This window comes from Beta vulgaris, chromosome 8, assembly GCF_026745355.1.
Source record: "Beta vulgaris subsp. vulgaris cultivar EL10 chromosome 8, EL10.2, whole genome shotgun sequence".
Classification (NCBI taxonomy): Eukaryota; Viridiplantae; Streptophyta; class Magnoliopsida; order Caryophyllales; family Amaranthaceae; genus Beta; species Beta vulgaris.
Genome location: NC_079209.1, coordinates 59,838,097 through 59,909,781, shown reverse-complemented (window position 1 = coordinate 59,909,781; position 71,685 = coordinate 59,838,097). Strand labels below are relative to the sequence as shown.

The 71,685-nt window shown below is 35.8% G+C and overlaps 4 protein-coding genes across 9 annotated transcripts; all 4 read right to left on the bottom strand.

Moving 5' to 3' along the window:
• Nucleotides 1-11,417: 11,417 nt before the first annotated feature.
• LOC104902285 (NADP-dependent malic enzyme) lies at nt 11,418-19,381 on the bottom strand. The gene is made up of 19 exons (XM_010690007.4): nt 18,943-19,381; nt 17,130-17,250; nt 16,956-17,030; nt 16,670-16,821; nt 16,481-16,586; nt 16,331-16,396; nt 16,152-16,247; nt 15,297-15,368; nt 15,094-15,177; nt 14,907-15,005; nt 14,334-14,381; nt 14,189-14,242; nt 13,928-14,026; nt 13,749-13,838; nt 13,144-13,221; nt 12,955-13,029; nt 12,780-12,870; nt 12,086-12,214; nt 11,418-11,971 (listed from the first exon to the last, which is right to left on the bottom strand). The coding sequence occupies exons 1-19, from the start codon at nt 19,071-19,073 to the stop codon at nt 11,883-11,885; spliced, it is 1,755 nt and encodes a 584-aa protein (XP_010688309.2). The 5' UTR covers nt 19,074-19,381; the 3' UTR covers nt 11,418-11,882.
• A 1,433-nt stretch (nt 19,382-20,814) lies between these two features.
• Nucleotides 20,815-36,335, bottom strand: LOC104902284 (probable RNA-dependent RNA polymerase 3). 3 transcript variants are annotated; one of them, XM_010690005.4, is made up of 21 exons: nt 35,722-36,335; nt 35,559-35,600; nt 33,585-33,635; nt 33,343-33,478; nt 33,100-33,241; nt 32,860-32,937; nt 32,207-32,399; nt 31,512-31,689; nt 31,328-31,421; nt 31,075-31,218; nt 30,030-30,086; nt 29,843-29,914; nt 28,457-28,563; nt 27,008-27,156; nt 26,642-26,867; nt 25,754-25,979; nt 24,858-25,003; nt 23,608-23,770; nt 22,431-22,575; nt 21,646-21,809; nt 20,815-21,560 (listed from the first exon to the last, which is right to left on the bottom strand). In XM_010690005.4, the coding sequence occupies exons 1-21, from the start codon at nt 36,023-36,025 to the stop codon at nt 21,300-21,302; spliced, it is 3,078 nt and encodes a 1,025-aa protein (XP_010688307.2). In that variant the 5' UTR covers nt 36,026-36,335; the 3' UTR covers nt 20,815-21,299. The 3 variants fall into 3 exon arrangements, with proteins under 3 accessions (XP_010688307.2, XP_057247143.1, XP_057247144.1); XM_057391160.1 differs by lacking the exon at nt 29,843-29,914; XM_057391161.1 differs by lacking the exons at nt 29,843-29,914; nt 30,030-30,086 and having other exon boundaries at nt 35,722-36,334.
• Nucleotides 36,336-37,909: 1,574 nt separating this feature from the next.
• On the bottom strand, nt 37,910-51,781 carry LOC104902283 (probable RNA-dependent RNA polymerase 3). 2 transcript variants are annotated; one of them, XM_010690004.4, is made up of 21 exons: nt 51,273-51,781; nt 50,269-50,316; nt 50,030-50,165; nt 49,827-49,956; nt 49,379-49,453; nt 48,140-48,326; nt 47,126-47,324; nt 46,961-47,048; nt 46,740-46,883; nt 45,384-45,470; nt 45,199-45,270; nt 44,603-44,709; nt 43,023-43,171; nt 42,576-42,798; nt 42,103-42,328; nt 41,256-41,398; nt 40,566-40,728; nt 39,231-39,366; nt 38,773-38,918; nt 38,390-38,668; nt 37,910-38,268 (listed from the first exon to the last, which is right to left on the bottom strand). In XM_010690004.4, the coding sequence occupies exons 1-20, from the start codon at nt 51,559-51,561 to the stop codon at nt 38,429-38,431; spliced, it is 2,988 nt and encodes a 995-aa protein (XP_010688306.1). In that variant the 5' UTR covers nt 51,562-51,781; the 3' UTR covers nt 37,910-38,268; nt 38,390-38,428. The 2 variants fall into 2 exon arrangements, with proteins under 2 accessions (XP_010688306.1, XP_010688305.1); XM_010690003.4 differs by having other exon boundaries at nt 37,910-38,668.
• A 2,259-nt stretch (nt 51,782-54,040) lies between these two features.
• Nucleotides 54,041-70,815, bottom strand: LOC104902282 (golgin candidate 1). Of its 3 annotated transcripts, XM_010690000.4 has the most exons (21): nt 70,533-70,812; nt 68,535-68,615; nt 65,600-65,649; nt 64,887-65,489; nt 64,706-64,768; nt 62,767-62,844; nt 62,452-62,655; nt 61,947-62,003; nt 61,711-61,785; nt 61,546-61,617; nt 60,865-60,927; nt 60,691-60,789; nt 59,789-59,866; nt 59,593-59,661; nt 56,928-56,975; nt 56,746-56,841; nt 56,569-56,645; nt 55,336-55,381; nt 55,116-55,214; nt 54,993-55,037; nt 54,041-54,735 (listed from the first exon to the last, which is right to left on the bottom strand). In XM_010690000.4, exons 1-21 carry the CDS (start codon nt 70,558-70,560, stop codon nt 54,664-54,666), a joined length of 2,103 nt encoding a protein of 700 aa, XP_010688302.1. In that variant the 5' UTR covers nt 70,561-70,812; the 3' UTR covers nt 54,041-54,663. The 3 variants fall into 3 exon arrangements, with proteins under 3 accessions (XP_010688302.1, XP_019107011.1, XP_048490253.1); XM_019251466.2 differs by lacking the exon at nt 70,533-70,812 and having other exon boundaries at nt 64,887-65,506; XM_048634296.2 differs by lacking the exons at nt 54,041-54,735; nt 54,993-55,037; nt 55,116-55,214; nt 55,336-55,381 and adding an exon at nt 55,626-56,173 and having other exon boundaries at nt 56,546-56,645; nt 70,533-70,815.
• Nucleotides 70,816-71,685: the final 870 nt, after the last annotated feature.

Below are 71,685 nucleotides of genomic sequence, written 5' to 3'. Positions count from 1 at the left end.
AAACGTTTCACACGGGCGATAATGCCTGGGTAATTCTCTAGTTTTATATTATAAAGTATTTTCTAGAAGAGAGAATTATCGGGGTGTTACAAAGTGGTATCTGGAGCTTTAGGTTAGTTTAAGACTTATAGGCGCCTAACTAACTAGCTTATTAAGTGACTTTAGCTTCTTAAGTTACCTAGCTTATGGGTTATTTGAAGGAAACCTTAGTATGCTCCTACGTTTCCATTTTGAAAAGTTAGACATAAAATATTTTTTTTTAGAACCAATTTTTTTTTTTTATATAAACTGAAATTTTTTTGAAGGAAATCTGAGGTTCGAAATTTTTCCGGAAACGGAAGAGTTCGAATTTTTTTTTAAAAAAAAAAAATTTGCCGAGTGAAATTTTTCGAGTGACCAGGTGGTCCGAAACTTTTTTTTTATTTCGAAAATTTATTTTTAGGCACTTAAGTAACATTTTCATAAAAGTGTCTGCATTAGTTTTCATGCCTTTAAGGTATAGTATTGCATTGTGAGAATGGGTAGTATAAGAAGGGCATATAAGATAGAAACATTATATGTCTGCATTGAAAAGTTAGTTCAGCATCATCATTATTTTCTTCCCTGCAAATAAGTGCATTATTATTTTTCTTCCCTGCTGATGATGCATGAATGTTTTTCTTCCCTGCTAACTATTATATCCTTCTTACCTGCTAAGGTTATATATTTTTGCATGCCTTTGTTTTTGTTTACCCTTATTATTTTGTGGGAACACGTTAGAGAGAGTGCTAAACCATTATAGGTTTATTTGTTGTAGATCTCTAACCATGTCTGTCAGACAAGTTAATAGAGTAGGAAGCTATTATAACCCTATTGTATTGAGCGATGATGAGAATGTTCGATGTCATGAGCCTAGAAGTTATAGTTACACTACCTTAGAGAGCATTATGCATTATGTGTTAAAAGTAGGCATCCCTGTTAGCGATATATGAAGTAATTCAAGAGTTTGATTATACTAGAGTGCAAACCTGAAAGGACATCTACAATATTATTTGGAGACCTTATCTGAGCAATGTGAATGTTTTAGAGATGGATGAAAATGGACTTCATCCTAAAAGTGTTTGAAGATATACTAGATCTAGGAATTCAAATTATTATTATTGTTACTATTATTATTATTCTAGTGAAGACTTTGGAGACTTTGGAGATGAAATGTTTACTCCATAAAAGTATAAAGGAAATAAGGATAGGAATGATAATGTAATTCCATCGAGTATTTATTTATGTTTAAGATTATGTTGGAAAGTAGTCAAGCTAAATGGGTTAAATTTCCTTATTGATTCTTTATATTATTGAGGAATAAGTTGGTTATTTTGGATTGGGAAAATATTCTTATTATCGATTGAGGAATAGAAGTTATTATTTCTTTATATGAGTGAGTAAGAATTTATTCTGCGCACGTGATGGGAATATTTTTCTTATTTTATTATCATTCTTTTCATCATGTGATTATATTCTTGCTTGCTTGTTTCTACTTGCACGTTGATGTGAATATATTTTACATGGATGATTACGTGATTATTACAGAACACTTCTTGTTGAAACTTAGTGGAATTGTTGTTGATGCGATCTTTAATGATCAAATCAAATGTTGCCTTATTAGATGGACATGTAAGTTATGCTGGAACCCAAAGAAAGTTACGTTAGATTTCAGTCGCGAAGTAGAGCGTCAAACAAAATGATGCCTTAGCTTCTGCTATTCGCCTGTTGGCAAAGAATTTGACTCGAAAAAGTTGAGTGTCCTGATTCTGCTGGGACATGTTTGAGAGACTAGCTAAGATTAAACTGTCGTACCTTAAGGGGTAAGCTGACCTTATCCTCTTAGAGAGTCGGATTAGGGCGTTTTAAAAGATTTTTGGGGCTGTGAACTGTCCTGAGAGTGTGAAAGTAGGTCAAGTTATACTATATCTGAAAGATGAGACTGACTTATAGTAGGAAGGAATGAGACTATATGAAAGAGTTTATTTGGGAATCCTTTATTGTTGCTTTAAGAGAGAAAAAAAAAAAATTTACCCTGCTTTTATGAGGAAACTAGAGTTATAAACCTTAGGATGGGAAGTATGACTATCTCTAAGTATCATAGCAAGTTCATAGCGTTGTCTAGATTTGCATATGAGGTAATAGCCACTGAGGAGTTAAAGGCTCAGTGAATTGAGCAAGGATTGATTGAGGGATTCAATTGGGATTAGTAGATTATGAAGTGATTAATTTGTCTATTAGTATTTCTATTGGAGAAATCATAAGATATACCAAGTTGTTTAGAAACCTGCCTTTGAAGATAGGAGGCTTTGTATTTCCGTCTGACTTAATAGAATTCAATTTGGGAGACCTAGATGTGATTCTTGGGATGAATTGGTTGAGTCTTTACAAGGCCAATATCGATTGTGAGATTCAAAAGGATGTGAGTAAAGAAGTAGAAGTGAAGCTTGAGGATGTTCCAATTGTGAATGAGTTTATGGATGTATTTTCGAGTGAGATTTCAGGTATGCCACCTGCTAGAGCTGTTGAGCTTACCATAGACTTAGTTCCTGGAACTGCACCTATATCCAAGGCACCTTATAGAATGGCACCTCCTGAGATGAGTGAGTTAAAGACGCAATTGCAAGAACTTTTGGATAAGGGTTATATCAGACCGAGTGCATCGCCTTGGGGAGCTCCTGTTTTGTTCGTGAAGAAAAAGGATGGGAGTATGAGGTTATGTATTGATTATAGGGAGTTGAATAATGTTACCATTAAGAACAAGTACCCTTTGCCTAGAATAGACGACCTATTCGATCAATTGAACGGAGCTAGTGTGTTCTCGAAGATTGACTTACGTTCAGGATATCACCAGTTGAGGGTAGCTGATAAGGATGTACCTAAGACTGCTTTAGAACGCGTTATGGTCACTACGAGTTCACTGTAATGCCATTTGGGTTAACAAATGCTCCTGCTATATTTATGGATTTGATGAATAGAATCTTTCACGAGTTTTTAGATAAGTTCGTAGTGGTTTTCATTGATGATATTTTGATTTATTCGAGGAATGAAACCGAACACGTATGAACATTTGAGGATTATATGGAAACCTTGAGGAAGAACCAACTATATGCCAAGTTCTCTAAGTGGAATTTCGTTGGAGAAAGTAGCATTCTTGGGTCATTTGTGTCTAAGGAAGGAGTCTCTGTAGATCCTGCTAAGATTCAAGCTGTGAGTGAGTGGCCAACTCCAAAGAGTGTGACTGACATTAGAAGTTTCTTGGGTTTAGCTGGCTATTATAGGAGATTTGTGAGAGATTTCTCGAAAATAGCAAGACCTATGACTAATCTGATGAAAAAGGATCCAAGTTTGAGTGGAATGAGAAGTGTGAGGAAGTTCAGATCTTGAAGGATCGTTTAACCACTGCACCTGTCTTAACCCTACCTGATGGGAATGAGGGATTTGAGGTCTATAGTGATGCTTCAAAGAATGGTTTGGGTTGTGTGTTGCAACAGAATGGTAAGGTAATAGCTTATGCGTCGCGTCAATTGAAACCTTATGAGGCTAATTACCCTACCCATGATCTAGAGTTAGCTGCCATTTGGAGACATTATCTTTATCGAGCAACTTGCAAGATATTTACAGACCATAAGAGCTTGAAGTACATATTTACCCAAAAAGACTTGAATATGAGGCAAAGAAGATGGCTAGAGTTGATTAAGGATTATGATCTAGAATCCAGTATCATGAGGGGAAAGCAAATGTGGTTGCTGACGCCTTGAGTCGGAAATCGAGTCATAGCTTGAGTGCTTTGATAGTCCCTGAGGAGTTGTGTAGAGATATGCAAAGGTTGAACCTAGAAATTTTAAATCCTGGGGAAAGTGAGGCTAGACTTAGTAACCTTTCTTTGGGAGTGTCAGTTTTCGATGAGATCATTGAGGGTCAAGCGGATGAGCATCTAGATAAGATAAAAGAAAATGAAGCAAGGTAAGGAAGTAGACTTCAAGATTCATGAGATGGGAGTCTAAGGTTTAAAGGAGGTGGTGTGTACCACAGAAGTGTAACGATATAAAGAGACGTCTTATGGATGAGGGACATAACACTCCATATTCGTGCACCCTGGGGGTGACAAGTTATATAAGGATCTTAAGTTATAATGGTGGCCGAACATGAAACGAGAGGTAGCCGAGTATGTGTCTAAGTGTCTAACCTGTCAGAAAGTGAAGATAGACCATAAGAGGCCCATGGGGACGTCCAACCACTAGAGGTTCCTGGATGGAAGTGGGATTCGATTTCTATGGACTTTGTGACTGCCTTACCCAAGTCGAGGAGTGGAAATGATACCATTTGGGTTATAGTGATAGACTGACCAAGTCCGCTGTTTTCATACCTATTAAGGAGACATGGAAGAAGAAGCAACTCGCTACAACCTATATCAAGCATGTAGTGAGATTGCACGGAGTCCAAAGGACATTATTTCAGACCGTGACTCTAGATTTCTATCTAAGTTTTGGAAAAAGGTCAACAAACCTTGGGACAACATTAAAGATGAGTACCGCCTTTCACCCTGCGACCGATGGTCAGACTGAGGGACTAACCAAACTATGGAAGACATGTTGCGAGCTTGTGCTATAGATTTTCAAGGAAGTTGGGAGGACCAATTAGATTTGATTGAGTTCTCTTACAATAATAGTTACCATGCGAGTATCAAGATGGCACCTTTTGAGGCGTTATATGGACGGAAGTGTAGAAGTCCCATTTGCTGGAAGACTATAGTGAGAATGTAGTTTTGGGGCAGAATTCATTGAGGAGACCGTCAAGAACGTTAGATTGATTCAGGCTGAATTCAAGCTGCGCAAGATAGGCAGAAGAGTTATGCAGACTTAAAACGGCGCGAAGAGAGTTCGCTGTAGGTGATAAAGTATTCCTGAAAGTATCACCCACCAAAGGCGTTATGAGATTTGGGAAAAAGGGCAAGCTGAGTGCTAAATATGTAGGCCCATATGAGATTTTGGAGCGCATTGGGAAAGTAGCTTATAGATTGGCATTGCCAATGGAGTTTGAAAAGATGCAGATGTGTTTCACATATATCCCAATTGAAGCGCTATATCCCTGATGAGCGCCATGTGTTAGAGCCTGAACGAGTTCAGATAGATAGTAGCCTCACTTATGAGGAAAGACCTGTCAAGATTCTCGACAGGAAAGTGCGTAGTACGCGTAACAAGGATGTTCATATTGTCAAAGTTCTTTGGTCTAACCACGAGTCAGAAGAGGCAACGTGGGAAGCCGAAGAGGATATGAAGAAAAAGTATCCAGACCTATTCCTTGAGGTGAGTTACGAGGGCGTAACTCGTTTTCTTTAAGGGGGGTAGAATGCGATAAATTTCGCGCTTTTTGTCTATTTTTATGAGATTTTCATGTATATGTATGCCTATGTTGGGCAATTTGCACATGTTAGTGCAAAAGAAGTAGAGTCTCCGCATAAGAAAAGTGTTCATAAGTAACACAAGTGTTTTAAAAATGGGAAAGTGCACAGAGGCACTCCTTTCTTCAAAAGATTTTCGAAATGATGAGTTAAATTTCGAAAACAGAGGGTTTTGTGTTAAGTTTCGGGACGAAACTTCTTTTAAGGGGGGTAGACTGTAATCCCCCACATTTTTAAAGGATTTTCATAAATATATTTAAGTATTTATGTAATTATATTTAAATCCAAATGAGTTTGGAAAATGATTTGACTTTTAAAAAGGGTTGACTATTTTAAAAGTCAACTAAAAATATTTTTTTAGCTTAATAAAGTTTGTAATATTTAATTAAGCGTTTTTAAATAAGAGTTTAATTATTAAAAGCATTTTGAAAAGAAACTTAATGGAATCGAAAGCCCAAAAGAATAAAAAGGGAAAGGAATTTGATGACTAAAGTCCTAAAAGCCCATCTTGTTAGTCATCAAAGTTTTAATTATTGAAATCCTTTTCCTAAGCCCAATAGGATTAGCCTATTTAAATATCCTAAAACCCAAATTTTGCCCTACACTTATTTTCTCTCTCCTCCTTGCACGTGACTTGATTTCTCTCCCTCACTCGACATTTTCTCTCTCTCTTCCTCTTGTGCGTGTTTCATTTTTCTCTCAAAAATCGTTTCTTCTTCGCTAAGTAACGTTTCTTGTTGAACAAGAAACGTCACAAACACTTTTCTTGAAGCCAAAATGATTTCCGCCGGACCTTGCTGCTGTCCAGCGCTCGGCGCCCTTCCTCCTCTTATTTGGTTGTTTTCTTTACTTCTCCTTTAAGATTCCATTAAAGTTCTAATTTTTATTGTTATTTTATTATTATTTGCATGATTTCGATTTGAGTTATTATTTTATTATGAAATATGTATTTTCGGATCATATGTATAAAAGAAAAATTTCAGATTTATTATTTTTAGTTTTAATCATGAAAGATGTGATTTTTAGGGTTTTAAATCACTAGAAATCGTAATTTAAAGTATGAATATGAATTTTGATTGGAATACGATTTTTATATCATTTAAAATATTTTCAGAAGGTTTAGAAAATTTTATAGTGCTGGAAATTCAGAAAGTTAATATTTTAAGGTTTTTAATGGTTTTTAATCACTAGAATAGTTTATCTATACTAGGGATTAAAAATAATGAGAGTTTAAATTATAAAAACGATTTTTAAAGAAGTTTAAAAGGGTTTGGGACGTTTTAAAGTTGCTGTATTTTTTTTAGTTCAAGTATTTACTTGATTATTTTGGTTGTTTAGGCGGAGAATTCACTGTAGGGGACTTTTAGTGTTAAAAGTGGCCTACCGTTTCGTTTACACAAGGTACGTACATAGTCTACGTGCTAAATGGTTAGAAACATGCTCTAGGGATGTTTTTAATTTGTAGTATCATGTATAGGACCTTGTGTTCATATATATGATTTACAGATGCTTTACATGTTATTTGCTTGGTGCTACATGTAAACTAAGAATATGTTAAGTATGACTTGTTTGTATGGAAGTTTGATGCAAGCAACTAAGTTTAGTTTGGTATTAATTCGTGAGTGAATTAATGTAAGTAAATTGGAATAATGGATTCTTTGAGTTTATTAATTTATCTTATAAGAACCGGGATCTTATTTGGTAAGTATGGTTTATACCTATGTAAAGGTACGGATTTCTGTTGGCTGGGTTCAACAAAGGATAAAAAGAAATAAAAGGAGTCTTGATTGATAAGTTGTGAACACTTGTTAATCTAAAGATAAAAGAATTTTGTTATGATTATGTGATTATGAATTGTGTATTATTTGGTTGTTGTGGTGTCATCACAAGTATTAAAAAGAATGCAACGTAAAGTGAAACGAGAATAAGTTATAGACTTTAGACTAGTGCACGTCTAGAATTGGACATAAGGGTTGGGGTTATGGTGAGCGTGCCATAGTTTTTCTAGGAATGGGTTGATCACCATCCCTTTTTATTCAAAGGTTCCTCGATATCGCAGGTCACTCTGAAATGCGGAGTCGCGCCCCCATTTCATTTTTATTGGCAGGACAACTCGTCTAATAACTATTCCATTAAAGTAATAAAAGATGTTTTAAGTTTAGTTCAGTAAAAGTCGTCTGCAGAGTATTACTTATTTATGTTATTATTTATCCCTGCAAGTTTACGTTTGTAGTATCATGTTTAGGATTATTTTGTCTGATATGTAGTACTCAGCTTTGCTGATTACGTGCTTGTCTGTGTTTGTGATCATGGCTTTGCCTATTGATCCTGTGGTGATCCTTCGGGGGAGCAGAGTCAAGAAAGCATTGACATTACAGGTTCGAAGATGCATACCATTGGGGAATCTGGAATGGAGAGGCTTTTATGTCATTAGTATTACTTAAGTTGTTTTCGTAGGAACATCTTTACTTAAGTTTGAGGTTTATTTAGTTGGTGTGTTTAAGTTTGACATTGTCATTTGGTTTCATAAGTTTAATAAAGTTGATTTTTGTTTTAGTAAGTTTTCCGCTGCAAAATTCTGAGTAAGCCGAAACGTTTTCACACGGGCGATAATGCCTGGGTAATTCTCTAAGTTTTATATTATAAAGTATTTTCTAGGAAGAGAGAATTATCGGGGTGTTACAATAATACACGCTTTCGGGCGTTCACGGAGCCTGGGAAACAGAGGCCATGGGATGCCTCCTGGGCAACATTGTAGGTCAATTTAAGATTTTTCATGGCTCGGAACGCACATTTGACGGCTTTCACAGCTATGTCGGTGGTATTAGGGGTTGCACTGTAAAATTATAAATGTTGTATTTAGAGGCTTTCTAAGGCAATGCAAATGGACCCAAGCACCAGAGATGTATTAAAAATCATGTTAGAGAACGTAAGAAGGTTTCAGGAGAAAAATATAACTGACCCCGGAGAAGTCTGAAAATGCTCATAAAACGGTCAAAACTAAAGGTTTAATACACTCTTTTCTATGTATCCGGAGCCCGAAAAATGGAGACCATGAGATACCTTCTGGCCACATGAGAGGTCAATTTAAGAACTATCATGGCTTGGAACGGACATATGACGACTTTTACGGTCATTTTTGGGGCATTAAGGGTTTGCAACTGGACATTAACATTTGTGTTATTTAAAGGGTTTTTGAGGCAATGCAAAGGGTCCAAAGCACCATAGATACATTACAAGTCACGCCGAAGCCTCTAGGAAGGTTTTGGAAGAAAAATATTACCGGGCCCGGAGGAGTACAAAAATGCCGCCAAAACAGCCAAAATTGAAGGTTATAATACACGCTTTCGGGGGTTCACGGAGTTTGGGAAACAGAGGCCATGGAATGCCTCCTGGCGACATTGTAGGTCAATTTAAGATTTTTCATGGCTCGGAACGGACATTTGACGGCTTTCACGGCTATGTCGGTGGTATTAGGGGTTGCACTGTAAAATTATAAATGTTGTATTTAGAGGCTTTCTAAGGCAATGCAAATGGACCCAAGCACCAGAGATGTTTTAAAAATCGTGGTAGAGAACGTAAGAAGGTCTCAGGAGAAAAATATAACCGACCCGGAGAAGTCTGAAAATGCTCGTAAAACGGTCAAAACTGAAGGTTTAATACACTCTTTTCTATTTATCCGGAGCCCGAAAAACGGAGACCATGGGATGCCTTCTGGCCACATGAGAGGTCAATTTAAGAACTACCATGGCTTGGAATGGACATATGATGGCTTTTACGGTCATTTTCGGGGCATTAAGGGGTTGCAACCGAACATTAACATTTGTGCTATTTAAAGGGTCTTTGTGGCAATGCAAAGGATCCAAAGCACCATAGATACATTACAAGTCAAGCCGAAGCCTCTGGGAAGGTTTTGGAAGAAAAATATTACGGGACCCGGAGGAGTACAAAAATCGCCAAAACAGCCAAAATTGAAGGTTATAATACACGCTTTCGGGCCTTCACGGGTTCTGAAAAACAGAGGCCATGGGATGCCTCCTGGGCGACATTGTAGGTTAATTTAAGAATTGTCATGGCTCAGAATGGACATTTGACGGCTTTCGCGGCAATGTCGGTTGTATTAGGTAGTGTAGCACTATAAAATTATAAATGTTGTATTTAGAGGCTTTCTAAGGCAATGCAAATGAACCCAAGCACCAAAGATATATTAAAAATCATGGTAGAAAACGTAAGAAGGTTTCAGGAGAAAAATATAAACGACCCCGGAGAAGTCTGAAAATGCTCGTAAAACGGTCAAAATTGAAGATTATAATACACGCTTTACTATGTTTCCGGGGCCTGGAAAACGAAGACCATGGGATGCCTTCTGGCCACATGAGAGATCAATTTAAGAACTATCATGGTTTAAAACGTACACATGACGGATTTTATCGCCATTTTGGGGGCATTGAGGGGTTGCAACCGAACGGTAACATTTTTATGGTATTTAAAGGGTTTTTGAGGCAATGCAAAGGGTCCAAAGCACCATAGATGCATTACAAGTCACGCCGGAGCCTCTAGGAAGGTTTTGGAGGAAAAATATTACCGGGGCCGGAGGAGTACGAAAATGCTGCCAAAACAGCCGAAATTGAAGGTTATACTACACGCTTTCGGGCGTTCACGCGGTTTGAAAAACAGATGCCATGGGATGCCTCCTAGGGATATTGTAGGTTAATTAAGAATTGTCATGGCTCGGAACATATATTTGGCGGCTTTCACGGCAATGTCGGTGGTATTAATGGTTGCACTATAAAATTATAAATGTTGTATTTAGAGGCTTTCTAAGGCAATGCTAATGGACCCAGGCACCAAAGATGTATTAAAAATCATGGTAGAGAATGTCATAAGGTTTCAGGAGAAAAATATAACCGACCCCGGAGAAGTCTAAAAATGCTCGTAAAACGGTCAAAATTGAAGGTTATAATACACGTTTTTCTAAGTTTTCGGAGCCCGGCAAATGGAGACAATGAGGTGCCTTCTGGCCACATGAGAGATCAATTTAAGAACTTTCATGGCTTGGAACGAACATATGACGGCTTTTACAGTCATTTTGGGGGCATTAAGGGGTTGCAACCGAATACTAACATTTATGGTATTTAAAGGGTTTTTGAGGCAACGCAAAGGGTCCAAAGCACCATAGATGCATTACAAGTCATGCTGAAGCTTCTAGGAAGGTTTTGGAAGAAAAGTATTGCCGGTCCCGAAGGAGTACGAAAATGCCGTCAAAAGAGCCAAAATTGGAGGTTATACTACACACTTTCGGGGCTTCACGGGGGCCTGGAAAATAGAGGCCATGGAATGTCTCCTAGGGACATTGTAGGTCAATATAAGAACTGACATGGCTTCGAACGGACATTTGACAGCTTTCACGGCTATGTCGGTGGTATTAGGGGTTGCACTAGAAAATTATAAATGTTGTATTAGAGACTTTTTAAGACATTGCAAATGGACCCAAGCACCAGATATATATTATTAAAAATCATGGTAGAGAACGTAAGATGGTTTCAAGAAAAAAATATAACCGACCCCGTAGAAGTCTGAAAATGCTCGTAAAACAGACAAAATTGAAGATTATATTACACACTTTCTGAAGCTCCCGGAGCCCATAAAATGTTAGTAGGGGTATCAACAGATAAATAAGTATTAATGTTATAGAGATATTTTTTTGACAGCAATGTTATAGAGATATTAGAGTACCTACATGTGGAAAGTTTACGCAAAGCATCTGTATTAATGTTGGTAGGGCCGTAGGGGTATCATAACACGTTAATAAGTGCAACCAAAAGTCATATATGCTTAAAATTCTTTATGTGCAGTATTGTTTTGATATTGTTTTTCAGATATATATATCATATAACTATATTTGAAAAATGTTCAGCTTTATCCCATATGATTGATTTGATACAGCAAGCATTCAGCTCAAATGTCTTCATAAAATCTAATGAGATATAACAGATGAGTAGTTAATGAGATCTTGTGTTCCAAACATTCAATTATGGACAAACTGTTATACAATACACTTTAAGTTGCACATTAGTACATTACAGATAGTATAGACACCGCCCTTGCTGAAGGTATTATTCCCTTAAATTCACACTTCATTACAGGATGAAAAAGATCAAAGGAACCAAATAGACCGACTTCGCAAACATGCTGGGAAAACACTAGAAAAATCCCACAACCGTTGTAAATCCTACGTGACACGGTATAGCGAATAAGCCAAACCCTTTTCAACCAAACAAGAGAGCATAACCAAACCCTTTTCAACTAAACAAGATATATTAAAAGTAATTCTCATTTTTCATGAACTCCTGAGATCCACCCAATTTATCCAAGAGTACGAAAGAGTTGTATTGCCACGTGGTGCAATAGTTGCATGGAACATCTTCCAAGCAAACACTATATTTGGTCATATGCTTGTTTATCGGTAGCTGCGGTAAGCAGGGCTATACATACAACTCTCTGCATACTTCACAAGGTTTTCAGGACGAGGAAGGTGACTTGCCAAACCTAGAAAAGAAAAGTTCATGTAATCAATGTAACATTTCACTATATATGAGAAGCAAAAGATCATATTGTGTCATGTTTTTTGCGCACGTGTTTGTGTATAAGAAAGAGGCTCACCTAGATCATAGGCCTTGGCAGCAACATTAGCAGCAATATGAGCTGATATCTTCCTAATGTTCGAGAATGGTGGATAAATCATCCCCTTTTCATAGTTCTCTTGAGTCACTTGCCCAGCCAAGGCTTCCGCTGCCAAAAGGACAACATGTTAAACATATTTGCCTAAAGAGGGATAAATGAACAATACACTCTAATTTATCTGCAGGGCTCTGCAGTTATTCTAAGTTGTAACCATCAGTAACTATATATTTCATCTGTCTGAATATTGCCCATAAATATGTTTCTAACACATGAGCTTTTCTCAAAAGTAGATGAAAAAACAATATCTATTTAGTATGAACTCATTATCAGGTTCGGGGGAGTAAGTGATCAAAGGTAACTTTGGGGTTTCAAGATATTGGTATTTATTTTGAAAATGATCGACATTTCCAACATATTGATATAGAAAATGAAAAATCATCAGGACAGCGGTAGTAATACCAAAATTTTACACAAATCAGATGACATTTTGAGTTTCACATCAGAATTTATGAGTAATCTTTCTATCTTATGATCTCAGTAACTCTTTTCCTTCTTATTTTTGTTTTGAATGATTTGATTTTCCAACCATACTAAATCCGCGATATTAACTAATTTAGTACAACAGCTAACTATAGAGAGAACTATTTCAGTTCGACAAAGTAGCAATACTCACAAGCTGTCAGAAGCATGTCCTCGTGGACTCGGATTGCACCAGCGATGACCAAACCCAGGCCAAATCCAGGGAAAATGTAGGCATTGTTGGCCTATAGGTTGTAACAAATTAAAATCATCCATCACGTTCCACTCAGCCTTATAAATTTAGATAGTACAATGATAACTTTCTTTACCTGGCCAGGAACAAAAGTTTTCCCCTCATAATCTACAGGATCAAAGGGACTGCCACTAGCAAAGATTGCACGGCCCTTTCATTTAGAGACAGAAAAGAAGCTATTCAGAATGTATATAGAGACAACACATTTTTGACACTATGAAATATTAATAATCAATCACTAGATTAGGTCCCAAAAGTATGTTACCTTACTCCAAGTATAAGCTTCTTCTGCAGTGCATTCTGCTTGTGTTGTCGGGTTAGAGAGAGCCATAATCAGCGGTTTCTGGACCAAATATCCAAATATACTTAGACTGAGGTTTAGTATTTCATATATATTCTAATAAAAAGAAGGTTAATGCTAAGTTTATAAAATTTCCATGTTAGTCACACTCAGGAATTCATATCAGACATGGGTACAGACCAACTGTCAAGACTCCTCTATCTTACAAAAACTTTCCACGCTAATGCTGTCAAATTGCACATGCGAATGTTGTAGGTTCAAATGACGAGTCCAAGTAACATAGGTTTAAATCTGAATATGCCTGGCTGAATAGACAGTCAAATGCCTAGAATCTCATGCTATTGCAATTTTAGTTTGAGTAACCTCTATATGATTTGTTCTTTTCACCTTAGAAACAGATTTTCAGGAGAAGTAGATTCTGATAAGTTCCAATACGTTTGGATAAACTCGAATAATTCCCAATATGGGCTACCCAAGTTCAATCACAACTGATAGATGAATTGCAGGTAAAAGAACACACCAAGGGATCTTCTTCACGGAGGGGGTATCAGAAAGAGGGTGGAGGTTACCTCATTAAAGGATGCCATGGCCTCAATGACTTCTTTAGTAAATGTTTTTCCCACACCGGATGATCCAATCAATATAGTCGGCTTAATTGCCTACACAGATAGAAAATCACCTATCAAACAACACATAAAAAATACAAACATGAGCAATTGAAATTCCCTCATTCAGTTAATATTTGTACCTTGACAGCGCTTATCAGATCACCAAGAGGTTCATGTTCATGAGCCCAAGGCTTCTTGAATTCTTGAAGTGAATTCTTTCTTGAGCTAACAATCAAGCCCTGCAAGAATAGATTTTTAACATTGATGAATATGCAGCACTATAATGGAAGATTCCATAAAAAATAAAAAGAACTATAAAGGAAGATACAAGACAAAGATGAATAAATCTGTTTTCTTTTTCTTTCTTCAAATGCAAAGTGCAACATTTAAGCTTCCACAACCTTAGAGTCAACAAGCCAAATCTTCTTGCGAGTTTCTTCCAATTGTGCATTTGTCTACAACAAAAAAGTTCACTAATTATGTCATCTTCCTCCTTCCAAATGCCTTAAAAATGGGAAAACCTACTTCCACATATATCTGTCATACCTGTTTGGACATCTCAAGAGCAATAAGTTCAGCTATACCAGTCCCAGCCTACAAAATCGGAAACAAAATGAGCTTCACATTCATTGAGGGTCACAGTATTTAAACAAGAAACATGCTGACCAATGATACCGTATTATGTTAATAGATAGGGCCAAGTGAACAAGAAACCGAATAAATTTTCACTGTGTTTAGCAGGACTTGATGTGATAACTATTATTGAAAAACCTTGCAGTTTTCATATTCTTTACACTCGAGCTTCAGGTCAGAGGAAAATAACAAAAAATAATTCTCCTTCCGTCCTCTAGTAAGTGTTATTAGACTCTCCAGAGTCAAAAGTTTTAATACTTTGACCGTAGATTCTCACTAATATAGATAGAACTTGTTAGGTTTCTTTTAATGTGGTTTTTCAACGTATCAATCTTTCTATAATTGTTACTAGTGCATTAGTACATATTTACATAATTAAAGGTATTTATGGTCAGAGGTGCATCTTTGAGACTGCAAAAAAACTTAAATAACATTTAGAAAGGAAGAGAGGAAGTATTTGCAAGTTGCAACAGTGATCATTCTTACTTCCCCAGCTCCAAGGAATAAGAATGTGTGTTCGGCCAAGGTGCCACCGACTAATTTCAGTGCAGCAACAACGCCTGATAGAACAACAGATGCAGTTCCCTACAGAAAATAAGGACAGATGAAGCAGGTTATCAGATTTAACAAGGCTTAAACAATGTCATTAACAGCTATATATTTCATTATATACCTGAATATCATCATTAAACACAAGATGACTTGTCGAATATTTTGAGAGCAGCTTGAAGGCATTGTGGTTGGCAAAGTCTTCAAACTATATTCATCACTTAAATCAGATAAGAAAACAATGAAAGCTTCAAGGAAATTAAGGAAGATGGGCTATTCCAAATAATCGGAATCAAAATAAGGCAAAAATTATAGATGGTAACAAACCTGTATAAGAACCTTTTCTCCGTAGTTCTGCTTCACTGCACTCATGAACTCGTCAATAAGCTCATCGTATTCCTACAGACGTTTTTCCAGTTGCCTCAGTGTAAGAGATAATGTGCCCACGAACATAATATTCATTCTCATTACATATGCAGAAAAATATCTACTCCTATATCTTTGTACTTTAACGGCCCGTTTGGTAGTTGGTCATAAATGGTGGTAATGGGAATGAATTTGTGTGTAAATTTGTGAAAAATATCATTGTCCATTCCCATGGTAATGCTAATTTATCATAAAGTGTCCACTTTTCTTCTTGAATTTTCATTCCCATCCAATACCACCTTGTAGGTGGTAATGAGTGGTAATGAAAATTGCTTCCCTTTGGAGACAAAAACACAAGTTTAGGGGTGAGATTACTTGTCCATGGAGAAAAAATGCCTCCCCATGGAGATTTTAAGGGTACTTCCCTAATAAAATTACACTTAAAATTCATTCCCATTACCGCAATTTATTAACGACTACCAAACGGGCCGTAAGAGCATGTTTAGTAAGAGTTTTTAAGTACTAGAAACACAACCAAGAAACCGTTTTTCATGTTTGGTGTGAGGATTGAGGGAAAAATAATATATAGTTTCTATTTCCTGCGTGTCGTGATCCTTAACAAGTTATTACCCTTCTCAACCCTGCAGTAGCGCATTACATTACCTGCTTCAATTCCATGCTTAAAAATGTTTTTTTACATACTGGAACTAAACACCCAATGAAGGTAACACTTATTGTTACCATTCCTCATTCTATGATTTGATTCCATTCCCCATTCATTCTATAATTTGAACGAAACAAGATACATATCATTACCTGTCCAGTTGCTCTTTTTTGTCTTAGACCAATGTAGTATTCGTTCTTCAGCATTTTCTCATTGTTAGTCCCGACATCAATTGTTATTGGCAAGCACTGTAACAATAATACTCGGATGATGCTTCTCATATTAGTCATTATAAGAAATTATCAACTGACTTCAGGTCTAGAATGCTTACAGATGAAGGGCGAACTCCTCCAAGCGCTGTATAAAGAGCCAATTTTCCCACAGGAATTCCCATCCCCTGAAACCAGGTCATGTCGCTATAGCTATAATATCATTTGCGTCTGTTTTAATATCATCTAATCATCAAGGCACATTCCCCTACCTGACAACCGAGGTCACCGAGTCCCAAAATCCGCTCACCATCAGTCACAACTATAACTTGAATTGTTCTTTCAGGCCAATTCCTCAGAACTTCAAGAATCCTTCCCCTGTGAAATCCAATTAATTTAAGTTCAAAGAACATTAAAATGAAAGATGCTACTATAATGTCAGATGCATCCATATTCCATACTTCTCCTTCAAACTAATGTATAGACCCTGAGGATGTCTGAAGATGCTTCCATATTTCTGACAAGCCTCCCCAACAGTGGGTGTATACACAATTGGGAGTAATTCTTCAACATTGTCAATGAGAAGCTTGTAAAATAGCCTTTCGTTTCTTTCCTGTAGATATAAAGGCGGGAAAAAGAAAAAGAAACAAATTAATTCCCCTTCTAAAAACCCAAAAAGGATCACATAGCAAAACCTTTTTTGTCCGACATGATTACCCAAAGACCAATATTAGGAAAAAATGCTACCTGTAGATCCATCATGGCCATGTACTTCTGCAATGGAACCTGATACTGGCGAATATTATCCATCGTTTTCTTCACCTGAAAAATAATTAGGCATAAGTACTTAGTTAATAAAAATTCATAGGGGAAGATCACATAGTAGGCCATAACTATAATATGAATGTTGCTCAACATAACCTGAACTTGCTGAGAGATTTCAGCCGGAGGTAAAAGACCACGCAAGTAGTGGGCATCTCTCTCTCTTTCTGAGAAGGCCAGTCCTTTGTTGAAGTGCGGATCCCTCAACAACGAATAACCACTACACCACAAGAGAAAAAAAAACTTTAACAACTAGCAACTTGCAAGTGATGCACATTTGTAAGAGTAAAAAACTCTTCCTAACATCTAGTACATGTTTACATCCTCCGAAAAGAACCCATGCAAATGTCTGCATGATTCACAATACAGGTAGCCTATCATATTGACACTAACGTAAAAGCTAGAACCGCAACCCCTCTCCATAAATGACACCTCTTAACAATGCAACTAAGATTCTGTCCACATCACCTCTTTTACTTACTGGATTAAACTGATTCTTACAGATTAGAGCTGCTTTTATTCACTGATTCAACCTTAATTTTACTCAGCTTATTTGGTGCTTGAAACTGCTATTTACTAAACAAAACTGAATTTGTGAAACATCAAACACATGAAAACAAGATAGGTTCCATACTTCACTTGGACTCTTTTATTCTACCTCATGTACATGTTGGGTCTTTTGACAATCGGACATCGTATGGGCATTTTGACACTACATTTTGGGCCAAACTCCCGAGTTCGAGACTTAGATCGATAAGTTCTGTGTCCGAGTAACATATTACCAAGCTTTAAATTTATCTTGTTAAAGACAGGAATCAAAATGTAATCATAACATAAGGCTGAAGATATTTGATGAGACTAAACAAAGTACAATAGTATAATCTAGTCTGGTCTACTAAAAGCTTATCTGATCTGAACTTCAGAAGAAAGCAACTTATGGTCAGGGTAAAAGACTAAAGAGCATCAGAATGTAAGAACAAAAAGAAAGTATAATTATTCAAATAAATATATCAAAAAAATCAAAGAATAACGAGTGAAAGTGTTGTCAGCTTAACGGCAAGAATATGCCACCACACATAACATAAAAATAGTGTTTAAAATACAGGGTAATTACTTCCAGCTAAAAATTATGAAAAATTCTAAATGACATAATTAAATCAAACAATATATTTCATTTGGTTTTAACAACAACAAATTGCAATTTGACAAAATTGATCATATGGGTTATGAAAATTATCATATAAGAATCTAAAATTAATCATAAACTATACTACCAATAGAATCATTGAATCAAAACATTATACTAAAAAATTACAAAAGGGTATTCTTGCTTACCATCTTAAAGCAAAAAAAAAAAGTGTTACAGCTTAAAGTAAAACGTCAAGAATCTACCAAAAATTGCATCAAATTTATCCAATTCTACATGCAACCTCTAAAAAACAAATAAAAAAAAGAACTTTAACTGATCATCAAGCACACTAATTCTTCTTCAAAAAAATTAACACAAATTACATCTGAATATTACAAGTTGATGAACAATAACATGTCAGAAATTTGATCACAAATTTATCCAATTCTACATGCAACCTCTAGAAAACAAATAAAAATAAGAACTTTAACTGATTATCAAGCACACTAATTCTTCTTCAAAAAAAATTAACACAAATTACATCTGAATATTACAAGTTGATGAACAATAACATGTCAGGAATTTGATCCTAAATTTATCCAATTCTACATGCAACCTCTAAAAAACAAATAAAAATAAGAACTTTAACTGATCATCAAGCACACTAATTCTTTTCTAAAAAAAAAAAACCCAAATTACACTTCAATATTACATGCTGATTAACAATAAAATGTCAGAATTTTGATCACAATTTTTCAAAAAAACAAGGGAAATTGAGTGTACCTAGCAACAGAAACAGTCCATGGTGTAACAAGCTGATCCTCAGTGGCAAAATCTTCACCATAAACGTCTCTAACACCACCACCAACAGTTGATTTATCATCAACAATATCAGCAACAGAAGTATGCTCCATTTTTATAGCTTTTCTTCTAAAGAAAAACCACTTTCTCAAATTTAAAGAACACTTATATAATTTCAAGTTGTGATTTTTTCTGGGTTTTCTTGAAAATCTATCACTAGTTGTTGCTGAACTTGTTGTAGTAGTAGTAGTAGAAGCTTGATCGGTGGAGATAATGATGTCTTTGTTCTTCTGTTTTTTATAGTAATGATAGAAAAATTAAAGAAAAAGACCAAATTAATGATTAATTAACTGAAATTATCACTAACTATTAATAGTTGATTATAAAATGATTAATGGGTTTTGAAAATTCAACGTTGAAAACATCATGCATGATTGAAACATAAAAGTTTTTGGGTGCGTCTAGCATAAACAGCCAATGAAATAGAAAGAAAAGTCATGTTTATTATAGATAACTATCAATGAATTAATGCGAAAATCCAAAAATGATTGAGAGTTTGGATATTTTTTAGTATATACTTTCTCTGTTTTGTTATTGTAACGTTAAAATATGACACAAAAATTTAAAAGAGGGACATAAGAAATGACTAATGAATTTTTAAGTACTAAAATAATCATATGTTGCACGTAATATGTACAAAAGAAAAACTCTATTTTACTACGTTTTTTCGGGTGTAAGAAAAATATTAAAGATTTTTCTTGGAAAACAAAAAACAATAAATGGTATATTATACGTATAATAAAGTTACAAAATAGGCGTCGTTAAACTAAAATTTAGCCAAATAGCCATACTCGATAAATAAATCACTAACCAGAGAGGTGCTTCGAGAGAGTGAGTTCATGATGACGTGTGCAATGGAGAGTGGTGTTTGCTTTGATGTATGAGTCTCAACAGGCAAAACTTGTAAGTTTCTAAGAAATGAAATAAATGTTGGAGGAATAAACTAGAAAAGCAGGGGAAGATTGCTTTAAACTTGTCTTAATGTTCTTTTCTTGCTAATTATTCCTTGTGATGGAAGGTCAATTTGGTACTATTACCAACTAATTATGTCCAAATTAGATTATCATATTACTAATTAGAATTGTGTTGTTGGAGTAGTAGTGTAATTAGATTTAAATATTGTCAACTTTTGTACTGTTGATTAAGAAAGGAATCTTGTATTAAGGCTAGAAAGTTTTTGACAACTAGTTCATATGAAAACTAGAGTGATAGTGGATAATTATCAAGTTAGCTAAGTGTGTTAGACATATTTGGTGAAATTCGACTATTTGGAAACTATAAAATGAGATTACGTAGTATTTACCGAGTCGTATAAAATAACAATAGGAAAAAGCTAAATGCAGTCCTAAGGGCTGCATATAAGAAGATAAAAATGAAAAAAAACAAGCATTAACTGATCATTTATTACATAGATTAATGCAAACTTTTGTCATAAATTTACAACTACATTCCATTTTAAGCAATGTATTTATGTCTTATGTGCAGTCCTCAGAGCTGCATATAGCATAACCCTTTTTTTTTTATTCTTCCTAGTTATTTTTTTCATAATTCCCAATGCAAATTTAGCCATTATTATCCTTGATTACGTATTTGTAAAAATTATGAGATTTAATAATTTAAAATATACATCAAAACTATTAAGATCTCACATGTTTTCATATAGGTATATATATTGAAGGCTTAATTTTAGCTTCATAATCATGACATTCCATTCAAAAAAAAAAAAAAGGAACAGGAGTAATTATCTTTTCTTTTTACTCAACCTGGTGTAATTAGAGATGTTGAAAACAGGAAAAGCATGAATGGACAAGCCTGATTTTCATTCAAGATAGAAAAATCAAGGGAGCATGAGTTACAACGTAAGTTAGTACAATACAAAATGCATATGTGCCTCTTGTTGGCTCTGAATAACCAGCCCAGCAATAAGCTCAATTCTTCCATAACATAAGTGCACAAGAGTACTTCGCGCTACAACCATCTCTTTTTTATAGGTTCTACGGACCGATGCCTGCTGCTTCATCTGAGAGAAAAGAATCATAGATATGCCGGTCATTAGAAGGAAGAACCCGCATAAAAAAACGAGCAGTTTACGCTTTAGTAGCTACCGTTTTACTGGCTCTAGTCTTCACTGGCTTTCAAGGAATGGAATATTATGAAGCACCCTTCACTATTTCGGATAGTATTTATGGTTCTACCTTTTTCTTAGCAACAGGCTTTCATGGTTTTCATGTGATGTTCCTTGGTCAGATTACCAAAATATTGGCGAATACCACATATATCTACATTTGTTCCTGTGCACTTTTCCTAGTAAGAACTTCCTGGAGCACAGAAGGCATGCAAGCTATAGGTTTCTCAGCCTGAGCTTCGGCGAATATCTTCAACAAAGCCATACCTGCTACCTTCCATGCAAAGCCGCATTTCTTTGCATCTTCAATTTCCATTGCGTAATCATAAGATACATGATATATGGCCAATGCATCGAAACGAGTCTCCACCCATGCTCTGGAGCTTGATTCTAAGTCAGCTGCTTCATATAATATCTACATGATTTTTAAGATTGATGAATTACCATGAGAAAAAGATCTAACTAGTTGACTTAATGATGCATAAACGCTTGTGCATTACCTGTTTATATTTCTGTATAACTTTGTCGCAGCTTTCTCTCTTTAGTTCCTCATCACCATTGGAGACCGCTGCACTCATTTCAACTCGGTAGTTTTTGTAAAGACGTTGCCATGTCTTCAAGTTCTTTTTAGGAACTTCAACATCTAAAAGTGAAAGCTTCCAAACTAACAAGATCAAGAAGTGAACATTGATTAGCCTTGCAATTATTGCTTTCAAGAGAATATAATTTCACGTTAAAATCTTTCAATTATTTATGGTGCTCAGATTTTATCAAGGATTGCTCATATCTTACACTAGAAGATAAAGAGTATGGTTTAATTAGCAAATGTCCAGATTCAAGCTCAATATGTACCATGGGAGTCACATAGGAAAAAGTTCAGTTAAGTTCTAGGAAGCGAGCAGCAGCAGAGCAGACAACCCCCACCAGCCGCTATCATTAGGCCATAGAGAACACAGCAGAAAAAATAACTCTCTGGCCGTGTTGTTTTCTCAAGAGCTCAGGTTTAGCAATTGACTAGTACTTAATAGTAATTACTCCCTCCATTATCAATTACTTAAACATTACGACTTTTGCACTATTCATTTGCAAACCTTGATCAGAATTTGTTTTGCTAATGTATAGAGAATAAATATTAGAATGCAAACTGTTGTTGGATCTATCTTAATGTAAATTTTCATGAAATTCTTTTTATAATTCTGCAACTCCTCCCTCCGTCTCTAGTCACTTGCTACATGGAGGTTTTACACGCTTTTAAGCGAAGTAAAGTAGTGAGATAAACACTCACCCGGTATGGAAGGAGTCTCAAGTGCCCATTCATGGGCTTCATCATAGATCTTCCCTAGAACAGACTCTGAATGGTAACTGGATGATGGTTGCCTTCCCATGTAATGTGGATATGTGTCTGCAACTAGCTCACGTGGAACAGTAACCTAAAAGACAAGATTAGTTAAATAATCAATGACGAAACTTGTAAAATATATTACAATAAATGAAACTGATAAAATGGGAACAAATGAAACTGGCAATATATTATAAAGCTGACGGTTGAAAAAAGATTATCTGTGAAAAAACACAAAACTAGAAACTAGATCCTCACCAACAGTATCTTTTGACTACTCATTTTCACTGCTAATGAATAATTATAACACTATAGCTCAAAATCTTAGCAGTCAAAATATGCAATAATTGATATTTTATTAGTCAAATTAACTTAAATCAAGTAGTAATAGATTTCATAACCACTATATCCAAAGGAGCTGTGATCCAGTAGTTGTGTTTGGTGCACAGTTCAAGCCTCATAAAGTTAGGCATTTCTTATCTGCACAGCCCCACACCAAGAGATAACAAGTTTTGGCTCCCCCTGCATGTCCGCATTAACAAGGGCTTTGACCCACTCTTCAAGAACGCCATACAATGCCTCCTTAAAGGCTCACGCCCACACCATTTGTGCTCTACATCCACGTCTTACAAGTACTCACAAGTTACAACAGCAAGCCATCCATGGGGTCCACCATTGTATGCGTTCTTCCAATAACAACCATGGCCTTTGATACTAATTGTTGGAGGAAAGGTGAATTATAAAACCAATTGGCAATAACGTAGTAGTCCACTAACTTGTATACTTCTTCCATTCTAAAATAAGTGCAATAGGGGGGGAGGCACAAGAACCAATGAGAGGAGAGATCGACAGAAATAAGAAGAGGGACCCATGTGATGAAGAGAGAGAGATAGCTCAATGCCAAATAAAGTAATGTTGCATTCATTTTGAAATATCTGAAAATGGTGAGTGCGGCATCTATTTTAGAAGAGAGGAAGTACTGATTACCTGTTCCCATTCTTTCTATGTAGACAATTTCTTTTCCCACACACATAGGATATCCCAACAGTCATTGCTACAGAAATTCAGTAGTATAACATTTATGACAGCAGATATACTACTCAGCAGACACCAAGAAGCTTACCTCTATCCCTGTCTTTGGTGCATCTAGTGCTTCATAGTAAATATCCACTAATTTCAGCATCTTTTCCTTCAGGCGTTTTCTCTCTGTCACATCTTTGTCTCCTAATGTTAACAACTGATCCATGTGTGCCAACCAGCTGTTTGATGCGATCCCCATAGCTTTACTGAAAACAAATTTGCAGGTTAATAACTATAAATAGACTTACCAAAGCTTCGATTTGCAAGTAGAATGTCTTCACAGCAAAATGGTCTTATAATAGTAATAGAAACGAATGACACTCATACATGCTAGCAGGCATGATTTCTATCTTGGTTGGTTTCCTATTGACTGTCCAAATTGTATGTTATAACTATGTGCATTTGTTGCACAGTTCAATTAAAACAATTGCTACGACTCTTTTGAACTTCTCTTGTCAGGCTTCCTTAACAAGGATAATCATAGAGAAACAGAGGATAATATGAGGTGCTCTTAGAGAAGTGGCATGAAGCTGTTAGAAATGGACCAAAAGATCCACATAATATCCCCAGTTTTACATCACAATTCAAAATTTTGATGTTTATCGGCAAATTTAGATGAATTCACTGAAAATGGAGTTCTACCCTTAGTCTCATTGCATTATCATGCTTTTACAAGAGGTCTTGTGCAAATTCGCAGTTTAATAGTTACATTGAAGCACACAATTCAAATCCTTAGCCCTAAACAAATATACTCTTTTGTCCCAATTTAAGTGCCCAAATGAATTCTTTTGCAGGGCCAAAATCAAGATTCCCCTTGTGTTTTATCTGGATTTTGGAATTTGCATAGTTATAGTGGAGGAGGGGAAGGAAAGGAGGAACAAGTGAGCCATATCTCCCCCTTTCTCTTCCATCAATCCATGACCAAATGAAGGAAAATGAAACCATCACTCTTCCTCACATTTTCAGCACATATCGCCTTCCTGTCTCTTGAAATCTCCTATTCTAGCACATTTTAAAAGTAGAATCTAGAGCTAGTTGACGAGCAGACCCTTTATCCCTCTGACTAATATTTTTGCAAGATCAACATGACTCGTATTAGAGGAGTGAGTAATTCATAGTATTTATTGTATTCATAGGTTGGTATTAAAGAAGAGGAGGGAAAGAGCTGACTCACACAGAAAAAATACTGTACTAGACTACATATAACCATTGTTCTTAGAGATCAAGCACTATATTCTACTTCATCACAGTGCAATCAAATTTATCTTACAATAATCAAATTTAAATGAACACCTTGGTTGAAATCTTGCACTCAGGAAACGAGAAAACAGCTCATGCTCCAACTCTTCATCTGAAAAATCCACTGGTTTCTTTTGTTGGGGACTTGATGAATGGTTTGTGCACGTCCAAGGATGGCTTGGCTTGAAGTATTTTAAAAGCTGCAAGAGGACAACCATATGTTCAATACTGAATCACCAAGTCAAAGCAAAAAAACAATTGAAAATTCTGCCAACATAGAACTTTCCACTTCAATCAGGACTCAGGAGTAAAACAAACAAAAAGCAAGCAACTTGTTGACCCATAATCTTGCAGATTAAAGTAATGTCCCACCTTACCTAGAAGCCCGAGTCTAAAGTATTTTGGTATATGGATCTGAGGACGACTTTCATCGTTTTATTCTTTCTTTTGCAACTATAATAGTGTAACTGATTGTTTAGTTTCCTAGTACTACTTAGATTATGTTACAGGAAGTTTCTTAGTTTCGTAGCTAGTTCTAGGATCTAATTGTCTATGTTTCTCGGTTGTATTGTATAAATTCTAATGATAATAAGTGAGTTCTGTGGGAATTCCCTGATTTATATCACTTTGCATACCATAATATTACCTAAGTGCATTGTTCCTGAAAGTTTTAGTTGAACTTGAGCCCTGAGCGTAATAAATAGCAGATTCACCTAAAGATCTCTATATTTCCGCTAGCACTGTTTGGATATTGTTTCAGAAATTCCTAGTCCTAAGAGGGCCCTCCTTCCTTATATACAGGATTTTTATAAAATAAGTAGAAACTGAAGTGCAAATTAATATAAAATCATGCAGAGCTTTCTAGTTTCCAGCTAACTTATGAAGAGCTGAAAACGGTAAAGCAAACATCAAAAATATCAGGATAGAGGCTAGGAACTACAATTGCTTACATCAAGGTTCCGTGATACCCAATACATGTCTCCATCAAGATCACCACCAGACATTGCATCAGCCAGTGACCTTGACCCTTTGGTGGGAAAGAATATGCCATATTTTGAGTTTCCCACTATCTCTTCCAAACCTTCTACATGTTTCGCAGTCAGAACATGGACATCTCCAAAATGAATACCTGGATTACGATATACCAGGACCTTGCCAGAAATTTGTCCATTCTCACTGCCACAGAGTTAAACAAGATGATTTCAGTTACCAAAAGCATATTCTAAAAAAAAATCATAAGTCATAGACTATGAACTTCAGAAATACAGAAGCAACTTTACTTCCTTCTTTGTTCAAGAGTAAAGATCAACTCAAATATGCAAATTGTACGTAGACAACATGTTGGCTTATGGGGTGAATCTGTTTTGCTTACTTGTATTCCTTTTTCCGGGTTCTTGGTATCCCATACTCCTATAGTCAGTTAAAAGTCCATTTACAAGGGAAAAAACCTCTACTTCTTTATAAAAACAACTTAATAAAAAGAAATGTTGATACCTCTGAGAATGCCTTAAATCTTAATCACACAAAATTTTAGCAAGTGAACAAAGATCTGTTTCAGTTTTTTCATGGTCTTTTACTTCTCTGACCAAACCCCCCCATGGCCCACCTCCATTAAAAGTCACACTTCATCCCAGTTCAATTCGGTAGAGCTTTCCTTGATCCTTTTGTATTAAAAAATAATGATTAATTACTTAGATTATATTATAGCATTGTATAAGACCTATGTCCTATCCCAAAAAAGTTTCATTTGATGAGGAGTTCCAAAAAGTTATCAGCAATATAAAGCATTTCCATGTTATGGAGGTTCAAATTAACAGTTAATACGATGAAAAACATACTGAATAATGCAAACTTCTCCTCTGTCAAGGGTATTCGTTGGATCAGCTGTCCCCATGAGGTAGAAACTTTCACCAATGGGAAGCTTCCCTTCTTTCAAGCCCTTGTTCTGATGATTAGTAAGGAAACCTAAACGAGTCTGTATGTAGGGTTCGTTCAGAGGAATTCCAGATAAAACCATCCTTGCAATTGTGAAGTCGTCATCCATATCCCCACTCTCAAGAGCAACTACATACAAAAAGATCTACCAAGATTAGGATTTAGGTCTACCAAATAAAGTGGTTTCACTTTCTTTCATTTACATTCTTACTGATTATACGAGACCAAAAGAACACACAGCGATTCTTCCTAAAGGCTAAAAAGATCACCTTGCAGAGCCGCTCGTTTGTCAGTCAGAGAAGTTCGAGCATCACCTATAGCATTTTTTAGTATGTTTGTGAAAAACTTTGTTGGGACTCCTCCATAGTGTAGCAAGGAAACCAAGTATCTGGACAAATATGATTTCTTTGGTCGACCACTGAAAACCAGGAAAAATTAAATCAAGATCAAGCCAGGAAAAAGAATCCCAAATATCAACCCTGTAAACATATAAACTGAAAATAAAGAGAAGCCAGGAGACAGGATTTATCAAAAATGAATGTCACTTTACACCAACAAATACAAATGCGTACGTCACTGATTAATGAATGCCAGTTTGCATGTGTATCATAACAAATTTCTAGATCATGGTTGACTAGAAAATTTTTAAGTGGCAACATTTTCAGATGAAGACAAAAGGACATAGGAGCTTCAAGTAACCAAAGGGAAATGCACTTAGACAGTGAAAAGGTCGTAAGACAAGCTAGAACATTATTTATAGTTTTACTTTGTATTAGATATATAAATAAAAAAACCGGAAGGATCAAGAACAATTAGTAAATTTACCAGACAGTAATCCATCATAACAAAACACATCTAGTTCATTTTTACACTGATGAATATATTTCTAAATACATATGGTGTTAACCCCTGAGGACCGAGGAGTGAGGGCCAAGCATTACTTCTAACATAATACAGGCATCCTAAATAAATTCCAGCAGAAATTTCAAGGGAACCACTGATATAGTTAAATTCTAACACAAACAACAGGAAGACATGCTTCAAGAAAATCCGCTCAGCATGCCATACCACTGGCTATATGAGAGACCACATTTGTAAGTGCCTATAGCCCAAGATCAGAAACTCTACATATTCTTGCCAAGTAATAATCCCACACAGATGACCATGTTGAAGTCATAAAGCACCCCGGTAGCACATATTCGAAGAAAAGAAGCAAACTTATCTGATACATGAGTAGTGCAGGCTTATTTATAACAGGAGAATAGGAGAAATCACTCAGGTAACTTTCTAGAAATGCAAAGTTTCTTGTCCACATTGGTCAATACCCTTGAGAGCTTGAGATATATGTCATAATTTTACTTATCTGATAATTATTCATGGCATATAGCAGACTTCCACGACTTGCAGAAGGTTTGGTTATTTCAACATATCAGTTCTGGCTGAAGAGAGATACAGCTCAGGCAAAGACAAATTGTACAGCGGAAAAAAATTTAGAATTTATATTGCTCCTGAGATGAAAAGTTTGAATCCAGCCAAACATTTATTGTTAGTACTTTTGAACCCGAAATAATTTGTGGAATGTATTATCTAACTTTGAATTGATGATCTAGTAAGACTCATCACAATAAGGCAAGGCTTAAGCTCATATACTTGAGCTTATTACATTCTAATGATGTAGGCACCTTCTAAGAATATGATATTAGCCATGCAAACAGTACCTTGTTCCCACAATCTCAAATGAGTTCACAGTCAGAAAATGAGAGCTTTCCGGGTCTTTATAAACTTTTATCATTGATGGTCGAACCTGAATTGTTCTTTGTGGAAGCTATGAGTAAACAAAGAGTCTTGTCAATACAAGGAATTTATAGCATTAGAAGTTAATAGACAAGAAATGGATAGACTTGCTCAGTCTCATTTAGAAAATTTCATTTCAGAAAACACATTGCTTGACATTAGGATCAAAGACGGTCCTCTAATATTCAACGAATGTCAAATTGTTGAAAAAATATAAAATGAGGCTAGAAATATTTCTTACTTTACCCTACTGGTGTCTCAATTTGAAGTCTAGATCCTTTATCATCAAGAAGGTATCTAGTTAGCAGGGAACTTGCCATTTAGTACCAAAGGCACTCATCTAAAACATGTGAGGCAAGTTTTTTTAGATATTGGATTAGCCCCCCTTCATCATCAATTTGGATTATGTGCCATTCTGTATCAATTACCCTAGCTCATATTCTTGTAACTTCTTACTAAGAAGCTAAATTTTAAATAGAGTTCCCTTCAACTTTATCAGATCTTATTGCGGGAATATTTAGAATTTCAAATTTTCAACAGAACAATCATTTGACCATTCATGACTTGTTACTGTTTCAGGTGCAACTTTTAAAACATAAAAGTGTCAAGCTATATCAACCCTAATCATGAACATAATCAAATACGAATAGAAACTATAATATCTGCACACTACGTCTCTAGCAATGTCCATGTACCAAAAGTCAAAGGCCCATAAATTTTCAAGGAATACATGTATCATGTATGCTATAGTCCAGGTATGCTACTGGTTGATTGTTAGTCTCACGATCCATAAGTTTGAATGACTAGATTATGCCGATGCCAAAAGATTAGAAACTCCTCTCCTATGGTTGCTATATGTGATAAAGCTGGAAACCAACGTGATAAAAATTCAAGAGTTTCTAGAAGTTGTTACTTTTATATTTTGAAGGGAAAACAGAATTCAAGGGCCAAGCGTTTATCATATTACTACCTAGGGTAATATTTATTATTAATGCACATATACTTAACATTTACAGAGAAGCATTTCCTTCCATTCTCAAATGCTTAATTACTAGGGACTACTCTGGGTCTCAAGAGTCACTTTCCATGAAAGTTCAGGCACATTCATGTAAAACATGTATCTTATTGCAAGAAAAAGAAAGTTCATGGAAACAAACAAGACAATTCCGTAGCTAGTTCAAAAGTTTATGCAGTATGCACCTGTCAGGTTTCTGTAGTCTCATTGAGTTATGCAACTTGCAGTATAAAGGCCTAGCACCAGCTATAGCAAACTACAGCGCAAGATAATAATAATCATCTCTATATAGTACCTTTCTATTAACAAGGACTGTTCCTTTAACAGCATAACCCATGTAGAATAAACGGAACTGCATCAGCAGAGGCTGGAAAAACTTGGTGATAAGAAAGTGCCAAAATACAAGCTCTATGAATGCTGTAAATAGCGTGATTTACAATGATATGTTCTTGCACAAATTAGACATCAAGAGACACATGTACCAGCTCTGTAGATTGTGAAGGTATCTCTTTGAGGTCCGAATCAAAGACATCACATATCTGGAGATATAGAATTAGAGATGACATAAATAAGTACAGGTGAATCGTGCAAGATTGCTAATTTAGTAATGGTAAGATGACATAAAGCCCAAAATGATAAGGTACCAGGATAATCACTGAATAAAACTCAGCAGTCTACTTGTATATAATATTATTTGATAAAATTTGGAAGCAACAAACAACAATAAACGTGAACAAGCATCCGACCAAGAACTAATACCAATCTTAGAGAATTACAAAGACACAAGGTTAAATCAATCGACCAAGCATCCGACACATTAAGATTTACAAAGCAGACCTATACTGCCATTTTGACAAGAAAACTCTACCATTCTACTAAGAATACTTGAACAAGCAAGCATTAAGTTGTTTTAAGGCAAATTCATCTTGAAGAACTCAAATGTAAGCTTCAAATAGATTACAAACTCGAGTTTGCCAATACTTCTGCCACATCACAGTCTCATCCGCAAATTATATATATACTTCCTCCGTTTTATTATACTTGCACCATTTCCCGTTTAGGGAAGTGACATAATACTTGTATCATTACTTAAATGGGCAATCTATATCTCTTATCCTGTCACATGGGATCCCGTTTTTTCTCTCTCCCCTTCACATGGACAACTCAAAACTGTGCCGAAGCCACATGATGCAATGCAAGTAAAAAAGAAGAAGGGAGGAAGTAACTCAAAGTATGTTGGAATTTGTGAGCACTCCATAAAAGTTGTTGTCATTATACACAAGCTCAGGGTTGTATATAATGAGTCTTTCTGCATTGATACTTGTCATGTCGGAAGACTTGATAAATATGAGTAAATGATAATAGAGCGCGCATGTCAATGCAAGCTGAGACATAACATGTCATCTGTACATTTTATGCTATTATTTCACAGGATAAATGCTATCAATATTGATTAGTATGGCTGACCAAAACTCCTTAGACATATAAACCACAATATTAAGGCTTGAAAATGAAGAATAGGAACACCTCAAAATTATGATCCTGCACCATATTTGCCTTGAAAATCTTCCCAGGAAATTCACGAGCTAGATCCTCCGATATGTAGCCAGTTCCATCAGTGTGTATGAGAGGTTTCCCATCTTCACCTATGACAGCAGAACCATCTGCAAGCTGACCGACAGATTGGGGAGAACAGATACAGTACAGCAGGCACCTATTTCAGTAAACTGATACACTAAGAACCAAGGATGGAGTAAATAACTTAAGACTTACTCTTCACCTGACAAGGTATATCACTGATGACTTCAACATGGATATCTGAAGCATCCAGATTTATAGGTAAAGTTATTGTTTTTGAAAGTGCAAGTTCAAGCCTGCATAAACAAAGAAACTATTTTAAGCAAGGAAATGAAAATAAATAAGCGAAACCAGAACATCACTACAATAATGATGAAGCATGATACCTAGCCGCATACTTGGACAAGCTGGGTAGAGTATCCAAATGCATGAAAACAGATCTTGCTTTCCTTATACATTTATCAATATCATAAGATTGTGCAAAATTGTCTATGTTTACAAAATAACATTTAACTGAGCTGGATGTCCGGTCCTTCTTCTCTCCTCTGCCTCCATCTTTGAAAGCTATTTTAACATCACACACAAGAACTTCATCCACTTTAAGCTACATAAATTGAAATGAGGTGCGGAGTTGCATAATGCTCAAATAATTATGTACACACATTAACATCACGAAACTGAAAAGAGAATAATGCTATGCCAAATAACATTTTCTTAAGAAGTTCACAAAAACAAGCGTCTTCTTTATTTGCTTTTCGGTCCGGGTTCTTCTCTTTAATAGGAGGAGCTTTCAGAGAGGAAATTGGGGGGGTGGGGGGTTGAGCAGCCAATTGCTCTCTTTCTTTGCATATAGGAGATGCACAAAAATTTGTGTCTAATATGCATACAAATATGGATGTCACTGTCGGAAGGTATTTCCAACTAATGAGCATGGAACAAGAAGGAATTTGCTTTGACCTACCTGGAAAAATGTAATAGATATGTCCTAACCATACCCCGTAGACATTCTTAAATCAAGTAGCAAAAGAAGCCTCTGCTTTATGAATGCCATAATTAGATGCCAAAGGCAAAGGTTACGCACCAAAGAACCTGTAGCAATTCTGACCAAAGTATATTCCTTCTCTTGCAACCTTTTCAATAGCAGCAAATGAAGCACGAGAACTCTTGGTTAATTTTGATTTTTCATTTACCTCATCGACAAACTTTACAATGAGTACATTTTCTTCTTTCAAAATCTTCTGGAGTAGACTTGTTCTATTGTTTAAGAACGGACCCTAAGTAGAAATATAAAAACATATATGAGTAGACTTAAAGAAACACCACACAATTGAAAAAGAAAAACGTAGGCTCTTCAGAATGCTGTCATATTCCAATTTCTACTATAACAGTAAAACATTTAAACTGTGTCTTCATTCTCTAATGTATTGTTCATATTGCAGATGCTAAGTGATCAATCAATAGTTCATTTTTAAGAAGAAAAAAAATCACTTATTAGATGATATAACATAAACCTTAAGTGCAAAGGTATCATTTCGCATCATCTGGAATCTGGTGTACATTTTGAAGTGAAGATGAGAGTATTTAAGAAATAAACAAACTCTGGATAGAAAGCTCCAACTGAAAAGTCTTCCAAATATTGTCACTAGGGACCACTTAAAATTATAAATGCAAGAAAAACATTGAAAAGAAAATTGCAAGCTGTACAGACTTTCAATAGTAGTTGGAAAAATATACCTTGAAACAATAGCTTCCGTCAAGATGAACATGACAATGATACATATAGTACTGTCCTGATGAGTCCCACCTACGATACTGCAAAGAACAATTAAATCAGATATCGATTGGCATGAGTAGCATACCAGAAACAGGTTTCACACCTTAAAACATTATTAATACTAACACTTCAACCTGCAAAGCTTGCAAATTTCCAAGCAAGACAAATAAAATAGAACATTTAGATGATCTAAGATGAACCTTAATTCGATCCTTTCTGAGACAATAGCGGTCACCATATCGTTCCCACGCCAGGTTTTCAAACGAGCCCATTGTAAGTTTTTCACTTTCAACTATTAGACTTTTAATGTCGCGAACAGAAGCCACATTCTCCAGTTTCCTCCTAAAATGGAAAGTAAATATATAGTCACAATTAGGCTTGACGTAATTCCATAGAACTGGCTATATTGTAGACATGAATGGTATATAATTATATATTACTACCCTCCAATGTAGCTCATAACGAGGAAAGCTCGTCGAAATCCTAATTTCTCCAACGCCAAGAATTCACGACTAGTTTGGTGTGACTTGGAGAAGCCAAATAAATTCAGTCGTATTGATGTCATCGATGCTAACTTATCTGTAAAGACATTAACCAAAAGCCAAATGAGAGGCTAATTAATTAAAGGTAGAGACACTTTGTTATTTACACAAGTTCCAAGCTCTTCAACAACATGGCACCTTACCAGAGAAATAAGAGAGAACAGACCCATCTTCTTTGAACGAATTAGTACTTCCTGCATATCAACTTCAATATCAAGCTTCCATGCAAGAAAAACAATTGTTGCACATGACAAGTCATCTGACTCTAATAATTCCAAGATTCACCACAGGAATCACCATATCACATAGAGAAAATATATGAGAGTAACAATAGTAAGCAGCATGTGAAACAATCATTTCCATAGTAAATATCTCAAGAAATAAACACCTATCAAAGATAATGGTTTATTTGGTACAAGGTAGTAAATTCAGGAAACAGTAATGAGTCTGCACATAACTTTACAAATGAAATTCAACATTTCCATGGTAATTCATCCATTCTTTATTAATCAAAAATCAAAGCATATGGCTTGGGCACATACATTACGTCAATGGAAAAAGTAGAGACATGTGAGAAAAGAGTGGTGCCCAATACCATGTGATAAAGTAGATATCTAAGTCGAAAAAATTACTAAAAATGGATTTGTAGTGAATAAAAATAAATTCCATAGAAGAGAAATGTAGTTATTATTAAAACAGGACACAGTATTCACTTGTCTGGAAATAATAGTCATTAGTCACCTAGACTATTATTGGATGTTCTACACACATTGTTGCAAATCCTGAAATAGTAATGATTTACGATTAATTTTACCAATATACTCCTACTACAATTGAGTAATGGGGAGAGTATGAGAATGCTTCAACATTTATGGAGGATCTTGGAGTAAAATTGTATCATATACTATAATTTCATATGGAACAAGAGTCATTGTATACTCATTTGTTTTTTTGAAGTAAATACTCATCAACCTAGATCATATTTCCTCACTAATACTATATGGAAGGGGATAAAACATATTCACGTGTGATTGAATTAGGTTAGTTATGAGGTGTTACCAAAATTGCATAATTTTAACTACTACCTAATCAAAGATACCAATGGTCAAAATTTAAAGGTCTACCTTAGGAGAATTGAGAAATGCCTATAAAAGAACTGTTCTGAACAATTTTTTGTGGTATATTCAGCAAAAACAATAGTATCTTTATTATAAAAAAGTCGTACGTTTATATTGAAAATAAAGTATAAAAAAACCCACATATGACCTGATTATATGTATGTCATCACAACGATATATCTTGTTCCAATATAGTCCTTTTTTGACAAATTGTACTACTCTTTTTCACTTGATATACTCTTATTTTTATGATGGGAACAAAAAATGTACCGGTTTTAAATTGAGCAAAGCTCCCTACCATAGATATGGTGGAAACAACAAATGAGCAAGGCATTTTGACACAAAATGAATACTAGTATGAAAGTATTTACTAAAAACACACCCTAATGTGGACTCCCCATGATTATAATCTCATACCAAAAAGTGCACAAAACCAATTTACAACACTACTCATCCCCACACCAAACCCCATTCATATCTATTCATTTCAAAAAAAAATATCAACTTTTGGAATCCAAAAAAAACAGCTTAAACATAGCAGAGAAACTAGAAGTAGGTGAATCAGAAAGATAATTACTTACTGCAGAAACATACATAATTATCTCAAGTTAATATTTTTCATTAGAAAATTAAAAAAAAAACAAAAAAGTAATTAAAATAAATTCCCACTAAAATGCATGAGGAATAAAAAAAAACCTTCAAACTAGTATGAATCGAATTTGATAGTATGAATCGAGACGATTCTAATAATATCCCACTTGACTATAATTTTTTTATATAATGACCATAAATTGGAGTAAAAATTGATCAATCAATAGTGTCATTTCACTCCATGTTTCATTTAAAACAGAATCGAGGAAGTAATAACAATAATCTCATAACGAAAAGTGCACAAAACAACAACAGATAATTTACACTACTACTCCCCACACCAAATCCCACTCATATTTATTATTTCAAAAAAAAAAATTGGAATCCAGAAAAACAGCTTAAACTTACCAGAGGAACTAGAAGTAGGTGAATCAGAAAGATAATTACTTCCTGCAGAAACATACATAATTATCTCAAGTTAATATTTTTCATTAGAAAATTAAAAAAAAAAATACAAAAAAATAATTAAAACAAATTCCCACTAAAATGCAGGGGAATTAAAAAAACAAACCTTCAGAACTAGGAGGAGAAACTGATATGATTTGAGGAGAAGAATAAGATTCCAATTTCACAGGAGTTGCAGAAGAATTAGCTCTTAATTCTTTTGCCATATAAACAATAAACCCATCAAAAGATTTATTAATTTTGGACCGACGAATTTTATTAAGAATATTAATCGATTCATCTTCACCCAAAGAAGCAAGTTCTTTTCTTGCATTCAAATCAAGAGGAGGTTGTGATTGTTCTCTGCAAATTTGCTTTATTAATTCCTCCACTAATGGCGGAAGTGGGAATTTTTTAGAGAAATCCGCCATTTTTGTTGAAATTTTGAGGAAGCAGAAGAAAGTTGATCAAGGGTTTTTGAAGTTTTATGGGGATAATTGATGGGTTTGTTTAGATGAAGTTGAAATTTGAAATTTGAAATTTGGAATTGGGTTTTTTTTTTGGGTTGATTTTGCGGATTTTAGGAAGAATTTAGGGATGAACAGAAGTTTGAAGTGACATTTTTGCAGTAAAAATTTGCAGTGTGGAAGTTTGAGAGAGAGAAAGTGCGGTTTTTACAGAATTTCTCAACGAATACTTTTTTTTTGGAGTTTCCCGCCTGTTTAACTGCATAATGCACACATAATTTTGTGAATAATGGCATGATTCTCCAATTAAATACTTTCGTGTGGTTTTTTTGGGAAACAGGCAATAGTAATTAAGTTGAAGTAAACGCATTTGTGTAACTAAGTTCATTTTGTCTTCCATTCACACGGTTCATTTGCTGATGGATTTGTTCACATGGTGATGAATGACAAAACATGTCATTTGGTGATTGGTTTTCTATCACCAATGGGATGCATGTTTTTTTTGTTCAGCCCAAAATTTCTGATTTTGGTGATGAGCTAAGTGTTCATCTGGTTGTATATAGGAAGTGCAAATTTTTGGGAATTTTATTTTTTCATGTAATTATATTTTTCATAAAATTGTTAAATTTTATCTGGTGATTCTTGAGAAGTGAAAGTTTTTATAGGAATTTTCACTTATCTAGCTTCCCTAGGGAAATAATTTCCTCCGTTTTGTGGGAAGTGGAACTTTTTAGAAATTTCTACTTTCCATGAATTTGTCAATCAAATAATATCAAGAAATTTCAATTCTTAGAAATTTTAAATTTCTATGTTAAACAATGTCAACCAAACAAGCACTTAATCCCCTCAAAAAAAAAAACAAGCACTTAATCAACCATCAAGCTTGAGGTATTGTGAAAGAAGGTCATAACTCATAAGTATGAATTCCCTTTCTCCTTTTTTGTATTTTGTACTACCTTTTGTGGCTTATACGAATAAGCCAATCAACCATCAAGCTCTGTCAAGGTTAGTACATCTTGCAGAAAATCATCTACAAAAACTTGTACAAAGATACTTGTGTGGTTTATCATAGGAAATAAACGTTTCTACAAAAAAATGTTTATTTTCGCATTTTATAGGCAGCGGGAAATTTTATGTGGTTAAACATGAGAAGTTAATTCATTTTATAGAGTATTAAGGTGAGCAACTTACTTCATTTTATGGAAAATGGATTGTAGCTTTATTAAAAGTGTAATTTTCCATTTTTCTGTCAACTAAATTCAACTTCCTAGAAAATTGTATATTTCATCTTTATTATATAACGTAAGGTATCTGTTGAGAGGTTTGATTTTCACTTAAAATACCTTAAATGTTCTATATTTTTTATAAAAAAATTTACAATATACATATTTTTATAACTTGAATCACCCTTTTACAAACTCGAGAGAGAGAAAGGGAAGCTCTTCTAGGAGCAAATATTTAGGGTTGCTCGGCTCGCCTCATAAAAAGTTTACTCGAACTCGAGGCAAGTCTCAAGCTTTTTCGAGTTTATATATTCTAGTTCAATTTACCTTAAAACTCAACTTGAGTTAAAAGTTGTATTACATATATTCTATAAATAAATTTAGACTACAAATTTTGAGTTTTTTCACAAGTATTGTGCATAATTCAAATATAATTTTTATTTAAATTGTATAATATAAAAAATCGTATAAGAAAAACATAATTCAAGCCTACTCACAAACTTTTCTAATCGAACTTTTTTTATGCTCGACTATCGAAAATTTCGAGCCGAGCTCTAATAATTTGCAAGCCTGCTAGGCTCCCTAACACCTATCCACAACAGTTGCATTTTCTAATACAAGTTACTTCATCATACAAAATCTATATTATAAAATATAAACAAACAAATTACACAAGTTCGATAAAAGATCTCTAATACAATATGAGTGGTGCGTTGAATTTTATGAGCCGCATTCTTATTAACTTAAGACTCATATGACAATAAGAAGTACAAAATTATCTCCACACCAAACATGTTCATTTTAACCTCATATCTTCCCAACCACCACAGGTCCTCTCCTACCATCGTCTACATGCTAACTACCGCTATTCCCCATCCCTACATTCCATCTTGCTCCCGGTCAACCACCAACTGCGCCACTGCTAATCGCATCGTCCATTTTTAATATAATTCCCAGCAACTCGAGAGTTTCTAGCATATACCACTATATGATTGCAAACGAGCAGATAGAAAGGGCAGAGGAATCGATCATTAGTACAAACTTGATAAAAGCTACTCCGAAATCAAACTGATAAACTTAGTTCATAGTTCATACATTAACTTACATATATAATACTTTACTTTCTAGTAGAACTGCACTGTTTTTAACGTGTCATCTGGCAGATAACTGATGGAGCAAACAATATAGGTTTTTCACCTTTACGCTGCAGAACTATTTTCCACAAGGCATCTCCTGCTACTTTCCAAGCAAAACCACATTTATTTAGGTCGTCAAACTTTTCTGCATAGTCATAGCATATATGATATATTGCTAAAGCCTCAAGACGAATCTCTTCCCAAACTTTTTCGCTCATGTCCAGTTCACCAACACCGCCGTAGAGTTTCTAAAAGTTATTCATATTGACATGTAAGAACAGATACCTGATCATAGTGGATTTCTATAGCAAAACATAAGCATAAAAATAAGGAAATAGAGTTCACAGACAACCTTCCGATATTTCTCATAAACTGCAGCTGGGCTTCTAGATTCACCAAGAGCACTTGACATATCTTTTCTGTACTCGTCGTAAAGTTTCCCCCATAAAACTAGGCGGTCCTCTGGAATTTCAGCTTCAAAGTACTCCAGTTTCCAAACTGGCAAGCAAAAATAAACATTGAACACAATTATCATCCATACTGCACTCTTTAGTTCAATTAGCGCAGACTTCCAAGGACAGGACTACGCTATGACAATCTCTATTATAGACCAGAATTGCTCTTTTCCTTCTAATACAAAAACGATGCTGCTTGGTAAGGTGCAATGCTTCACTCGAAAGGAGCAGAAGTAGTGAAATTCGGTAACTTTGCTGACAAACTTGCACTGGCAATAACATTTCATTGCATTATACTGCATCTTACGAATATAAAGCAGAAAAGAAGATGGAACCAATAAAAGAAGGGGCTCACACTTAATTCGAGCACTATATTGATCCACTATGTCATAAATTTCACCCAATATAGACTTCGATTTGTAGGTGCAATGCTCTCCTCTTTCCATATGATGGGGATATCTATTGGGAATCAGTCCGTCTGGAACTATAACCTACAGATACAGGTCATTAAACATGTGAACAAAAGCTGACACCAGAGACACGTAAAATTAGATAACTTGAAGAAACACTACAATCATATGTAATGAACACTGTATAAGCATTCATTTCAACTAATCTAACTTCACGTGGTAAACCGTTAACTATTAGGTGCATATTGCGTAAGTAGCAAGATAGCCAGTAAACATAGCTGCCCTCTGTCACAACCACTGATTGACAAACAAAATAGACAGAAACAAGAAGTGTACAAAATCATTACAAATTAAATTATAGAGCCCGATACACTATGGGTTTAGCAAATTGAATTATCGCGTAAGTAGCTAGATCAGGCACTACTCAGCAGGTTTTTCAATCACCTATACTCAACATTCATCTAAAAGGATTGTCCATAAGATTGCAGAAGGTAATTGTTCAAACTTCAAAGTCATCAGGCGACCAAAATTAAAACAAGATTATTGCTTGGAAGCCCACACGAAGACTGCTCATCACCTTGTCACTCAAGTAAAAAAAATTTAAACTCACTCATCCAATGTTCACCAAGCCTTTTACAACTGAAATAGTCGAAAATGTTTTTGCACACCCTTTCCTAGAATTTGCAGTATGCAGTCTGACCATGATAGCAGTATGACACTTTAACCATGCAGATCAAGACTAAGACAAGGATGAAGGAAGGCAGACTAGTAGCAAGTGGTGTCCAGGCTCACAACCCTATGGATTAGCTAGAACACAAAATGACAAAATAGAAGCTCGATACAAGAAGCCGACAACCCCTAGCATTCAAGTATTGCGTTGTCTGACAAACAAAATTATCACTCCCTGACAGAGTCCAATTTCACTAGTTACAGAGCACATGAAAAGACCACTTAGAATTAAGCATGTAAACTCGACCCATCTTAACAACCCCTGTAAGCTACGGTCAGGTGTACCAATCATGTGCAGAAATGAAATATAGAGGTCCTTTCATAGATCAGCAATCTAAAAGACCTAATTACACAAGTCAACTTTAGGAAATTGAAGTTGCTTTCAAAGCAGGAACATCACTTTAAATCTCAGATTCAATAATTGAACAGTAGTAATGCTCCCAAAGGCTGAATATATAGCCAATCTTGGGGTTTCAATCCATCAACTTAAGATTTTGGTCGAAGCCCCAAGATTGGCTTTATATTCTATCACTAATGTTGAGAAATCCAACCTTTTTTCCCTTTTTTGGTGCATCGAGTGCATCATAGTATATGTCAATCAACTGATCAATTTTTTGCCTCAGAGTAGCTTTCTCATCTGCACAGTCATCTCCCAGTGTCAGCATCCGATCCATATACACGAGCCAGCTATCAGCTGCTTTACCCATAGCCTTACTGAAACAGGGATCCTCAATTAGTGTTCAGCTAGATTTTCATATTCATACCTTAGGCATGGAGGAGTAGAAAAATCCTCTTTCAACAAAAATCATGCAACCATACCGATACTCCATCAAGGCCCAGACATGCTTGGTTGGTTAACATTGGACACTTTCATTGAAATATATTATAGATTCTTAATAACATTCTACGAGCATGACATGCATCCGAATCACCTAATGCAAGGAAAAGAGAAAGATCTTTGCATTGAATAAAGCAAAAGGAAACAACTTCTTTCTTCTTACACATAAACATTAGGAACACCATTCAATAATGAATTGTACACATCCAAGGTCTCATATTGTGCTATGCAACACACTGTCAACTTCGAATATTACCCTATGCCAGATAGACATTTTATGTTCATCACACCAACAATGTCCAGTACGTTTAAAACTTCCTATTAAATGCAAAAAATAAGATTAAATGCAAAGTTAATGACTATCACAAAAAATAAATGTAGCTCCGACGGCTTTGGTACAAACCTTGGCTGAAAGCTAGTAGTCAAGTATAAACGAAAAAGTTCCCGCTCCAATGCCGCGGCAGGAGGCAGACTTGTTTGCTTGTTCGCATTCATGGCACAACTCCCACAATTCCAAGGTTCACTTGGTTTGAAGTACTTCAGAAGCTGAAAACAAAAGAAAGATACACCTATTTCTGACCATTAAAAAAAAATATGAAGAAAAAGAAAAACACGACTTGGTCAACGTGGTAATAACAGTATATCAATTCACATTCCAAAGGAACACAAAGGGGCAGAAAAGGCAAACGATATATCCACTCTCACAACTCATAAGAGGCCTACCCTAATGAACTAAAATACAATTTTATCTATTTTAATCAAAGATAGGGCCACATTGGTGAAATAGAAGATTTATCAGCAATGGTAAGACATAATTCTTTCCTAAGCATTGTTGTTTCTGTATCAATTACCACAAAAATATTGTCTTCACCTCGTCATAGAATTTAATATTATCCTGAATAGTTCAGAGAACTATATTTCTCGCAGAGGTTGAACTACATTTATTTGTCATCTCCTTAACTATGAATCTGCACAACTTTAATATGCAACATTCACTAAAGGATCACTCTCTGAAATTTTGCTTGAAATAAGACAGGAATTGTGAGAAAATTGAAAAAGAGCAAGTGAAATATAGCATCTGTAACGAAGTTCACTGCAAGAAGTTCAGACTGAGATACGAGAAACAAGTTGACACACAAGCAACAGAAGATCTCCCTCTGAAATCTGAGCAACTATCACAAAATTTACTACTCATGGGGGAAGACCAAATAAAAATAACAAAATAAGAGGAACAGAATACAAGTACCGACCTCAGAATTTGTGGAGACCCAGTACGTATCTCCATCATAATCACCACCAGCAATTTCATCTCCTGTTGACCTTGCCCCCTTTGAAGGAAAAAATATTCCATATTTAGAGCTCCCCACAAAGTCCTTCAAAGCCTCAACATATCTTGCATTTAAAACATGTATATCCCCAGGGTGAGTGCCTGGATTTCTATAGACTAAAACTGGCCCAGAAAGTTGTCCCTGGTCCCTATATGAGAAAAAAAAAAAACCGAGTGAGAGGATGCATTTCATACATTCGAAATATACTTGCTTAAGGAACATAAGGGATGCCTTGCTAGCATAACACGTTTTGAGACTGTCTATGTCACACACAAATAAATGCATCAAACTTCTACTTTACAACTAGAGAAACATGTAAATATATATGATAAGTTTCAAGCACACAACTACTAGGTATAGATAGAAAAAAAGGCGTTCAAAATAAAGGGACATACAGAATTATGCAAACTTCACCGCTATTCAGAGTCTGAGTGGGATCAGCTGTTCCCATTACATAGTAACTGTCATCAACAAGAAGTCTGCCAACTTTAAGGCACTTCATTTCCTCCTTTGCAATTTCAGCTAAACGGTGTTGAAGATAAGGCTCATCTAGAGGTATTCCAGATGCAACCATCCTTGTGACAATGTACTCATCAGTGAAATCCCAATTAACAGCAACTGCAGAATTAATTAAAGGGGATGAGAGAGCTTAAATTGTTACCAGCTGTACTAGACTCCTGGGACATTGTCAGAAACAATTAATTCCATAAAATTGGATATCGCCACACATTTAAGTTCTTTGATTAATAATAGTAATGATCTACTATCAATAGAAAAAATTGACTGAAAGAAGGTTAAAAAAAGCTGTAATAGTGCAAATGGATAAGACTCTACAACATTACCTCTTAGTGCTGCTTTTGTTCTATATAGAGGAGCCAAAGGTTTTGAAAGAGCATCCCTTAACATAACCAGAAACACACTGCTAGGCACCCCTCCATAGTGAAGAAGTGCAATCAAATTCTTCGATAAACTGGCAACCTTTGGTTTATTGCTAGAGATATATAAAACAATCACCAATATTAAACATCTATTAAGAGGAGAAATTATAACATAACTACACAATCAGACATTTAAACTCTACGAGAAATTCTCATTGGTGATTTGAAGATATTAAGCATGAGGGGAGATAAGATTATTTTGGGTTTCCAAACCCAATAGGGCACATGGAGAGGAGGCGAAAAAATAGACGAGCAAGTCATCGTCTTGCATGTTAAGTCACCTGTGAGGCTGCGACGCATTTAAACACTTCCTCCATTTCTAAATATGTGCACAACATTTCCAGCCTATACGCTACCCATTGCACTACTTTGTTCCTCTACATTGTTCCTTACTATCTTCAGTTATATACAAGTGAAAATTATAAAAAAGTTGATGTCATGAGAGTATGCATTAAGATGGATAGTGGTTAGACTGGTTACTGTGCAAATGTTTCATGTATTTGAAAACGGAGGAAGTATTCAACATGCGCCCACAAAGAAGTCGTAGGTGCCAAAAAAGGGAACACTGTAGCAACCAATCTTAATTCATGTTAAGCTGGACAGGACACATCATTCTGACTTGCGTTCAGCCACATAAAATATCATACTCCCACCATCCACGTCATGTCCAATGTGCATCAGAAAAAGCAAACGGGAGCATTCATGCATCCCTTTGTGTCGTGAAAATATTAAAAAACACAGATGCACCTATAATTGCATTTCTACAAATCTACAAGATATAAACCAATATTGACATTGTTTTGGTGATAATAATAGTGTCATCAACAAGGGATAACCTGCTTGATAATAAAAGCAGTATAAAGGAGTTAAGTCATTAATTTGGCATGAATTAGATTAGAAAGCAAGAAAAACAGAGATGACCATTATCACATTATGGACACCACGGACTTTGGAATCAAAATCAAAATGTGCAAGTCTAAAAAGAAAAGACTTCAGGTTCCTTCATGAAAGAAATAAATCGCACATTTTTCCTACAGAAGCTAGCACATGCTCCCCTCATTAAATGTTGAGGGCCCAATCAAATTTTCTTAGGCAAAAAAGGCAAAATGGAAGTACAGCCCAATCAGATTTTCCCAGGCTGCTAGTGACCTCCAAGGTAACATCGATTCTTCATTATTAATTATCTATATAGGTTCATAATGAGATGCTAATACATAAAACTATAAAGGGACGAACAATGCTGGAGAAGACAACAATACAAAAAAAATTGTTTCTTGCTATCTCCAAATGAGAATTGGTGATTCGGTGGTATCTTGGAGGGGATTACATAGCTGCAGTTTGTCCTTAAAATTTGGATGATTTTGCTATACATAATACCATAAAGAAAGATAAAAGGATTACCAAACAAGACTTCAAATTAGCACTTAAGCAATTAACTTGAAGATTGGGAAGCAGCAATCCTAATATATCAAGCACCAAGTTACCTGGTTGCTACAACCTCAAATGAGTTTACTGTTGGAGCCCCTGAAAGTTTTTCATCGAGATCAATTTTTAACATTGATCGTCGAACTACTATAGTATTTGGAGGAAGCTGCAGTTAAAGGGAGAAATATAAAGATAAAATGTATTAACAAAAAACAAATAGAGAGTACTCGTATTAGTCACAGGTCCACAAGTCAGAAGAACAAAATATGTTAAACTAGGTAGAATAGCACATAAAGTTACTCACCAATTTTAGTTGGACTTATTACAAACAACACTCATGATCAAAACATTTTCAAGAAACAACCAAATATAGTACTATATTTCTTTAATATTCATCCTTCAGGAAGAATCTAACAGCTAGCTGCTGGAAGTTTGAGCAACTCTAACTAAAGCAGCAGCAGAGGAAGAAAAAAGCATAGCAACCACTAGCAGGTTGGCAGCACAGGGAGAATAACCTCCAATCAACTCAGGCGAAGAGATAGACCTAAAGACATACTATCCCTTCCGAATCGTGAGAATGCGGCCTCTAAAATGCTAAGAGAACATCCCTGCCCCCTCCTCAAAAAAGTAAAAAGGGGGGAGTAGATAGATATACCTTTCTGTTCACAAGAACAGTTCCCTTTATAGCTCGACCTTTGTGGAACATGCGAAACTGTATCAGCAAAGGCTGGAAAATTTCGGGACAACAGTCAACAAAACATCATATCAATGCCAAAGGATAAAGTGACATAGAATTTGTCACAAATCCATAGATTCCAAGATTTTTGAAGATGGAAGTACCGGCACCCCTCGAACAGGGAGTGATTTCAACTTGATTAGTCCTGAAACGTCTGAATTTTGAAAGTCTTCTAAAGATCCCTCCAGGACCTGAATTTAAACAATATCATGTAATGAACATCAAAATGCAGGAAAAATATACAAAAAATTCCTCCTAATTTTTTTTTAAAAAAATTGCAGCTATACGTAAAGGACAAAAGAGAATGATCGTATTATATCAAAATTGTCATTAATCAACCACAATACATAATACACCAATGACGAAGTTTTAGCATTGGCTTCACCAGCACGTTGCACAATCACACAAATTGGATACTTACCTACCAATGAATTTTCTCTTCTGATAACCTAAGTCTCTTATTGGGACCCATGTCTAAAATAAAACTAAGAGACCAACGACAAGAAGGTCCGTTGGTCAAATGTCATTAGATCATGTATCTAAAATTTTAAATTATAACCTTAGCCTATTTGTTCAAATTCCTAGCACACCAAATCATTTGGTGGGAGGTTGGGGGAGAAAACATGCTCGCCGGACAGGAATAAAAGTTCGAAGTTTACAGGCCCGGACAAATATCATTTAACAATTCTATCATTTTGTCTGCAGCGTTCACTTGGTTTAGTCACAAGAACCCACATGATTTTGTAGCGAGCATCGAGCGGAAACCAAGAGCTCAGGTGAAGAGCTGTTATACATGACACTCCCAGCAAGCGTCTAGGGACCACTAAGCAATATGAACAATTCAATTTACTGCTTCTATACCCACATACATTTCCCATTTTTTCCATTTCCTTGATTGTGTCCACTTATCATGATATATTTTCTCTCGTGTTTTATTCTATTTCCTCTCTCCTTGTTTCTGTTTATAAAACTATGTACCCAAAAGATATAGGAAATGTATTAAGAAACGGAGGGAATGTTAGAACTAGGAAGAGACAATAATCACCCAATATGAACCCTGTTTGGGCAGGGCAGCTTTAGAAGGAAGAAAACTATCTAAAACTAACTAGCTAATACTATAGATAGCGCACATGTTTCAAACAAACATACCATATGCAATTGTATACTCTCGGCATGACCAAGCTAATGGTCCCCAAGTACATATAGTGTGGAATGAATGTCATTAGAGTTCGCTACAAATCTAACCATTATCATTTACTCGACATGGCAATTTGGCCAAATATAAAATCACCCATGACCCTCAAGAAAAATGTTGAAAAGTTCAAAAGAACCTACAACAAACACAATCCCATCAAAATGACACAATTAGGCATTAATAATTCAAAGGTTTAGTGGACTGGAGGACTATATGATTGTCCAATAAAATGAACAAAAAGTGAACTTTAGCAAGCACTACAAACCTGAATATTCTCTTCACTATTCACAAAACCATTATAGCAATCATGAGGACACTTCAAAGCAAGATCTTCGGAGATAAAACCAGTTCCATCGGTAAGAATCATAGCCTTCCCATCTCTATCATAGACAATATTACCATCTTCATCCTGCCAAAAAGGAAGCAGATGCTTTACCTGGCGATTTTACCATGCATCAAACAGTTAGGAAAAAGCAGATGCTTTACCCGACAAGGTTCGTCGTCAATGACTTCAACATGAAGATCATCAAAATTCAGCTCCAAAGTAATGGTTTTTGACAATATAAGAGAGAACCTGAAGCATGCATAGGAGCCAATGAGCGCATGAATTAATAATTGGCTCACATATTAGTTCTAACTGAGTTCTAATACCTGGCCATGTAATTAGACAGGCTAGTAGCCTTGTGTATATGCATAAACAAGCCTCTCGCATCCTGAACTGACATATCTTTCACAAGATGAGGTGGCTTCCCTAAAAGACTTGCGAACCCCTCCATACAAACAAAATAGCATTTAACTGGACTAGAAGTTGGGTCTTTCTTTTTTTCCTCTTTTCCGCCATCCTTAAAAACTAATTAGGAAAAATAGTTAGGGAAGCAATGAAGAGATTTAATTTCACAATATGATTCAAGGTTGAACTCATAATGTCCCATGCCAGTTCACATACAAAAGACAACATCCTAAGTAAATGATATATAGACAATAAAGATTGTCAGCACAGTTGTTACCTGATAAATCCCACATTCAGACTAACGAATTTCATGATTTCCTCACATGACTAGTAAATCATTTGAAAAATCTTACTAAGATCAGAGAAGAGTAGAACTTTACGGTCTATCTTATACATCTGACTTTATCTAAGAAGACTTTGGAACATTTACGAACCCATTTACACCTATCTAGATTACCATGATTTCCTTTAACTTGTGTGAGTAATTTATAACAGAGCTAGTATCAAACAGCATTGTTGGAAAAATATTCTAACCATATAAGTGAAATACATATACTTCTTGCATATTAAGCGAAACTAGCACGTACTTGAATCATCAACCATAGTTACATGAGTCTATCTCTTGATCTCAAATCTCCTAATTGGGTTACGGTCTTACAGATCCAAATTACGGTCAGCTAGAAGTTCTAGAACATTGGAAGAACAAAGAGTTTTAGAAGATGATTTAGTCTTCATCTTTTAGTAACTAACTAACTATGAACTCTTGTCCTTCATCTTCCGCTATAATCTGTTGTAAATCTATAGCTTCGTCATTTATTGCTATCTTTTGGATTAGCACCCAAGTCAACACGAGACTCCAAGTAAAAACATTTGAATAGCTACTAGGTTTTATGCATCCCAAGTTTTCTAGTGAAACTCCAAAAAAGAAAACTCACCAAAGAACCGATAGCGCTTGCTACCGACAAAGATTCCTTCTTCAGCAACCTTATTAAACACAGGACACTGCATTTTAGAATCTGCACTCATGTTCTCTTCTCCTAGCTCCATAAACTTTACTATGAGTACATTTTCATCTCCAACAGTTTTCTGCAAGAGAGTAGCTGCCTTGTTCAGATATGGACCCTGCATCAAGAAGTTAAAAGACTTAGAAACTTCTAAATAGTTACAAATACAAAGAATAACTTCTAAAATGGATGAACTGCTAAGCAATACCCCTTCGTTTTTTTAATTTTTGTGGTTTGATTTTGCACTTTTTACATATCATACTTTGTCAAATATATTGGTTTAGGGAAAGGGATAATATGGTCTAAGATTTCCGTTCAAGTCAAGTCAAGTGAAAACTTGACAACTATCTTTATATTTCTATAAATTTCCATCTCCATCATTCAAATTCATCTTCATTGTCTCTTATTTTATGGTCTAAGATTTCCGTTCAGTACACTTTGACTTTAATGTTCTACTAATATATACTTTCTCTTCGTTCCATTAGAAATGCATCATAGGGGTTTTGTACAAATATTGAGGACTTCATGTGATGAGGAGAGAAAAAAAAAAGAGCTAAAAAGAGAACTGAAAGGATCTATGTGTTAGGAGAGAGATAGAGAAACACATTACCAAATAAGGTAATGATGCAATCAATATGAAACTTTCCGAAATGAAAAATGGTGCAATAGGAGTGGAGGGGAGGAAGTAATAGCAAAAAAAATTGTGTACAATGTTATGGATTTGTCTTAATGTATAATTTCAAAATGATAAGTTTTGTAAGTTTCACTAAGAGATAGTCATAGATATTTATAGTGAAATTTACATATTGGCAAACCTAAAAGTTCAAGTGGAACAAATATACTATGATAACACAGGGTGTATAAGACACATCATTTACAGCTTCTCACATGAATCGTTATCTTCCAAATGTTTCCTATTAGTTACGGTGTCCTATATATTTCTCAACCCCCAAAGGATTTCCATGTCAACAACAAACAAAATCTGTTGTTCATAGTCCACAAGGAGGAAAATAGAGTAGGATCATTTTATGAAGTCAAAAAAAGCAGACAAATGAAGACTTCGTCTACAAATTTGCCCATGCAGCAGTGGCATACATACAAAACAACCACAGTACGAAAGGAATGCATCATAATCTCCACCAAGAACTAAAACAAAGCAAAAGTATGAACCTTGAAGCGACAAGTTCCTTTTGCATTTACATGACAATGGTAGTAGTAGCTTTCTCCAGTTGCCCCATCCGGAAGCTGTAATACACAAGCACACAAGAAATGGTCATGAGATACAGAGTAAGCTATGAGCTTCTGCTTGAGGTGTGAGGGAAACATGGTAATAGACTAATAGAGCAAGCATTGGATGTGTTCCAACTACAATTACACACTAAACACAATTCCACAAGTAGTGTATACATTAACTTCAGAAACAATCGCATTGTTTCACCCAAAATTCCGTATGGAGGCAGAGTTACATTTTTTTCCATGTGTTGAATTGTTCAGTTATAATATCACCACAAGCATAAAGTTTTGTGGCAAGTCATTTCACTCACAATTATATCAGCCTTATCATACCCAAACTCACATGACAAATTAGAAAAGATAAGAATCTGAAGCATACAATTACCTTAACACGCTCCTTTTCCTGGCAATTCCCTCTGCCAAAATCATTCCAAATTTGGGTTTCAAATTCCCACATTCTAAGTCCATGATAACTTTGAATTTGAGCAGCAGAAACATAATCCTCCAGCTTGGAACTACACAATAACCACCCTCAATTCTTGACATTCAAGGTCAAATCAACAACAGAGAGATAGAATTGGACATTACCACCCAATATAATTCAAGATTAAGAAAGCCTTTCGGAATTCAAGTTTCTCAAGTGCTTCTAAAACACCGTTATCCTTAGGCAGATCAACTTTCTCTTCAGCCTTAGGCGGTGAGTCGAAGATACACACCCGCCTTGCTATTAATCACATCATATAAACAACATATCAAATTCAGTCTTCAAAAGCAATGAGGAAATATAGGTGGTAACAAAACAAATTCTGATTAATGATATCACATACCAGTGCAGTCAGAAGTCTTCATCCGTTTATTAGCACCAGATGTATCCCCTAGAAATTCAAGTCTTTCATATGTCAAATTTTTTAACATTCACACAGAGAAAGTTATGCAATTCTTCATCAAATCTTTTGTCAAAATTAATTGAGCAAAACTAACTAAGGATTCAACTTCATCGAAATCCGTTCTAAAACCTAGTAACACAATTGCTATACAAAAAAAAACACATCATTTCAGTTTCATTTACTAGAGGTTTTCAGTAAGATCTTAGCAGCTAACTTAAATTAGTCAAATATTCTTAATCTCTTCTCTTTTCAGACAAACCATATGATCAGAATTTCGCAGAAAAATCCATAATTTTCCATGATCGTAAACATAAACAAAAGCAGAAATTGCCACTTCATTTCAGAATGACACATTTGTAACTAAAACGCCACTAATTTACTATTATTTTACTGCAATTAAATCAAATTTAATATACAGTCGTAATTGTTAAACATAAAATCAAAGATACATAAGAATGATATCAGCTTAAACATAAAAATTAATCCAATATTCATATTCTCTATTCTTCTCGGACAAACCATATGATCAAAATTTCACAAATAATCTGCATAATTTTCCATGATAGTACACAATTAAGCGAACACAGAAACCAGTCCATCTCATAACACCAATTTCGTCGCTAAAATACTACTAAGTACTTCCTCCGTAAATAGTTGCATATATGTAAAAAAAAATTATAAAAAGTTGTTATTTGAAATCCTCGTATTAATACAAATTTAACAAAATTTCACCTGAATATAAGTTTGTTAAAGTTATTAATGAATAGTGATTAAATGTCAAATAGAGCAACTATTTTGAAACGTCTGTCTTAAATGTGCGTGTTTGCCAATGCACTTTTGTGATACCAATCAGACGTCGCAAGATTACTACGACATAAAAGATTCTCTCTAATTATGAATAGCATAATCTAAATAAAAATGCAGTCGTAATTATAAATATAAACCTTGTCGTTGAGGAGTATTAGTGGAAGGAGCGACGATCGGAGAGCGAGGAGAGAGAGAGGAGCGAGATTTGAGCTTCACCATATGAACAATAAATGCGCTTAAATTTGCAACTTTAGTAGACTTATAGATGATATCTAGAATGTTCAATGACTCTATCTCGCCTATTTCGGAAAGATATCGTCTCGCAACTGCGTCCGCCGGAGGTTTCGATTTCTGACGACAAATTGCGTCAAGTAATTCCTCTACTTTCTCCGACAATACAACTTCTTGCGCTGCTACTGCCGCCATAGATCATAGATGATGATAATGAACTGATGAGTGATGACGATGATGATAATGAACTGATGATGATGATGATGAACTGATGATGATGGTGATGATGAGAGAGAAAGTAGGGTTTGAGGAGAGTAATGAGAGAGAGATGAGTTTAGTGGTGTTTGAAATGTGAGTATTTATAAGGGGGTGGGTGTGTTAGAAGTTGGAGTATGAATATGATGTGTTGGTGTTATTTTTTTCCCGCTATCTAGGACTAGTAGTAGTAGTAGTCTTACAACTGTGATAAAAGGTCTTTGAGTTGTCAACTCAGTATCTTGCAAAATCTTTACGTTATATTTTAAGGTAATCTCTTGCTTCTTTTGTAAGCTTTCTATTTAGCTTCTCGGGGAAGCTCAGTACTCTCCCTCCTTAACTTGTACAGCCTCCGTCCCAAAATATAGTTCTCATTTTATTTTGTATAGTCTCTAACACGTAACTTTGACCTGCGATATCTTTTATTTCTTGTTAATAAAAATATAAAAAGTTGATATTACGAATTTACATATTGAGACGAATCTAACAAGATTTCTCATGAATATGTTTTTTTGTATACATTAGTAAAAATATTATAGAAATAGAAACTATATCTTGAGATGGAGGGAGTAGCAAAAGTGCAAAACCAATGTTAGACCGTTAGACTAATTAGGGGTAACTAATTGTTTTATTACTTCCTTTTTCCTTCACCTTATTTATGCCCAACTTACCCAAAAATCCTTATTTTTTTACTCCTAATGGTTAGACTAATTTAAAAGATCATTAAACTCTCTCTCCTACTATTTACCATACCCCCAAAAATCAAAACTAAATTATCTAACTTAATGTATTCTTGCCACATGTCCACCTTTATATAGATTTGGCTGACAAGTTTTTGGGATGGACGGTCCATCCCAATGCCCAGTTTATCTTCTTCTCTCTCCTCTTTGTACTCTCTCTCCTATTTTTTATTATTACTTTTTCCCTCTCTCTCCTCATAAACTTCCAAGAGTTCAACCATTGTATATGCTCTAAAGTTGTAAGTATTTGGTTGTTTTGTTACTTGTAACCTAGATACATTTTCTGTTTAATTACTAATGATCCTCGAGTTCAATGGTATGGCACTATGGCTTCTTATTTTTCACATGGGAAACCAATGTTCAAAATTTGATGAAAGCAAAAAATTTCAATATTGTTGGGGGAAGGAGTTTGGAGCTTGTTGAGCATCTGGGTGAGTTGGCCATGTGTGAGCGTTGCCCTGAAAAAATTCATTTTACCATGGGTTTCCAAAAAAATTGTTCAATTAGCAAGTAAGACTTGGCCTAGTAGTAAAGGTTTGTCCTTCATTTTTTATATTTTATCATCTTGACTTTTACGGTAGTCACACTTCCTTTTTACCATCTTTGACAATTTTGATTCAAGAAAAAGAGAGTTATCTTGACTTTTGTTGGATTTGTCTTAATATGTTCTTTCAGAATACCAATAGTTTATAATGTTGACAATTAAATTATTAGAGATACTAATGATCAAAATTGAACATTGGCAACTTGGCAAGCATGAAGCCTCATATGATATAATGGAAACAAAAGCACATGAAATATGTACTTGTTATAAAATACAATATTAGTGTACTCCCTCCATTCTAAATTAATTGCAACCATGTTTGTGTACAAAGTTTTAAAAAGTAGATAAAGTCGGATATCTATAATAATATTATATTTTTAAAGTTGATCTACTTGAAGAAAGTAAGTATTTTTATATTTTGAGTTAATTATGTGGGTCCCTTAATTAGGGGGTGTGTGTAGAAGCTATTATATTAGTATTTCATCGATTTCAATAAATGTGGGGTATAGTTGTAGAGTGCAAAACTATGAAGTATAATGAATTCATGTAGTTTTGCAATTAATATGAGAAGGTTGTGTATGGAAAAAGTTATGATTAACATGGAACGGATAGAGTAATACATAGAATTTGCCTCCATATAAATATGTTAACTTCCAATCATTTCCTAGAAACTTTTTAGCTAGTTTATACTCTATCTGTTGTGGATGCCATGCCACCCCCAAGTAACCAACTACACCAATTGTAAATATGATACCAATGTATGAGAGTGAGACTTTGAGTATCAATTACTAGAGTTGGGCATAGGTCGAGCCAGCTCAACACGAGTTTGGGCTTTGGCTATGCATAAGAGCATAATGGGCAAGATGTAATATTGAAATTCGGCATGAGCACGATAGAGCTAGCATCGTCATCATTTTTTGAGAAAGAAAAGGTAAAGTTTTGTAGGGTTTGTTCGTGAGACGACATGTAGGTCGAGGAGGTTGTGGCCCTCTTTAGAAAAGTGGCCACAAGCACAGCACGACATGACTTTTCCTTGAGCTGTTCCAAGTCCAACATGATGTGACACGAGGCTCGCTCGCCTAACACAGGTTGACCAGTGTGCAACTTTAGCTAATACATAATATCAAAACAATACTTTACAACACTAATACCAGTATCACATATCATATATCTGAAGGTATAATCTTAAAACCATATTGAAAACTTCCCCTATGAATATACAGTTCACAGAAATGTTGGCCAAATCATTAACCTGAAGAATTTACAATTGATTAGAAATTTACATTCAAACTTCCAAAAAAGTTTTGTCGCGTTACCTTTACACACTATCAAATAAAAGATGCCTCGATCTAAAAGAAATATAGCATCAATGTTGATTTCAAGAAAAAGAGAGTAGTATGTATATGAATTAAGCTCCTCCTACATGTATGCAATCTCCAACACCTTGTATCTTCTTGATAGCATAATAAGGCTTCTGAGAGCTTAAGGCACACACATGTATACAGTATACGACCACTGAGCCTTGCACTCTTTATCACCGTATTGTGCTGCTGATTCGCAAGATGTCATTAGAGTTGCTGTTAGTTGGTAGAGACGCGTCAACAAGAGGAATTGCAAATACTAGTGTGCAACTTCCCTCACTCACCATGGATTCTGACCATATGCCAAGCAAGTTACTAACCACTGAAACAAAGCACACTTTCCATGTTTAGTAGAGCCTCTGTCAGAGAAACTTCCTGCACTTGAGCACAGGTTAAATCATGGTAAATTGGGTTGAGAAAGTCCCATCGACCGAGCAACTTCTCGAGCAGCGAAGTCATCAGCTTGGGCCTAATCATTGAACAAAAAAGTGAGATATTTTGTATTTACCATATGATTATAGTCAAAACTGGAATCATATGAGTGACTCCAAGCCCCTGGTTGAATGAGTTTGATTTACTTCTCTTTTTCTTTTTTGCTTTTAGGGGCGGGGAGGAGGGGCGGGGCGGGGGGGAGGGGGTGGAGGATAGAAGTCAGCCAATCCCATATCATCCTAGATATTCTTCCATAAATATGAAAAATCAATTTAGGTGCTAGGTAGGCCATACCTGAAGGCTATGCAACAGATACATCAAGAACAGATGTACAAAAACCTGAAAATAAGATTGCCATCATGCAAATTGGAATATTGAAACATCATTCTTGGATATAAGAGATTCAACTGATCTTACTAGGTAAAATAGCAGGCCAACTCGAGCTCTAGGATGCCGCCAGAGGATCCTTGTAGCACTGACTGCACCAGTATCTAAAAGCTTTGCCGCCTTTCGCAACTGCAATGTCGAGATTTAGAGGGAAATCATGAGAAAGAAACAAGGAACTATTCATAGATACAACAAACAATATTAACCTTGGAAGAACCACACTAACACTATAATGCAGAAAGAAAAGTACCTGAACGCTAGCCCCAACCAAATGACGTTGATGTAATGGGAGAGGCCTGAGAATTTAACTTTGTAAGAAGGTAGCCTCAGGTGAAAACTGAAAAGTATATTCGATGAGGAAAAAGTACATTCCTCACAGCTTCTCAACTATTCTATCACGAATCTACCGCAAATTAGTACATAAGTTATTAAAATGTTTCAATAACCACGGCATCGATCAACTCAATAAACTCAATAAAAAAAAATCCAAGCAATACTCATCGATCAACTCCCCCCCCCCCCCCCCCCACCCACACACACACACTAAAAGCTATTTTATTCAAGAAAACTATATACTCCATATACGACACATAGGAGACCAGAAGCCACACCTAATCTTCTTCTTCTGAGTAGTTTGAAGATCAGCAAACAAGACCACATTTACAGTGGGTAGAAGCTGATTGGCAACTAGGATATGGCATCATGAGATGGATCTCTTTATATAAAACTCCATCTTTAACCTTCAGGATGCAGCTTGTTGACCAAGCAAGTCGGAGCAAAGAACAGAACATTGTACCATGCACAAGGCTTTACAGATACATAAACTCACAACTCGTAAGGGCAGGCAAGTTTGCAGTATTAGCAACCTGAAGAATTAGCTACCAGACTGACATGTAAACCCCAGGCAGACCCCAATGGAGTGGAAACAAGTCCAGGCTCTCAACTCCCCCTCATCACCAAAAGTTGACATATTTTTGATCCATATCGACTATCAAAACTCCAAATTTTTTTAACAAAGCACCAAATCCAATTTTACAGTGTTTGGTTTCATTCATAAGTCATAACAACATTGTCAACTGCATAAATCTCTGTAAATAACAAAGTCAAGGAAGAAACCAGTGAAGCAAAATGTAGGCATTCAGTTTACTACACACTGATAGGTGTAAGAAAAAACAGAGCAAAAGAAATATTGTATAAATTTTCATTTTGGAATACCAAATGCTATTGATATTACTGATTTGCCATTGTCTTTCGTAAAAATATGTTTGGAGCAACATGGTTGCATTCAGAAACCTAGTCATCAAAAATTGCAAGTCCAGTGAACATAAGAGATGAGTACATGCATGCATACACATTACACAACTTTCATGACCAGAACAAAAATCTACGATGAAGAGAGGATGAGTGATAGGATAAAAACTTGTGATAACCTGCTGAATATGAGAGAAAGATGTGGATACTAGTAAAACTAGGGAAGACATACTCAAGTTCTCTCATGTCTGCTTCTTCCTCCCAAGTCGACGATGCCCGGCGAGAAATCTTGTTTCGTTCTGCTTCAGCCTACCAAAAAGACCATAATCATATGCAAAAACCACCTTCAGATAAAAAAAGAGAAATTCCAATAAAGCTGTGGAAAACAAACAGAAGCGTGACACGATACCTGTGCTTCCTGAAGACGCTTGATCTCTTTCTCCAACTGAAACTCAGCAGCAGCTTTTTCACTTGCCATCGTTTCAAGCTGTGTTTGCTTGTAGTACTGATACAAAGTAGTTAAGCAAGCATGTCAACATGGATCTACCAAAAGTTGCAAAACTATGTGCCTAAGATGTAAAAATCATATACCAATAGATCGGTTAGTTCACGATATCGCTTCTCAAGCTCCACGTGTTCCTGAAATCATCAATCATAAATCTAAGTGCAAAAGCTCCAACTAGAATAAATCAAAGTAGAAAAAGAAATCAAAAAAATATCTGACGTTGATAACTAGCAAACAGGTATTAGCTCGGTAAATAAGCCCCGGAACCCTTAACGGAACTCCATTACTTCAGTTTCCACCAGAATAATGCATTTACTAATAACAAGAAAGATCGCCGTGTGTAGCAAATAAATAACCATGGGGAAATCTTACGATCTTTCAACATTGAAAATATGACAGCTATTGCTGTAACCCGGAGTAAAACCATGTTTCTTCCATCAAAGGAAAGGGGGTGTAAGGTCTCCACTACTAAAAACAAGAAAGATCGCCTGGTATAGCAAATAAATAACCATGGGGAAATCTTACGATCTTTCAACATTGAAAATATGACAGCTGTTGCTGTAACCCGGAGTAAAACCTTGTTTCTTCCATCAAAAGGAAATAGGATTGTTTATTCCCTGTGTGTACACTTGTATTGATCACACAAATTCAGTATGCCCTCCCTTCTGTAATACAGGCTCAAAAAGTTTCCCATTCAATGTGAAGCAACAACAAGAACACATAAGTTGCCCAGGAATCAATTACAATTTTCTACGTTAATCTTGATTCACGCATCCATGTTTCAAATAGTAAGATGGATAAAAGAAACATATCAAGACTCAGTTCAAGCAAAAGATTTCACATCAGAAAGAAACGAGTATCCTGCTTAATCATTGAAAGCATGATATGGATACACCACTGAAAACTGAAACTTTAGTGTTTAGTGGTGGTTTTCTGCAATTTAGTGTTCCTGTCATGTTCAGCGCGAATATGCAGCAGGAAAATTAACATTTAATTTATTCCTCCGACCTCTATTACAAAGATGTCCACTTCTTATGGAGTTGCAAAATTCACCATTCAACTATGGATTAATGAATTAAGGGGATTTTTGGTTGGGGGGTTTCAAGAAAGGGAAAGGGAAACATCTCCTCTGTTTCCCTACGGAAGAGTGTGGTACAAATTTTTTTGGAGACCATTCCCTACTATTGCTGAATTATATCACCCCAAATAGGGTCGTCTTGATCCCCCGCCCCCGGGATTTGAATTCCCACAAATCCTCTACACTCTCCAGCCCTCCACCACCACAATGGCACAATAGCCACCAATCTTGCCCACCACCACCAGCTTCGACCACTATCGCTAGCACCACCACCTGCAGCCAGCACCACCAGTGCCACCACCATTCAAACCACGAGTCACCCATAAATAACACACTCACCAATCACCACCACCACCACCACCACCACCCTCCTCAACCCAAAAATCTCAACTCACCGGCTAATGCATGGTTTGACTTCATGTCAACCTTCCTACCTAAATTTATGGTCCGATCTCACCCTTCATTTTTGAGATGCTAGTTTTAAAAAAAAAGATCTGCATTCGGGCATGAAATTCCGATCTGAATTCATTGTTCGACCTCATTCTTCTATGAATTCCGATCTGAATGAGCTTCCACAATTCCAACCCCACATATGTTTCTTTATCTGAATTTCCTGGTAAATCTGATCGGAAGTCTCTAACTTCAATCACTCTCCAGTCAATTTGGAATTTGTGATCATCCCCGGCCAAAGAACGATTCCATAAAAGCAGGTCAAATGCGTTGGGGGGGGGGGGAGGATGGGGGACAGAGAGGGGAGAGGGAGAGGGAGAGGGAGAGGGAGAGGGTGTTAGTGGTCTGGGAGGAACTAGAACAGAAAGGCCGCGCTTCCTTGTGAACCAAACAAAAATATTGGTTTTCCTTCGTAGATCACTTTCCCCTTTTGTTCCCCTACTTGATTCCTTTCACTCTCAGCTGCATGAGCCAAACAACCCCAAAATCAAATTGACTCATCAAATGTACGCACTAAATTTTATAGTGCAGTACAAAAAAAAAATGTTACATTTTAAATCAAGGATTTATTATAAAAACCTATATTATCGTCAAGGTAAGGTTGTAGACATCTGAGTATCTGACCCCCTATATCCTATAATGGGTGGGAGCCACTTTAGAAAATTTGAGTAATATTGATTATATATTGTACTTAGCTACTCCCTCCGGTCTTTATTAGTTTACCCATATTCCTTTTTGGGATGTCCCTTATTAGTTTACCCATTTCTTTTGTTTCTATTTTTGGAATGAGACCACTAACTTTCCATGACATACACATTCAATTTTAATATCAATTAATCTTTTTCTCTTTCTTTCTATGTCCCACAACATTATTTCTTCTAAAACTCTGTGCAAAAGAAATGAGTAAACTAAAAAAAACATGAGGGAGTACATAGTAGTGGTGAAAACAATAGCTTGAGAAGCTCCTAAAGAACCAGGTTATTGCACAAACTATTTTAGCTTAGCCAACTCAGTGAGAAATGCTTAAAAATGCCTAAGGTCTACCGTGTAAGGTCGAAGTTAAATTGTTCTATGAAAAAGATACATTTCAAAAACAAGGGGATCATGGCATGATCACTAGAGCTAGAGCATTGTAATATGATGCAAGGTATCATTTTCCTATTCAAGTATGGGATTTCTCGATGACAGCTCATAAATTATAACCGCTGGGAAAAGTAGCTCACCTGACGTGAATAATGCTCAGCATCCCTCTTCATGGCAGCCATTTCAACTCTAATCTTTTGTAATTCAGCCTTAGACATGTAAATAGTTCCCATAAATTAAATGAAACTCTAAACAAATTCATATCAATAGCAATGAGTGTTATAATAAGACTTCAATGAGAAAAGATACATCCTACTCTTAACAGAGGTAACTCACCTCAAGAGAAGAAAGCTTGATTTCTGCATCTCTTTGACCCTGACGTGCGCGTTCCACTTCCTCTTGCCAGGCCTGAACCTTCATTGTTTTAGCTCAACAAAGTCAGAACGTCAGCTAGGTATTATAAGTAAGGGCATTGGATTTCTTTGGTTCTAAGTGTTTGTAGAGCATTGACATTTTTCATACATCGTGATTAAATGCCTTAAAAATTTTGGACAAATCATACAATCCGGAATTTTTAAGTTCTTTAATTGAAATAGATAACTAAGTGTGTGAAACACTGAAACATATAAAGAAGTAATAAAAAGCACTCAAATTTGGTTATAACAAAAAAAAAGGAAAAGCTGGAGCTAGACAAAGCGAAACATTGAAAAATAACCCAGCAAGAAAAACCTGAGGTAACATGAATTAGGCCTACTTACGGATGTGACTTGCATTCTATAACAACACATCTCACTATAATACTTTCCAACATGCCAGACCTTATCCTCACCAAACTGAGCATTTTAATATAACAATTAAGGGGAAAAATACATCTAGAAAGCTGTTATTTGAAGTATGTCAAAACTCTAGAAGCTAGCTTCCTAGGTGTTTAAACTTCAAAGCAATCAGTAATGATAGCACCTCTTATCTGATAAACTAAATACATACATATATACATACAAATAATTCAACAAAAAATTCCATAAAAAAAATCCATATATCAAGCATAGAGAACACCACCTATGCAAAAAACTATATTACATTCAAGATATAAATATTTAACTTGTGCAGCACGAGCTTCACAACTAGTGCTATATACAGTCAAGATTATGGAACAAAGAATTTTAAGAAGGGGGGTGGGGGTGGGAACTATTTGATAGTGCAGAGACGAGATTTCTTATGTATAGTTTCAAATTTACCTGAATCAACTGATTCGCATCTTCAGGAGACTTCTTTTGCTCACGGCGTAGACGACCCTCCATGTCATGCAATTCTTGGTTTAAAGATGCACATTCAGCCTAGCAGAACATGGTTGATATAAATAAACAGAAGAATAGGCTATAACTTTTTCCATTGAATTGTATGTAGCATACCTCAAGCAATGCCACCTTTTGTTCTAAATCACCTGCCTTTGATGCCTTCTCATCTGCCATTCTCTAGTCATGCAGAATTCAGAAACATAAATTACCATATATTGAGCAACAGATACCACAGGCAGGTAATGCAACTATAAGCAGCAGCATGTAACATGTTTAGGTATCTGTGCCGTAGGTCTCTCTGTTTTGATAATAGAAAGAAGTCCCTGTCTTGGTCAACTATAACCAAACTAGGTCAGAAATTCCGTTCTTGGTTTAGATCAAGGTGGACTTTTGGATTGCCAAGGTGAATAGAGAAAGTGGTGAATTGCACACCCTGCGTTTGAGGAAACAAGCAAAAATATTCTGCTTTCTATGCACAAAGTGAATCAAGATGTGAGGTAGCCACAAAAATACCCCAATTAAAGTGCCATGATGCACGAGATCTTCACTAATATAGAACCCTAACATATACTGATTCTCCCATCAAAATATTAGTTCAATAAACTTGCTGCGTACTGTTGTTTCTGAGTCTCTGACTATTATTAAAATTTCAATTTCCTAATAGCACAGGACACTGAATGCTTAGATGATACAAGGGCTCGAACAAATACTTTATTTCTTAGAACTATTAGTGCAGCATGTTGAGTTGAAAGTTTCTATTTTCTTAGATTTAAGGCATCAAAGTTCTCATGATACCTGAAGTCTCGCAAGCGCAGTAGATGCATCCATACCTCGGTGTTCCAATTCTACTTCCCTCTCCATGGCAGCCTGTTGATCCACATAAATGGCATTATGCTAACAGCCCAGGGGAGTAGGGGAAGAGATGGGAAAATCTATAACTTAAACGAGTGCTGAACAGACCTTTTTAGTGGCATTATGAGCTGCACGCTCTTCTTCTGCCCGTCGTTCAGCCAATGCAAGTTCCTCCTTCAGGGCCTGATTTACGTGCATGGAGTTTTCTATTTAAGATAGGAGGAAATCGAAAAACCAACTCCTTTCTTAAATGTGGTATCCACGAATAAGTAGGCTAATCCACATCATGGATCCATGCTGTCAGAAAGGAGCCATTTTAAATTTGGATTTCTCAACAAACTTACTTGCATCATCCTTGTCTCTGCTAGCTCTCTGTTTCTCATCAAAGTCTCCATATTTGCCTGATGAAAGTGATCCAAAGAGTCAGAAAATCTTGAACAATCTAAACTAGTAAGACTTTCCTCCAGCAAATATGATGCTTTTAAGTTTTAGACACTGAATAACAAAATCAAATGCGGAGACTTGGTTAATATTATGCTAACATGGACAAATGCAAAGGCGAACAAGGAAAAATTCTGGAAAAAAAAAAGGAACTACAGAACAATAATTTCTCAGCAAGATTCATTTCAAATGAAATATCAGCACAGACGTGCCCAGTCACATACAACAGAAGTGATGAGAGAGCCAGCTAAAAGACAATAATGACTTTCGCAAACCCTTTAACAAGAGTATAAGACCCTTCCTCAGAATGCAGAGTTTGGGATTGGTAAAGGTAACAGAAAGGAGGCCTTTCGGGCATCTAGGAGTAGGATACAAGTGAATAAATTTCAACAGGTAAAACAGAATAACCTGTAAGGACGCCATATTTCCTTCAGACAAAGCAGCCTGCTTCTTAACAGCATCAAGAGAGCTGACAAGTGTCTCTATTTCAGAATTTTTTGCAGATAATGCATCAGCCATACTTGACTCAACTCTGTTTACTTCTGTTTTAGCAGCAGATAACTCCTGCTGCAGTTGCTTTATCCGACCCTCAAATGATTTACTGAGCTCCCTCTGCCGTGGGAAAGCTAGAACATATAAGCATATATTGCATGACATATTAAACATAAGTTTCACTGAAGCTTAACAAAACCTAAATCTAGTAGGCAAAAGAGAAAACTTTACTTCAGCTGTTAGAAGCTCCTCTAACTGAGCATTCTCAGATTTGTATTCCTGAAGACGGGATGAAAGTCCAGCACAAACCTGAAGAGAAATATCACAGCCTTATTAGAGATCCAGTAGGATTGCAAAAACCAGCGATATATATATGGAAGAGCATAGCTTGTATCAGTGTATGCAGATGCATGAGCAATCGGACTACTAAGCAACAAAGCTAGAAAGGTAAGAGAATGTAAATAACTTCTCCCATCCTGTTGGTTGTAGAATAGTTGGGACTTGGGAATACCTACATTCTCTGTTTTAACTGACACAAATTAACACAAATATCCTTCCCCCTCCCTGACCAGCTAGACTTCACAATGTAAATGAGAGATGATGATAGCCTGATTGGTGACCTGTGTATTGACACTTGACAACATTCAAGTGGTACACTATTCCACACAAAGTAGGATGAAAAGGCTGCATAGAAAGCAGCCATGAGTGCAGAACTGTAGCTCATTAGTGATGTAAGAGCATAGAAACTTAAATATTAAAATTGGTCTGTGGAGTGTCGACACGCATTTACATAGCTACTCTCTCAAAAGAATCATGTTCAGCCTGTCAAATTACCAGCTCAACCTCGAACTCCCCCAAGGCATAACCATTTGACTGTTTCAAGATTTAGCGGTGCTTGAAAGCCATGAGCTATTAGGCATTTAGCGTTTCACTCAGGGATGCTAGTGCCTCCTCCACCAAAATGCAACCTTTGACCATAAAGGCCATTGCGACGAGGCAACACTTAAAAAAAACACCTAAACTAACATTACCATTAAGTATAGTATATTACCGATATTACTCAGTTTACCATATCATTGTTAATATGCATCCTTTATGAGAATATTGCATCAATTAAACTTGTAGCAAAACATTGGTATGAGAATCAAATTTTCATAGCTGTCATGCATGTTATACTATTATCTGCACTTATCTTTCCTAAAACTTAATTTTCTAAGGTAAAAAGACCAAGAAACCCATTGCGTCAAGCTCATAATCCATTGACATGAAACATACTCCCTCCATTTTTTATCAGTTTACCCCTTTGCTTTTTCAAAATCAAATTCATTAACTTCGACCGTAATTTTTAACACTAACACTAACCTCCATGCCTAAATAAGTGCAGCAGTTTGACTTTCACGCTTGTCAATGCACAACTTTGACATTAATATCTCTAATTATGTATTTGTAAAGTTATAAAACGTTGATATTATGAATATATTCATTGAGACAAATCTGACAACATTTTATATGATCATTTTTGTTTTTATATATTAGTAAAAGAATACAGCCAAAGTGAGGTGAGTGAATAGTGCAAAAGGAAAAGTGTTGCACTTAAAAAGAAACAGAGGAAGTAATAATAATAAACATTATCATGACAGATTTGTTAGATTCGTCCCAATATGTGGATTTAAGTCATCAACTTTTTATAATTTTTATTACTACCCGATTGAAGATATTAACGGTCAGATGGACGTCATAGAGACTATGAAAAAGCAAAAGGGTAAACTAATGAAAGCGAAGGGAGTAGTAATTAGAAATGAAATAACCTGGCTACACACATCAGTATATCCTTCTTCATAGCCGAAATTTTATAAAGAACTTTGGACCACAGAAATACATACATCAAACACTAATAGGACTAGACACGAGCAACCACATATCCAATCAATGCGTTATATTATATCTCTGATGTACAAATCAAAATTGTATAATTACAATTAAGATTGTTTGCCAATGCATTTAACAAAGTTGATGATTCCGATAATCAGCATTTGAAAGTCATGTACCCAACTACACTGTGCACCAAGGAGACAAGGAACAAGAGAACTAATACCATATATTAGTGATGTGGCTTGTAAACATTTCAAAAGACAAAGTTCATTAACATTGATGAAAGGGGTAAGCTTACCCGAGCTAACCTTGCCTCTTTTGATTGACCAGTAGAATTTGTTGATTTAAGTAAACCTTGAGCCTGGATATTAGACAAAGATAAGTGGCCAGTCAATGCCAAATGTGGATATGCAACTGAATTCCTCCACAGTCCACACAATGCATTAGCATATGATATTTGATTGTAATATCCACTTTACCTCCTCAAGTTGTTCTTGTACTTTGGTCAAAGATGGCCTTGCCTTTTCATCCTCCTGTTTCATGGGATCCGAAATAGGTGCTGATGTGGCATCAACAGTGTTTATCTTTTTCTTCACCGTAGTCGCTAAAATTGGCGTACCTTCAACCATGGTTTTGGACTTCTCCTCCCCAGGTTTCACAAAGTCATCTTGATCTTTCAAACTGATACTTTGTCCAGAGTCAATTGAATGATTGTTAAGACTAAGCTCAGTGTCTGCGGCAGCAGATGCTGCAAAAGAAATTGTGTCATCACCCAACTCCCCATTCGAAGATGAAGTGACAACTTTAGCACTAGTCGCAGCCTCCCCCTGCCCATCATCATGTTTGCTCACTTCATTTGACAAGGTATCAGATGAAACAGCTTCGACATGAGAACTATGATCAATCTTGTCTTGCATCTCATTCATCTGGGCTGTTGAATTTCCACGAAGTGGTCCATCATTGTTGATTGCTGTGGTGGCCGACATCTCATCAGGTTTAGAATCTGATACTGATGGCTGTAAGCTACTTTCTTCCTGTGTGCTGTCAACTTTTTTTGCACGTTCCTCCATAGAAGCTCTCTTCTGAGAGTAGAAAGGTCCTACTTGTCAGATGCTTACGATTATCATAGTATCCATCAATAAAAGTAAAACTGGTATCATAAAACTAAAGTCAGATAAATTCAAGGAATCACCTTTGCCTTTGCCTTGGGCCTTTTTCCCTGAGAACCTTTCCCGTTAGAAACTGACAAAACAAGTAGCAGCAATCATTTCCCATTAGAAGCTGACAAAACAAGTAGCAGCAATCATAATGGCACCAAATAAAAGCAGTGAAGTGGAGGAAAGGATGGTTAATTATCAATACTGGATCAACAAAAAAAGCACCACCCATCCATAACCCTTCCTATTGCTCATACAATGCAAGATCCTCATATTGGTTAACCGGCAATAGGGGGGGTTCCACTGAATATCCCTTATTCTGGTGTGTTGAGGAAATCTTTGGAGATCCAGGCACACACACTACTAGTCAAACACCACTAAAAAGGTTGTTTGCCAACTATCCACATATAAAAAGTTCTTTACCAAAGGGATGTGTATTTTGCGAAAGTGTAAAACGATTTCTTTAGAATATGATTAGAAAGGAAATTTCAAAGAACAGTTAGCACATAATTGACGATGATGGTGGTGGTGTTGGTGGTAATGGTAAGGTGGTGATAATGGTGATGATGGTGAAGGTGATGATTGTAGTTGTAACAAAATTGATAACAATAGATAGTTACAGCAATAATGTTAATAAGCATATTACAACATTAGCAACAGCAACATGAACAAAGAACAATATCCACCATAGCAAATCAGGAGATAGAAACATGAAAAGGGAGGGGAAGGAAAAACAGTTAAGCAGAGTTAGGATGAGTTACAAGGTGATAAAGTTAAGCAATGTCTCACCTTGTAACTCATCCTAACTCTGCTTAATTTTTTCTTCTCTTACAATCCCCTACATCTGTTATTTCTTTTTCCTCACATATGGATGCCTTCTCAAATACTTCCGTTTTTTTTACTTGCAACGTTTGGGTTTGCATAAGGACCAAGGAGAAGAGAGAGATAGAGAGAGATAAAAAAAGAGCCCCATGTGCTATTGCTAATAATAGAAATGGTGCAAGTAATAGAGAATTGCCAAAAGTGGGAAAAGTTGCAAGTTAAAAAAAACGGAGGAAGTACATGCCCAAACCATCGAACGTTTATCACATTTAGTTAACCCCCCTCCCCCCCCAAACCCCAACATCTCTTACCACTTTTTTCCTGTTTTTTTATCTCTTCTAGTATGGTTACGCATATAACAAAGCAACCTCATTTTCTCGATTACCTTGCACAATTGACCCCCGAACACTCATAAAGAGAGCAATGTCCTCATCAATCTCGTCATTATCTTCCACAATTGACCCTATGTATTTGAAACACTTTAACCTTCGAATAATCTTATCCTCACTTCAATTTCTAAAACTAGTGCTATCGTTACCAATTTCGAATTTTCAATATTGCTTCTACTCAGCTTGTCCCTTTAACTCTAGGATATCTTTCCAATTGACCTTACTTTCATCACATCCACCAAACCTCTATCATCAACAAATTACACATAACATGGCCCTTGTATTGTCTTGGTAAAATCATCCATAACAAACATCAAGAGAAAAGCACTAAGAGTTTATCTTTGGTGCAACTCTATATTATTACTTTCATCACATCCACCAAACCTCTATCATCAACAAATTACACATAACACGGCCCTTGTATTGTCTTGGTAAAATCATCCATAATAAACATCAACAGAAAAGCACTTAAGAGTTTATATTTGGTGCAACTCTATATTATTAGTGAAGTGTTCCATAACTCCACCCGGTGTTCTGCACTAGTTGTACGGCTTGTACCTCACTATTATATATCATTAATTTCTTAAATATAAGCAATAAGAATTCACTTAGCGGCTTATATATGAACACATCCACTCAACCTTTCCGTCTACTTAGTCATAAGCCTTTACTAAGTCGGTGAAACCATGTATACGTTCTTTTGGCTATTTCAATAAAACTCCATAAGGCCTCTTGGGAGCTTATCGATTTTGTTCTTGATCCATTTGGTATCAAATCAAAATGGTAAACTCCAGCAAAACAAAAAAAACAATACCAACATATAATAGGTATTGCTCACATATGTATCACTGAACATAAAAAAATGATCTGAATCCAAAATTTAACAGAAGTTGAGTGTATTCTATTTGTATCTCTGTCTAAAACTTAACAGAACCCTCACAACAAACACAACCAATAGTCCAGGCCAATGATTTTCAAGATGACTTCTGAAGGGTGCAATTCGAAATTCCGTATCACGCATACAGCCATATACAGCCATGTATCGATAAAAAGACCAATTAATGTTCACACACTGACTACATTGAACTTTAAGACGTAATAAAGCATCTATGACATACTCACATACCTCATTTTCAATTGGATATTTTAAGATATGGGTAACAATGTAACATGCCAAGCCTTTAAAAAGTTAAAAAAATTAAAGAAATCTGCTCAAAGAATCAAGATATTCAGTGCAATTCAACAATATGTCATTTGATGGCTAGTGCAATTCTATATTACTTTTTTTATGGCTAGTAAAATTCAATATTAATATTTTTGATGGCTAGTGCAATTCAATCAAGAAGGAGCATAGACATACTTCATGTTATACTACTACTTTGCAACAATCTTCTTTTCCACACCATGTCAAGAAAACAAAAGGTGCCTTATCAAACTAACTACTAAATCACTATTTGCTTATTCCTTCAATAAGGGCCAGAAGAAAGGTGTTTCAAGCTCAATCTCACTTCATAAGTATTCTTCAAGTCAAATCTACAAAGGTGCAACTATATATGATATAACAAAGGTGTTTCAGACCAGCTCCATTTCATGTCTAGTACAAAGAAAGGAGTATAAACGCAATAAGTAATGTCATTTAAGCTCACTTATTGTTTGCTTCACATTTCATTCTCGTATCTTCTCAAAAATCAAAGGTACAGCTACCTAAGCCTGGTGCAGGTTTAATTAGCAGAATAGATAATTTGAAATCAATCAATACCTGCTACGGGAAGATTGGGTTGCTCATCTGAAAGCTCATTCGCCACCAGCTTTGCCCTCCGATCAACAACTTCGAACAAGCCTAGTCCGCAAACCAATAGACATATATTTAGAGTGAAAAGGGCAACAGAGACACATCCAAGAATACAAGAACTATGACTAACTTTGCCAAAAGAGAAGAGCAAAAACATTATGATGGCAATAAGACGGGGGGGAAAAGGAAGTTGTCAACCTTCCAAGTTCAACATTAGCCCCCTATATTAGTCGTTGAGAAATATAAAAGCTTAGTTCGATAAAAGGCATCATCTCATACTTGAAAAATATAAGGAAATCATTGTGGTTTGTTTTTGAGGCAAACACCGCGCCTCTCAAAAGAAAGCAAAAAAATTCTATGACTCAAATTACGAAGAGTATATTTTTCATTCTCCTATACCTAAAAAATCGGAAGAAAATAGCTGTAAATGTAATGGAATGATATTACGGTATGTGGATCCAGAGTAAGCTGAGAATGGAGGTTGTTCCTTGCTCTAGAATATAGACGCAGCTTAGAAGTTTAAAAAGGCATTCATCCATAGGAATCACTTCATACATATGCGTCACTAAGTAATACTCCCTCCTATTTTTATTAGTTTACCCTTTTGACTTTTGACACTATTCATATATATGACTTTAATTTGACTATCTCTTGTGCTTTGTACTTAAGGAAATATACAGTCATGTGATATCTTGTTAGATTCGTCTTAATGTGTATTATCCAAATATCAACTTTTTGTAAGTTTTGCTTATTGATATTTAGAGATATTAAGGTTTAAATTAGTGCATCGGCAAACATGGCTCAGAGAAATGGGTAAACTAATAAAAACCAGAGGGAGTACTTCATAGGTATGAACAGCCAGAATAGAACATGGCGAAACTTAAATCCAGTTAACTTTATTCTGGTATGGTCAAGATAGGGTATAAACAGCGCAGAAATATGAAAGAACCCTCCTATTTGGCGGAATACACTCAAACTTTTAAACCACACGGCAAACATTGGAGGCTTCATTGTGTCAGAAAACAGAACTTGAATCTTCAAGCACAGTCCGCTATAGAAGTCATAAGAGTACTAAAATTGGACTAATCGTGTTCTTAGCCACTAAAAAGTACGAACACACACTGTCGTTTCTAGAAAGACGCCTAAGCATGGAAAAATCACCTAACACAGCTAGTTAACCTTAAGAAATGGCAGCACTAATGACTTTAACTGAACAACATAAAATTGGACAATATTAACTTATACATGCTCATATATTCGATCATACATCTCTCAGGACTCCAATGCACATTTCATTTCTACTTACATCAACCATACTCACCGAGTCCCCTACTACTCCTAATTCAACCCTGGGCACCCAAACACAATGTAAGACTCCTTCCTGACAATCCAAAACACGCATATATTTACTTGATATCCCCAAAATGACGCCCACGCAGAAGTACTTATCCTTCATATCTCACCAACAAGATCACTCACCCACCTCAAAATTGACAACATCTCCATTAGTGTACACGGCATACCCTAACCTTATTCCTCCCACACGAAAAGAGAGCTATTCAGATTTCAGACCAAAATGCAAAATGTAGCCCTAATACAATGTTAATGTTCCTGCAATACAATCTCCCTCACTCCACCCTAATTAACACACTTAATACATTTGCTGTACAAACCCCAAATCCTCATTTACTTCAACACAACTAATTTAACTAAAATCAACCCATTAGACTAAAATCAACAACAACATTTCCCAACAATCTTAATTTATCTTTTTGGGGGGAAAGAATAGTGTCGGTGCTAGAAAAGATACAATTGTTCAACGCAGATAGATCCAAATATAAAATTAAAATTGACCCACAAAATTATATCAATAATTACATAATGTGGAAGAAAAATTCATCAAAATTGTAAACCCAAAACCAATAAAATCATTAAAAATCAAAAACAGGAGAGAGAAAGAAAGACCTTCGGCACGTTTGAGCCAGGAATCCATTGAAATAGAGCAGTGTGCTCGCTGTTTGACGAAATCAAGCGATCAAGTGATGTCAAATTTGGGGTTAAAGTTCTGATTTTGTAAGGAAATTAGTTGTTTTCGATCAAATTGAATTGTGGGTCTAACAGATTATTGCTAACAAACGATAAATTTTAAGAATATTTAGTAGAAAGATGTCAAAGATCGTATTTCTTTTAACAATTTCAGCTTTGGGGGTGCGCACAAAACAAGCAGACGTTAGCTAAAATGTGATTTTCACACATCAGTTTCACCTAAAATTAAGTAAAAATATGTAGGGGTGAAAGTTCGGTGTACGGTTTGGATTAGGGCCTAATCCAATCCGATCCGAACAAAATTTGAATTTTAATTTTCCAATCCGAATCCAAACCAATTAGAGTTTGAATCCGATCCAATCCAATCCGAATTTTCATACTCTAAATTGGATCCGATCTGAAAATCCGATTTTTTTAAAACTCTAGTTTCTCGATGAAATAAATCAAGCACAACGGTAGCCTAGTAGATTTAGGAAATGAGGAATTAAGTTTTGTTAGGATTCTAGGGGAAGGGTGGAAGTGCTACGCCTACTAAGCTATGGACTATGCTTCTTTTTAGAAGAAAAAAATAGTTAAGCACTTAAGCCCAATCAAGATACATAATACAAGACATATTAGTATTTGGTTATATTGGATTTTTGGATCCAATTACCCTCAATCCAATCCGATCCGAAAATCCAAATTTTCCAAAAATCTTAATCCGGATCCAATCCGAACACATTTCAAATCCGATCCGAATTACTAATTCGGATTGGATTGGATTGGATTGGATTTTGGATTTTATCCGAATAATTTTCACCCCTAAAAATATGTATACAAATATATTTAATGGCGTGCGTGACAATATATACCTGCCACAATTACCATTTCAATCAACTTTTAACTATGATTTAAGTGTCCAGATTATTATGTTTGTGCCTTTTAAATGTTGAGTTTTTCCTAATATATTTTAATGAAAATGGAAAAAAATGTATATTAAATTCGAAAAATAGTACCTACTCGGAGCAATATCTGGGCCCAAATACTAGTTGAGATATGAGAAGGTGGTTGAAGAGTGGGTTTGGGCTTTTAG

Coding starts and splice junctions, on each gene's coding strand:
- LOC104902285 (XM_010690007.4), bottom strand. CDS start 19,073: ATGGAGCATACTTCTGTTGCTGATATTGTTGATGATAAATCAACTGTT. Junction 17,251..18,942: donor TGGACTGTTTCTGTTGCTAG/GTACACTCAATT, acceptor CTTGTGGTGTAG/TGGTTATTCGTTGTTGAGGG. Junction 15,006..15,093: donor TGTTTAATGATGATATTCAG/GTATATAATGAA, acceptor TATTTTCTGTAG/GGAACTGCATCTGTTGTTCT.
- LOC104902284 (XM_010690005.4), bottom strand. CDS start 36,025: ATGGCGGATTTCTCTAAAAAATTCCCACTTCCGCCATTAGTGGAGGAA. Junction 33,242..33,342: donor GTTATGAGCTACATTGGAGG/GTAGTAATATAT, acceptor TTTCCATTTTAG/GAGGAAACTGGAGAATGTGG. Junction 32,938..33,099: donor TCAGAAAGGATCGAATTAAG/GTTCATCTTAGA, acceptor TGTTCTTTGCAG/TATCGTAGGTGGGACTCATC.
- LOC104902283 (XM_010690003.4), bottom strand. CDS start 51,561: ATGGCGGCAGTAGCAGCGCAAGAAGTTGTATTGTCGGAGAAAGTAGAG. Junction 50,317..51,272: donor TAATACTCCTCAACGACAAG/GTTTATATTTAT, acceptor TTGAATTTCTAG/GGGATACATCTGGTGCTAAT. Junction 43,172..44,602: donor TTTGAGGTTGTAGCAACCAG/GTAACTTGGTGC, acceptor ATATATCTCTAG/CAATAAACCAAAGGTTGCCA.
- LOC104902282 (XM_010690000.4), bottom strand. CDS start 70,560: ATGGATTCCTGGCTCAAACGTGCCGAAG. Junction 65,490..65,599: donor GGCCCAAGGCAAAGGCAAAG/GTGATTCCTTGA, acceptor TTCTACTCTCAG/AAGAGAGCTTCTATGGAGGA. Junction 61,786..61,946: donor CAGAGACAAGGATGATGCAA/GTAAGTTTGTTG, acceptor CACGTAAATCAG/GCCCTGAAGGAGGAACTTGC.